At 41.2% G+C, this 60,948-nt stretch overlaps 3 protein-coding genes and 3 non-coding genes across 11 annotated transcripts; 2 read left to right on the plus strand and 4 right to left on the minus strand.

Moving 5' to 3' along the window:
• The first annotated feature begins 17,580 nt into the window (after positions 1-17,580).
• LOC116593552 (olfactory receptor 11A1-like) lies at positions 17,581-18,585 on the plus strand. Its single transcript, XM_032347847.1, has one exon. The coding sequence runs from the start codon at positions 17,581-17,583 to the stop codon at positions 18,583-18,585; it is 1,005 nt and encodes a 334-aa protein (XP_032203738.1).
• Positions 18,586-25,258: 6,673 nt separating this feature from the next.
• LOC116593702 (lysozyme C, milk isozyme) lies at positions 25,259-27,838 on the plus strand. Its single transcript, XM_032348036.1, has 4 exons — positions 25,259-25,473; positions 26,500-26,661; positions 27,220-27,298; positions 27,650-27,838. Exons 1-4 carry the CDS (start codon positions 25,335-25,337, stop codon positions 27,714-27,716), a joined length of 447 nt encoding a protein of 148 aa, XP_032203927.1. The 5' UTR covers positions 25,259-25,334; the 3' UTR covers positions 27,717-27,838.
• Positions 27,839-33,805: 5,967 nt separating this feature from the next.
• On the minus strand, positions 33,806-60,629 carry KANSL2 (KAT8 regulatory NSL complex subunit 2). Of its 6 annotated transcripts, none has more exons than XM_032348042.1 (10): positions 60,536-60,629; positions 59,731-59,989; positions 58,767-58,945; positions 58,127-58,241; positions 53,988-54,151; positions 53,598-53,764; positions 52,963-53,059; positions 48,647-48,900; positions 44,698-44,817; positions 33,806-34,268 (listed from the first exon to the last, which is right to left on the minus strand). In XM_032348042.1, the coding sequence occupies exons 2-10, from the start codon at positions 59,979-59,981 to the stop codon at positions 34,206-34,208; spliced, it is 1,410 nt and encodes a 469-aa protein (XP_032203933.1). In that variant the 5' UTR covers positions 59,982-59,989; positions 60,536-60,629; the 3' UTR covers positions 33,806-34,205. The 6 variants fall into 6 exon arrangements, with proteins under 6 accessions (XP_032203933.1, XP_032203935.1, XP_032203934.1 ...); XM_032348043.1 differs by lacking the exon at positions 33,806-34,268 and adding an exon at positions 42,360-44,026 and having other exon boundaries at positions 48,749-48,900; XM_032348039.1 differs by lacking the exon at positions 33,806-34,268 and adding an exon at positions 42,360-44,026.
• On the minus strand, positions 44,226-44,361 carry LOC116594628. The gene has a single exon (XR_004287335.1). It is a non-coding gene; the product is annotated as a small nucleolar RNA SNORA2/SNORA34 family (small nucleolar RNA).
• LOC116594627 lies at positions 45,954-46,086 on the minus strand. Its single transcript, XR_004287334.1, has one exon. It is a non-coding gene; the product is annotated as a small nucleolar RNA SNORA2/SNORA34 family (small nucleolar RNA).
• LOC116594626 lies at positions 52,739-52,875 on the minus strand. Its single transcript, XR_004287332.1, has one exon. It is a non-coding gene; the product is annotated as a small nucleolar RNA SNORA2/SNORA34 family (small nucleolar RNA).
• Positions 60,630-60,948: the final 319 nt, after the last annotated feature.

Raw genomic sequence — 60,948 nt, forward strand, 5'->3', positions numbered from 1 at the left:
CTTTTGGTGTCATATCAAAAAATCATTGCCAAGGCCAAAGTCAAGGAGATACTTCCCTATGTTTTTTTCTATGAGTTTTATCATTTCAGTTCTTACATTTAGTCCTCAATACATTTTTTTAAAGATTTTATTTATTTATTTGACAGACAGAGATCACAAGTAGGCAAAGAAGCAGGCAGAGAGAGAGGAGGAAGCAGGCTCCCTGCTGAGCAGAGAGCCCCATGTGGGGCTCCATCCCAGGACCCTGAGATCATGACCTGAGCCGAAGGCTTTAACCCACTGAGCCACCCAGGCGCCCCAAGTCCTCAATACATTTGAGTTAAATACTCATGAGTGGTATAAAAATCCAATTCACATTCTTTTGTACATTTATATTCATATTTCCCAACACTGCTTATTGAAGAGACTATCTATTCCTTGCTGAATATTGACTTCTTTGTCAAAGATTTGTTGACGCTACTACCCTCTCACAATCTGTTTCCTAGGAAACATCACATGTAACAAAAATAATATTAACAACTAGTTTGTATGGCTGGATATTTATAACTAATTCATAACTAGATTATTGAAAATAATCTAAGTCAAACAATATTCAAAGTAAAAGTTTCCTGAGGTCTTGTATAAGATAATGGTTAAGATATTCATTAACTTTGTTGAAAATGTATTAATAGAATTTCCAGGTCAACTTGTAAAAGAATAGAAATATAACATATAAATTCCAAACCCACACAGGAATAAAACAGAATAAGAAAATAATATACAGAGGTGCTAGGGTGGCTCAGTCATGAAGCATCTGCCTTCAGCTCAGGTCATGATTCCAGGGTCCTGGGATTGAGCCCTGTATCGGGCTCCCTGCTCAGCAGGAAGCCTGCTTCTCCCTCTCCCACCCCATCAGCTTGTGTTCCATCTCTCACTGTGTCTCTTTCTGTCAAATAAAATCTTTAAAAAAATAAAGAAAGAAAGAAACATACAAACAAAAAATAGAAATAAAATACCCTAACAGAATTAAACTAAAAAAAAAAAGAAAGAAACTAAAAAAAAAAAAAAAGGAACTAAATAAATAAATAATAAAAAACAGTAACTGAAATATATATGGAAAATTCCTCAAACATTTTGAAATTAAACAACACACTTCTAAATAATCAACTGGTCAAAAAGGAAATCTTAAGGGAAATTAAGAAATATTTTGAACCGAATAAAAATTAAAATATAACATTAAAATTTGTGGGATGCAGCTAAAGCAGTGCTTAGAAGGAAATTTATAGCATTAAATATTTCAACTAGAAAGGAATAAAAGTATCAAATCAGTAATCTAAGTTTCCTTTGATCCCTAGCCTTTTAAAACGAATGTTGGAAATACCCATCCAGTCTTACATGGCAGTGTTATGAAGAATAAAAACCAAGCGCTAATATGTAATTTCCTCATTCATGTCAGCCTTTACGCTGATGCCCAGGAAAAAAGGGCAGAGCCCAAATAAGAGAAGTGGTCTGCAAATTCCTGGCCAGGCCATCAGAGTAGTCAGTCAGGACCTATCAAGATGGAAATAGTGGAAATCAGCACCCTCAGCTGAAGAATAACTCCCAAAAACACAGCTCTAGAAGAAGGTAAAATAAAACTCCCACTTTCCAACTCTGTTCAAGAAGAAACTAACCCAGGGCACCTGGGTGGCTCAATGGGTTAAGCCTCTGCCTTCAGCTCAGGTCATGATCCCAGGGTCCTGGGATCAAGCCCCGCATTGGGCTCTCTGCTCATCGAGGAGCCTGCTTCTCTCTCTCTGCCTGCCTCTCTGCCTACTTGTGATCTCTTTCTGTCAAATAAATAAATAAATCTTTTTTAAAAAAGAAGAAGAAGAAAAAGAAGAAACTAACCCTTGAGAGTGGATGGAGTGCACATGTGAATGTTTTTACTACAAAGAATCAAACTGTGCTGAATGTATGTCAGAATCAGAATGACAACAGTCTGAAAACAAAAGCAACCTCCAGGATATGTGACAGGCATTGGGAAATCTGGACCAGGACATCCAAATTGGGTGAGAAGTAGATGGGTAAGAAGGAGACATCAAAACCCAAAAGAAATGTCAAATGATGGGCAGAACATAGTAACAGGTTAGTATTCGGGCAGTTGAAAACAGGGCAGACATGGAAAGGTCAGGAATCTTGTGGTATTCATCCGTCAACAAGGCTGGATTAGGGAGCCTGTGTAAACAGTAACATGGATTTCTCTTCTTAAAGAAGCTCTTACCACTTCTGAGTTGACAACAGTGGGAGCTCTAGTCAACCTTTCCACTACTCAAGTTGACTTTAACTTAGACTTTTAAATACCTTTGTTGAGAGAAAATTTACATAAAATTAAATGCATGTATTTTAAGTGTACAGTTGGCTAAGTTTTGATACGTATACACACTTCACAATCAAGATTCAGAACATTTCCATCACTACAAAAAGTTCCCTCATATCCCTGAGCAGTCAGTGCCCCCTCCCTGATACCAGATAAGCTTTGAGCTTATTTCTGTAACTATAAGCAAGTTTTGCCTGTTCTAGAAATTCACATTAATGGAATGGTGTTTTGTGCCTGACTTCCTTCACCCAGTATAGTATCTTTTATATCCATCAATGCTACTGTGTGGAAACATGATTCATTCCTCTTTGTTACTTAGTAGTTTTCCACTGAACGAATACACCACAATATATTTATTTATTTACTTGCTGGTAGACATTTGAGATACTACTCAAGATCTGCTTGTGTCTGTGTGCAACGGACAGCCTCTTTTGCGGGGGGCGGGGTATAGAAAGTAGCAGTACTGGAGTTCCACCTAGTGTCTGTCTGTGGTACTGCAAACTCTGGTGCCTGACCAAGCTGCGTTGAATAACCGCCCGCTGCCTGACATCCTACTATCAGTGTTTAGATTATGGCAAGACAGAAACCAGTTCTTTAGCAGCACTCGAAAAAATCAGCACATTGGATATACATTCCACTCCTTTGTTTCCCAAGGAAGGAGTTGGGAATTGAGGGTTTCCTCCCAATCAGACCAGCCATGCCATGCCATGCTGAGAAGGGTTCTAAGTGAGTGAAGGTCAAGAATTTTCCTGCTAGGGCTTCAGTGTGTTTGGCTGGGATGCAAGAATCTCTCCCTATTATTTATTCTGTCTCTCCTGACTGCCCGCCTTTGTTTTTAATAGAGAATAGCCTTTGCCACTAAAACCAAAAATATATTTATAATATATTTATTTCTTGTTTATCGATATTTGGGTCTGCTCATCTCAAAAGATTGAATATTAACAATTTATGTCCACTTTCAGGAATACACTGGAATAACACAAGCTTTCAAATTTCAAATTCCACAAAATCACAAATGCTGATTCCTACAAACATCCACCATTCTTCCTCAAATATAAGAAATGGGTTGGTAAAAGATACATTTCTTCATAACCACTTGGAAAGTAGGTTGGTGTCATTGTATCCAGACTCAAGGCAGCTCTGTCTCTAGCTAGAATGGAAGCCACAAGCTAGTTTCATGGAGTCACCAGCGGGAGAATTGAAGCAGGATTTTTTTTTTTTAAGATTTTATTTATTTACTTGACAGAGAGAGAGAGAGCACAAGCAGGAGAACAGCAGGCAGAGACAGAGGGAGAAGCAGGTTCCCTGCTGAGCAGGGAGCCCAACGTGGGCCTTAATCGCAGGACCCTGGAATTGAAAGATCCCCTTCCTCCTTGGTAAAGGCTTGTTTTAGCAACCTATTGTCTGTGGAGAGCCATGCAGCAGGAGCAGGGAGTCACGTACTAAGCGAGGCCTGAAGAGTGGGAGGAGTGAGAGATTAACCCAAGGACTGTGAGTGCATTCGCGGGTGACGTTTGATAGATACCAGGAGTCAAGGGAAAGGCGCATGATCTGTAGAACAAAGAAAACCTATGGAGTCACGTACGTGCTCACGAGCACGATGCGTGCACATGGACAGTCCTTCTGATTGGTAGTTTTGTTAGTCGTGGTATACTCTGATTGGATATAGTTCGCACTTGGTGGAGATATACTTGGGGGTCTTAACTGGGGGGGGTCCCTGGCTGAAGATTGTGAATAAAGAAGTTTGCCACTCACCTCGCCTACGGGTCGTTCTTGCGGGTCGAGAGCGACAATTGTCCCCATAGCCTGATGGCAAAACATTGTCTGTGGTCACCTGGTCTGTCAAAAGGAAAGACAAATGAGAAACGAAATGTACCGGGACTTTCCAGAGTGCTGTCCCAAGGAACCGCCAGAACACCCTGACCCCAACGCCCAATCATGCCTGAATCAAATTAATCAATTAGACTCCTGTAACCATGCATACCTGCTTCTGTAGGATCGCTTCCCGCCACTGCTTTCCGCCAGAACAAACTGTTATGTCCTTGCCTTGAACACAGTGCCTGACAATGCTTGATTTAAGTTAACCAATCAGATCCCTGTAACCAAGCATCTGCTTCTGTAAACTCGCTTCCCGCCACCCCAACCTTGCCCTATATAATCTGCTCCCCAACTTAGCCCGGCACGCTCAGTCCACAGAGGCTGATGCGTCCACAGGCGCCTGTGTAACCAATAAACCTCTTGCAATTTGCATCCAGTGGAGGCGTGCTGTTTGATTCTTGGGTGCGGCTCCAGGGTCTTTCAGAATCATGACCTGAGTGGAAGGCAGATGCCCAACTGACCAAGCCACCCAGGTGCCCTGAACCAGGATATTTTACATACTCTGAACCTGGAAGTAGCAGCCTCTCCTATCCCATTGAGTCTCCCATGTTCTAATGAAGTAAAGCATTAGACTTCCCCTGTTTATACTGTTTCAGATTTGTCATTCCATCGACTGGTGAGGAAGGCAGGCATTTAGTAGCTGAAGCAGAAGAGAGAAATGGAACTTCCAAAAATTTAACAGGAAGATTCCCAACTAGGCATCTCTTACCTGGTTTCTGGATTTCTCACAAAGGCAACTAGTTCATATATTGTTGTTAAATTCTTTTCTCCATGGGGGAAGGAGGTTCTGGGCTTCCTATTCTGCAACATTGCTGGTATTTTTTTTATTGCCTCATTTTTCTCTGCCTTAGTGTTCTCATTTCCCTGCATCTTTGAATTTCTACTAATTGTTTTAGTGGATGCTGGATATTATGAATGTTATGTCACTGAGTGTCTCAATTTTGTTGTCTTCCTTTTAAGAGTTTTGGCTTGGGGAGCACCTAGGTAGCCCAGTCAGTTAGGCATCTGACTCTTGATTTTGGTTCAGGTTATGATCTCTGGGTCATGGGATCATACCCCGTATTGGGCCCCACATTCAGCACAGAGTCTGCCTAAGATCCTCTCCCTCTGCCCCTCCCCCGCTCGTGCTCGCTCTCTCTCACACTCTCTCTCTCCCCTCTCTCTCTCTCTCTCTCATTTCTCTCTCTCCTTCTCTTCCTCTCTTCCTCTCTCTCTCTAAAATGAATAAATCAAATAAATCTTTTGTAAAAAGTTTTGGCTTGGTATTAATAGAGAGTTAAGATACTTGAAGTTCAAAAACAAACAAACAAAAAGAAGAAACAGACTCAAAATACAGAGAACAAACTGGTGGCAGCCAGAGGCCTGGGGGAATGGACAAAGTGGATGAAGTGGTGGGAGAGATGCAGGCTTCCAGTTATGGAACGAGTAAGTCACTGGATAAAAGGTACAGCATAAGGAATATAGCCAATGGTATTGGAATAGCATTATATGGTGACAGATGGTAGCAACACTTGTGGTGAGATTGGCATAATGTATAGAGTTTGGAGAGGCAGAGATGGAATTGTTTGATCACTACGAGTTTTGTTGTTGTTTTTAAGTTTTATTTATTTAAGTAATCCCAGCACCCAAAGTGGGGCTCGAACTCACAACCAAGAGATCAAGAGTCGGATGCCCTGCCCACTGAGTCAGCCAGCAGCCCCTCCAATCACTATGTTATGCACCTGAAACTATTGCAACAGTGTGTCAACTACATTTCAATTTTAAAAATAGAGATACTTAAGGTTCAGTTTAATCTTCTCAAACCCTGTTTTTAAACTTTGTTATAGCAGGTCGAGATTAGCTTTTATTCTTGAGCTAGTTCGACCCTATTCCTAAAGGATGGTCTTTCTGACATATCTAAGGAATGCTCCCAGTTTTCAGTGAGATTCCTCTACTCTGGCTGATCAGAACTCAAATGTCTGCCACCCTGTACAAAGTCTAGTAGTTACTCAATGTACAGTTTCTAGAAATACTCAGTGTGGGGATCCTTATCAGGTTTCTAGAATTCTTTCTCTGCATACCTCCCTCCTCTTCTACCCCACAATTCCATCTCTGGCTCCCCAAACTCTAATTTTTGTCTCTTCAACTCAGCAACGTAACCATGCTCTGCCTTCCTAGATCTCAGATCTCAAAAGTGTTTTGAAGGCAGAAAGCTAAAGTAATGGTAGGGCTCACTTCTACAGTTTCCCTTCTCTCAGGGATGAGAGTTTTGTGCTGTACGTTTTCCAATAGTTGAAAACAGGTATTTCATATTTTTTGTCCATTATGTAATTGTTTGCCTGAGTAGAGCTGGGCTGGTACCAGTCACTCCTTCACAGGCAGAAGTCGAAGACACTCCTTTTTAACTTTCTAAACTCTTTGCTACCCTTTAAATTCTAGTTCACATTCCCCCTCACCCCATTAACTTCCCTTACTCCTTTCTCTGCCAGTTCGATAAGCTATGTAGCTCGTTTGTGGCAGTTATCACCTCCCTATTGCCCCATAGTTACCTGCGGGAGGAAAGATCCTCTTCCTGACCATCCAGTAATGATATTTGTTGAATAAATGAGATACCCCAAAATATATTGTTTTCTTATCAGTGGAAATATATAAAAAGAGAATAAATGACCCTCCTACTTAATGTTGGAATATATATGGTCTAGGGTCCCTTCCAACTCAAAGCTTCAATGAAAAAATGGTTAAGTAAAATTGTGCCACACCTATATAATGAATATTACATGAATTTTTAATTTTTATTCATTTACTTTTTAAAAATTTTTTAGAGAGAGGGAGAGAGTGTGTGCAAGCACAGGGCAGGGGCAGAGGGAGAGGGAGAGAAAGAGAATCCTAAGCAAGCTCCACACCCAGTGTGGAGCCCAATGTGGGGCTCAATCTCATAATCCTGAGATGGTGTCAAATCAAGAGTCAGACGCTTAACCAACCAAGCCACATGGGTGCCTTACATGAATGTTTTAAATGTAGAGATATATTCAGTACTTACAACAAAGTGTTAGGTAAAATATTAGGATTAAAGTTACATATGTTACATAGTTACCTATGTTTTAAAAAAAAAAAAGCATGCATAAAACTAGGAAGGAAAATGCATAAAAACCAGAAGGAAATATGCTTTTAAATAATGGAGCTATTTTAATGTGTATGTGCTCTTCTCATGTTTTTAATGCCATGATCCAACTATCTTAAAAGACAACTGGCCTGATCTGTACCCCAATGTTTATAGCAGCAATGGCCACGGTCGCCAAACTGTGGAAAGAACCAAGATACCCTTCAACGGACGAATGGATAAGGAAGATGTGGTCCATATACACTATGGAGTATTATGTCTCCATCAGAAAGGATGAATACCCAACTTTTGTAGCAACATGGACGGGACTAGAAGAGATTATGCTGAGTGAAATAAGTCAAGCAGAGAGAGTCAATTATCATATGGTTTCACTTATTTGTGGAGCATAACAAATAGCATGGAGGACATGGGGAGATAGAGAGGAGAAGGGAGTTGGGGGAAATAGGAAGGGGAGGTGAACCATGAGAGACTAGGGACTCTGAAAAACAATCTGAAGGTTTTAAAGGCGTGGGGGGGTGGGAGGTTGGGGTACCAGGTGGTGGGTATTATAGAGGGCAGGGATTGCATGGAGCACTGGGTGTGGAGCAAAAATAATGAATACTGCTATGCTGAAAATAAAAAATAAATTTAAAAAAAAAAAGAAAACTGGCTTGGCTATCTACTTACCTTCAGGAAATGTGACGCAGGATGATCAATTATTCCAAAGCCAAACTTTATCTTTATTAAATATTCTTCAACATTTTATTGGCTTGACTAACAGCTTTATTGAGAATACTAGTTCATGTAGTTATGTATAAGCAAGCACATTTTGCAACAAGTTTATCGTGCTGGGTTCACTAGGAAGTTTCAGTGCTCACAGTGAGTTATCTTAAGAGTGCTCTATTGAGACTTTGTTTGTTAATGACTGAGACCATTGTTGGGTAACATTCACTTTATATTTTTTCCAGGATGAACTTTGGGCAATCGGCAGGAACCAAATTAGGGTAATTTTATGTATGTCTGTACATCTGTGTGTCTGTTTCACAATACTTCTAGTCAGGAGAGAGGAAGCATCTGAAGATCGCTTCATGGTCTAGCTTAATCATGTTTCCAGGCCAACCCATCACAGTTTTCTTCTTTTTCTTATATTTTCCTATCTTTTCAGTTATCCAAAGGCAATGCTATGAAATGTCAGTACTAAATTCTGGCTCTGCTACTTACTAACTGTATGATCCTGCACAACATACATGACCTCTCTGTGTGCAGTTTCCTGATCTATGTAAACTATAGATAATGATAATAATTACCTCCCATAATTCTTATGAGGCGTCAGTGAGATAATTTTGTAAAACTCTGATCAGAGTGCCTAACACATACAGACCATTCAGTGAAGAGTCTCTCTCATTATATGCTATGTGATTGTACCACATCCTCCTCACTACATCCTCTCCACTTATAACTGATGCTGTATCAGTGAGTTGGGATGAAAGATACAAGAATCTTGTCCTAGGGAAACCTGGCTGGCTCAGTTGGTGGAACCAACTTAGGGTCATGAGTTCAAGCCCCATGTTGTGTATAGAGATCACATAAATAATAAATAAATAAACTAACTAACTGACTAAAAAAAAAAAAAAAAAAAAGGGAATCTTGTCCTATGAAGGTGAATTTTTCCCCAAGCAGGATTTCTGCCCTCCGGAGAGCTGGCTCTGGGTGAAGGGGCTGTCTGATCAGGTAATATGAACTCATCATCAAGGCATGCGTAACTGAAAGTTGTAAATAGATTACTAACCAATTTTTATTTTGTTCATTGCTGTATACCTGGAGTCTAGAACAGGTGCTAACAGGTCATAAATACTGGCATCTACTTCTTTTTTTTTTAAGATTTTATTTTTTTTTTCCTTTTCTTTTTTTTTTTTTTTTATTTCCAGCAAAACAGTATTCATTATTTTTGCACCACACCCCGTGCTCCATGCAATCCCTGCCCTCTATAATACCCACCACCTGGTACCCCAACCTCCCACCCCCCATCCCTTCAAAACCCTCAGATTGTTTTTCAGAGTCCATAGTCTCTCATGGTTCACCTCTGCTTCCAATTTCCCCCAACTCCCTTCTCCACTCTAAGTCCCCATGTCCTCCATGCTATTTGTTATGCTCCACAAATAAGTGAAACCATATGATAATTGACTCTCTCTGCTTGACTTATTTCACTCAGCATAATCTCTTCCAGTCCCGTCCATGTTGCTACAAAAGTTGGGTATTCATCCTTTCTGATGGAGGCATAATACTCTATCCCCAGGGGTACAGGTCTGTGAATCACCAGGTTTACACACTTCACAGCACTCACCAAAGCACATACCCTCCCCAATGTCCATAATCCCACCCCCTTCTCCCAAACCCCCTCCCCCCAGCAACCCTCAGTTTGTTTTGTGAGATTAAAAGTCACTTATGGTTTGTCTCCCTCCCAATCCCATCTTGTTTCATTTATTCTTCTCCTACCCACTTAAGCCCCCATGTTGCATCACCACTTCCTCATATCAGGGAGATCATATGATAGTTGTCTTTCTCTGCTTGACTTATTTCGCTAAGCATGATACGCTCTAGTTCCATCCATGTTGTCGCAAATGGCAAGATTTCATTTCTTTTGATGGCTGCATAGTATTCCATTGTGTATATATACCACATCTTCTTGATCCATTCATCTGTTGATGGACATCTAGGTTCTTTCCATAGTTTGGCTATTGTGGACATTGCTGCTATAAACATTCGGGTGCATGTGCCCCTTTGGATCACTACGTTTGTATCCTTAGGGTAAATACCCAATAGTGCAATTGCTGGGTCATAGGGCAGTTCTATTTTCAACATTTTGAGGAACCTCCATGCTGTTTTCCAGAGTGGCTGCACCAGCTTGCATTCCCACCAACAGTGTAGGAGGGTTCCCCTTTCTCCGCATCCTTGCCAGCATCTGTCATTTCCTGACTTGTTGATTTTAGCCATTCTGACTGGTGTGAGGTGATATCTCATTGTGGTTTTGATTTGTATTTCCCTGATTCCGAGTGATATGGAGCACTTTTTCATGTGTTTGTTGGCCATCTGGATGTCTTCTTTGCAGAAATGTCTGTTCATGTCCTCTGCCCATTTCTTGATTGGATTATTTGTTCTTTGGGTGTTGAGTCTGCTAAGTTCTTTATAGATTCTGGACACTAGTCCTTTATCTGATATGTCATTTGCAAATATCTTCTCCCATTCTGTCAGTTGTCTTTTGATTTTGTTAACTGTTTCCTTTGCTGTGCAAAAGCTTTTGATCTTGATGAAATCCCAATAGTTCATTTTTGCCCTTGCTTCCCTTGCCTTTTGCGTTGTTCCTAGGAAGATGTTGCTGCGGTTGAGGTCAAAGGGGTTGCTGCCTGTGTTCTCCTCAGGGATTTTGATGGATTCCTTTCTCACATTGAGGTCCTTCATCCATTTTGAGTCTATTTTTGTGTGTGGTGTAAGGAAATGGTCCAATTTCATTTTTCTGCATGTGGCTGTCCAATTTTCCCAGCACCATTTATTGAAGAGGCTGTCTTTTTGGAGATTGAAACAGTCATTAAAAATCTCCAAACAAACAAAAGCCCAGGGCCAGACGGCTTCCCGGGGGAATTCTACCAAACATTTAAAGAAGAACTAATTCCTATTCTCCTGAAACTGTTCCAAAAAATAGAAATGGAAGGAAAACTTCCAAACTCATTTTATGAGGCCAGCATCACCTTGATCCTAAAACCAGACAAGGATCCCACCAAAAAAGAGAGCTATAGACCGATATCCTTGATGAACACAGATGCGAAAATACTCAACAAAATACTAGCCAATAGGATTCAACAGTACATTAAAAAGATTATTCACCACGACCAAGTGGGATTTATTCCAGGGCTGCAAGGTTGGTTCAACATCCGCAAATCAGTCAATGTGATACAACACATCAATAAAAGAAAGAACAAGAACCATATGATACTCTCAATAGATGCTGAAAAAGCATTTGACAAAGTACAGCATCCCTTCCTGATCAAAACTCTTCAAAGTGTAGGGATAGAGGGCACATACCTCAATATCATCAAAGCCATCTATGAAAAACCCACCGCAAATATCATTCTCAATGGAGAAAAACTGAAAGCTTTTCCGCTAAGGTCAGGAACACGGCAGGGATGTCCATTATCACCACTGCTATTCAACATAGTACTAGAGGTCCTAGCCTCAGCAATCAGACAACAAAAGGAAATTAAAGGCATCCAAATCGGCAAAGAAGAAGTCAAATTATCACTCTTCGCAGATGATATGATACTATATGTGGAAAACCCAAAAGACTCCACTCCAAAACTGCTAGAACTTATACAGGAATTCAGTAAAGTGTCAGGATATAAAATCAATGCACAGAAATCAGTTGCATTTCTCTACACCAACAGCAAGACAGAAGAAAGAGAAATTAAGGAGTCAATCCCATTTGCAATTGCACCCAAAACCATAAGATACCTAGGAATAAACCTAACCAAAGAGACACAGAATCTATACTCAGAAAACTATAAAGTACTCATGAAAGAAATTGAGGAAGACACAAAGAAATGGAAAAATGTTCCATGCTCCTGGATTGGAAGAATAAATATTGTGAAAATGTCTATGCTACCTAAAGCAATCTACACATTTAATGCAATTCCTATCAAAGTACCATCCATCTTTTTCAAAGAAATGGAACAAATAATGCTAAAATTTATATGGAACCAGAAAAGACCTCGAATAGCCAAAGGGATATTGAAAAAGAAAGCCAACGTTGGTGGCATCACAATTCCGGACTTCAAGCTCTATTACAAAGCTGTCGTCATCAAGACAGCATGGTACTGGCACAAAAACAGACACATAGATCAATGGAACAGAATAGAGAGCCCAGAAATAGACCCTCAACTCTATGGTCAACTAATCTTCGACAAAGCAGGAAAGAATGTCCAATGGCAAAAAGATTTTATTTATTTATTTGACAGACAGAGATCACAAGTAGTCAGAGAAGCAGGCAGAGAGAGAGGGGGAAGCAGGCTCCCTGCTGAGCAGAGAACCTGATATGGGGCTCGATCCCAGGACTCTGGGATCGTGATCTGAGCCGAAAGCAGAGGCTTTAACCCACTGAGCCACCCAGGCGCTCCAATGTGTGTTTATTTCTTGAATTAACTAATACTATGACCCATTTTTATACAAAATCTTAATCTTTTTTTTAAAGATTTTATTTATTTATTTGACAGAGAGAGACATAGTGAGAGATAGAACATAAGGGATCATGACCCTAGCTGAAGGCAGCCGCTTAACAACTGAGCCACCGAGGCGCCCCACAAGATCTTAATCTAATACCTAGAAAACAGCATATAGATCCTTTATTTCCACTTTCAACTCACAGATAACACTTCAGAAAAAGAGCTGAAATTAAAATAAATTTTAAGTACACGTTGGATATTTTTATCATAATTATCATAAATTCTAAAACAATAAACTCTATATTTATTTCTAGGTAGAAAGACTCTTATTCTTCTCTTTCTCTCCTGACATATCCCTCAGGCTATTTACACAACCCAAGACCTAGGCAGACATATTTTATTCTCAAGACTCCCTCAAAGAGAATATGCTAATTAATTCCTTGCAGGTCAACTTTTCCTCATTCAAGTTTTTCCAATCTACTTTTCAACTGTCAGGTAAGATACCTGTCCAGTTTCTTCCAGGAAGGGCCATCCTAGACTGTTACTGGAAAGACCTAGCTTGTGCCATGACCCTGTTCTGTCTTCTTCCTGGCCTCATGTGGAAGGAATTCAGTGCTATATTTTTGCAACAGGTTCTTTCTTCACAGATGTCATTCAGCTGAATTTAGTATCTGCCACTATCTTGATGGCAAGATAGTAGTTTTATATTAATCCAAGATATTAAGTTATCAAGCTAAGAGGACAAATTATTTACAAAATTATATAGCAGTTTCCTCCTGCCTCCTCACTGCTCAGAGATTAAAGCAAGACCTCAGGTCCTAATTCATGGTACAATAGAATGACTGGTAATCTAGCCATTAGAAGCCAAACTCTAGATAATCCATTCCAATGTTGCAAGAACAAATCATAGCATACTCACTTTTCACCATGGGGTTCATTCTGAGAATCAAATATTCACTAAATAAGATAATATTTACTTTATGAATTATAAAATATTAGATAAATGTTGCTCTTAATTGTGGCTATTCTTACATCTTTCCACTGTTTCCCTATCTCATAAGAAAGAGGTCATTAGATTTGAGTGAAACACCTGAATATGGTCCCTCGTGGACCAGGACAGTCCCCTGGAACCAAAACATAGATGCAGCTGCTGCTCCAGGTGGCTCCAAGATACAGCTCCTCCCTAAGGAGGCTCCTCTTCAACCCCCAAAAGGAAGGAGACTGCCCTGCTCTAAGAAAAGGCAGTAGTGCCCACAGAAACACATATAGGATAAGGACAACAGTCTTCTGTGAGAACCACGGAGCAGGGAGAAGCCAATAATATGGAGCCTTCATAAGAGAAAAGCAGAAAATCTACAGAGTTGTCGACTGGCAGAAGAATTTAGTCTGGAGGTAAGACAACCAGGAGAGGAGTTGACTCAAAGCCCAAAGCATATCAAGCTCCCTTTCCACTGAATCTGAGTATCTAGGGTTCATCTGGCTCAACAGTACTCTTTGACAACAGAGAGAACCACCTCTGACCGTAGATCCTAAACAAATTTGGAAGAAAGTTTGACATATTTTTAAAATGTCTTGTGTCTGTTCCAGTAGGTTTCAAAGAATGGGACCCATTATTTGCCAACTTCTGGAGCCTCTAGGAAGAAAGTTCATTTCCTCCCTTCTGACCCTATCCAATGAGCCTTACTTTAATACCCAAAAATCATGCTATAAATAACAGTAGTCACCCCATAAGAATCACCACTTTGAAACCAGCACAGGTAGGTGGGTTTTCCTCCACCACCATCCCTTGGTCCATGTTCTGCCTTCTGAGCATCTATGGGCTAACTCTAGTTCCTCTTCATAAGAATCCTTCCAGCTGGAGTGGGGGAATGTAGGAACTGGATGAAGATGGTCAAAAGGTACTAACTTCCAGGGGCGCCTGGGTGGCTCAGTGGGTTAAAGCCTCTGCCTTCGGCTCAGGTCATGATCCCAGGGTCCTGGGATCGAGCCCCACATTGGGCTCTCTGCTCAGCAGGGAGCCTGCTTCCTCCTCTCTCTCTGCCTACCTCTCAGCCTACTTGTAATCTCTGCCTGTCAAACAAATAAATAAAATCTTTAAAAAAAAAAAAGGTACTAACTTCCAGCTATAAAATAAATAAGTCCGGGGATGGGGGGACCAAGAGGAATTCTTCCAATACTTGAAAATAGTTATCATAATCTCCCATTATTCTGTCATTTCCAAAGTAAACATCTCTACATTCTTCATATGTTCCTCATACTTCACAGTTCAGAAGTCCTAATTCATAATAGTCAACAAAAATATCATGTCATGTTCACATAAATGGTTACTTTTCAACTGATTATGAAAGCCTACAAGCAGATTTTACATGTGCTTCTGTTACATTTCATCTTCTTTCTAGTCTAGCCTTTCAAAGACAAGATTATTTTGGATTATAATTCTATCACCTGTGATATTGGTTTCCCCACTTTGTTCCTATCATCTGAGGCTTGATAAGCCATGCATATTTGCTCTTTATCAAAGTCACTACCAAAATAGGTGAAGAAAACAGGAAGACAAAGCCTTCTCCTTTTCACTAGACATATTTCTCCAGATTTCCAGAGTCATTGATGAATAATTTTGGTCCATAGTAGGCATACTAAAAGTGTTATCTTTAAGCTCACAGTCATCATCTTTTCTATGAAACTTTACCAAAATTATGTCCTTTTTCTACTCTTTTCTCCTGATCTACTAAATTATTAGTACTACCAGTAGGGGCCATTATGTAAGATTTGACCTTATAATTAGCATTATATAGCTCTTGGTGATGTCTTCTTATGAGATTTCCATGTGTTCTTATAAAGCATTTTACCAGGGACCAAGGTCAAATTTATTGTGAGGTTTGACATTATAATGAACCTTGTATAGCTCCTAGTGATGTCTCCTTATATGAGGTTTGACATTATAATTGACATTACATAGCTCCTGGCGAAGTCTCCTTATGAGATTTCCACATGTTCTTATAAAGCATCTATTTAAGAATTTTACCAGAGACCAAGGTCAAATTTACTGGTTAACAATGGCAACAGTAATTTTTTTATCATAAGCATTGACTCAGAGACTTGAGGAGGCTTAAGAAATTTTTGGTCAGTTGACTGGCTGGTTGGTAGGTTTGGTTAGTTTTACTAGCTTCTTCCTTTGCTCCATCTTTCTGGTAAACCTGAGGTCTATTCCATTTCAAGTCTCTCCCTGGCTCTTTAAGAAGTCCCTAGTAAGGGCGCCCTGGTGGCTCAGTTAGCTAAGCCTCTGACTCTTGATTTCAGCTCAGGTCATGATCTCAGGGTCTTGAGATCAAGTCCCAGGTCAGTCTCCACGTATAGCAGGAAATCTGTTTAAGATTCTCTCTCTCTGGGCACCTGGGTGGCTCAGTGGGTTAAGCCTCTGCTTTCAGCTCAGGTCATGGTCTCAGGGTCCTGGAATCGAGCCCCGCATCAGGCTCTTTGCTCAGCAGGAAGCCTGCTTCCCCCTCTCTCTCTCTCTGCCTGACTCTCTACCTACTTGTAGATATCTCTCTCTGTGAAATAAATAAATAAAAATCTTTTTTAAAAAAAGATTCTCTCTCTCCCTTTCCCCCTATCCCTCACCCTACTCATGCTCTCTCTCTCTCTTCCTCTCTAAAAAAAAACAAAAACAAAAAAAAATAGAGGAAGAAGAAGTCACTAGTCTACAAAAAGATAAAATATGTATCGAATACATATGAAAGTATTCTGTTCCTTCTATGTCTGTATCCCCCATGTGACCAAATGGTGTCTGCATGATTGAAGCCCAAAATGAGAGGAAAAGGTAGGACCAGGGAAGGAACACAAAAACCCTGTGTTCTCGCTGCCATTTGCTATTATGGAATATCATCTTTCTTAACTTCAAATATGAGAAAACTATCACGATGGACTTTCTGTTTCTTCCCCCAACCATACACACACACACACACACACACACACACACACACCCCTACTTGACTTCCATCTCCAACCTTAATCATGGTTCCATCTCAAACTGAGTGACAAAATTCCAATATTCCCTCAATTAGGGGAGGACTCAGAGATTCCTTCTCCATTTTAGCAATCATCTAAACGCCTCTTTCCCTCACCCAAGCATTATCAGATGATGCAATTTTTCTGGGGCAATTTACCATTGGAAAATTATTGTAACTAATTCACTTGTACATTCCACAAGTACTTATCGAGGTCTTCCTATGTGTTTAGTGTTAGCATAGTACTGTAATGATTAAGAGAAGGAATCCTATAACAGGGTAGAAATGTCTAAATCATCCACATTGGGTGAGATAAAATGACCATGTGACCAGCATAGAGAATATAGGGCAGGAGAACCAAGAAAAAGAAAGTATTCTCAGCTTCCAACAAACTGATTAGAGACTGAGCATAGTTTAAAAATGGATTTACCCATGGTCACCAGTCCACTTGTCCAAGGGAAAGGAGTGGATTTCCAGGGAAGTGGGATCTGAGTTAATACAGATCTTTCTATATTGCACGTTTTGTGAAATAAATGATACAGATTGCTCATCAGAATGTCCAAGTCTCATTTTCTTAGAAAGGAAAAACAGCATGAGATGACTGGCTGCTTCAGGAATGTGCATGACCTCGGAGTAGGACCACCTGCCCACCAAGTGATGGGCAGTCCCTCCTGCCCCAGAGGACCTCACCAGGTGTAGTTCTGCTGTTGATACTCAGCCAAGATTGTCAGTAAATAGCTCATTGATGACTGGAAAAGTTCTATGCTGCTCTCTGATACTAATATTTCTACCAGTCACAAAGGATTTGGGAAATCTCCGTAGGATAGCAGACTAGTGCAGGAGCTTTGGAGTCAAGTAAATGTGGGTTCATATCATGACTCCATCATAATCGCCTTGAATAACTGACTTAGTCTCACTGGGTCTCAGTTTCTCCTCTGTATACAGGAGACAATAAGGTCTACCTTTAATGGTTGCTGTGATGAATAAATGAATAAGCAAGGGTTAGAGTGTGGTCCCAATAGGATCTTGGTTAAAGTTACCTTCCTCTCTTGGGCCCAGATCTAGATGAGGAAGCAGTCCAGTGGTGACAGAGAAAACCAGACCACCTGGCTGATCCTGGTCGGCTTTGGGGAACTGCAACACCTGGGCTTCCTCCCCTTCGCTTTCTTTTTGGCCATTTATGTGGTGACAGTGGGGGGCAACGCCCTCATCGTGCTGGCTGTGGCCTCCAGTAGGACACTCCACACACCCATGTATTTCTTCCTCTGCCACTTCTCCCTGCTGGAGATTGGCTATACCTCCAACATCGTGCCTCAGCTGTTGTGGAGCTTCCTGGAGGGGAGGGAAACCATCTCACTGGCCAGCTGTCTGATCCAGTTCTACGTGTTTGCCTCACTGGCTGCCGTTGAGTGCCTCCTGCTGTCTGCTATGTCCTATGACCGTTACCTGGCCATCTGCCACCCGCTTCGCTACCCCGCCCTGATGAGCACCTGGTTGTGTGGCTGCCTGGCTGCTGGAGCCTGGGTCAGTGGCTTTTCTTTCTCTGCCTTCACTCTGGCCCTGGCAGCCCCTCTGCCCCTCTGCCCTGGCCACAGGGAGATCGACCACTACTTCTGCGACTTTGCTCCCGTTGTAGGGCTGTTCTGCGGGGATGTGGGGGTCATGTGGGGAGCCGGAGTGAGCATCTCAGGCTTTCTGACGCTGGCCCCCTTTCTGTTGATTGTGGCATCTTATGCCTTCATCTTGAGGGCTGTGCTGCAAATACCTTCAGGCCATGGTAGGCAGAAGGCCTTCTCCACCTGTTCCTCCCACCTCACCGTGGTCGGGGTGTTTTATGGCACCCTCATTGTGGTCTATGTAGCCCCAACAGACCACATGGCCCCCTTGCTCCGAAAGGCTTTCTCTGTCCTTTACACTGTATTCACCCCTATGGTCAACCCCATCATCTACAGCCTCAAGAACCAAGAGGTAAAGGGGGTCCTTCACAGGCTCTGGGGAAAGCTTATCCCAAGACGTACTCCACTGAGAGGGATAGGGCAGCTGTTGACTTTTTCCTGGATTCCAGCTTAGCCCCTTCCTCAAAGACTAGAGACCACTGTAATGAAAAGATAAATACTGTGGGATTGAAAGGAGATGTCTGGGGTCACCTGGGTGGCTCAGTTGTTAAGCGTCTGCCCTCGGCTCAGGTCATGATCCCAGGGTGCTGGGATCAGGCACCACATCAGGCTCCCTGCTCGGCGGGAAGCCTGCTCCTCCCTCTCCCATTCTTCCTGCTTGTGTACCCTCTCTCCCTTTTTCTCTCTCTGTCAAATAAAGAAACAAAAATCTTTAAATTAAAAAAAATAATAACATAAAAGAGATGTCTGCCAAAATTCATGTTTCCAGTGGGAATGGGGTAGGGGTTCAAAATCTTATGCCTGGTACAGGGCCTAAATATTATAGCACTCCACAAACATTAGTTGAAAAAAAATGAATGGATGAATTAATTAATTAATTAATTAATATGGAAAAGAATGCCAGAGAAAGCAGAGCACAACTCAAGGGGGGAATATTTGCGATTGTGAATCTAAGATGACAAGATTAAGGTTGGCAGATAGAGAAAGGAGGAGTAGGGGAATGGTAATAAGGACCAGAATGAAGATCTCATGACATGCTTCGAATGAAATCTCAGAAACAGAGAGACAGCCTTGGACATAAAGTATGTAGTAATGACGGAGGTAGTAATGGTGCAAGAGCCACTTGGGAGAGGAAAGGTCAGCCATTCATGCCTGTAGCCCAGGAGGCCAATTGGGCCACTGCTCTGGGAGTTCCCATTAGCCCTTCTGTTGCTGATGTCCGACAAGTAAAAAGGGAAAAGGAAGGAGATGAAATGAGAAGGAAATAAATTAAATCCAATAGAGAATTCTGAAATTTTGCCTCTAACAACATCTTTTAAATCTTTTCCTTTTTTTTAAGATTTCATTTATTTATTTGAGAGAGAGAGAGAGCACCAGCAGGAGGAGGGACAGAGTGGGGAGGGAGAGAGTCCCAAGCAGACCCTACGTTGAGCATGGAACCTGACAAGGGGCTTGATCTCAGGACCCTGAGATCATGACCTGACCCAAAACCAAGAGTCAGATGCCCAACTGACTGAGCCACCCAGGCACCCCTGAATTTTTTAAAATTGACATAAAAACATTTCTAATTTTTTCATTGGAAATATATCAACATGTTTCTCAAGGTATGGTATGTAGATTACCTATACTAGAATGACCTAGAGTAGCTGTTTACAAATGAGGATTTCTAGGCTTTTCATCACACCTACAAAATCAGGACCTTTAGAAAGGGGGGGCCAAGGATCTACAGGTAACATGCCACAGTTGATTCTCAGTGGAGGGAGAGGGCGTGGCTACCAGGGGTGACAAGGGTAATAGGAAAACTGACCCTAAAAAAGGTTGGGGGAGACACATTTCCTCATGGATGTAAAGAGATGTGATCCTGAGAGATAGGGATCAAATAGGTAGATGTAAGGAAAGGGCCAGAGAGAGGATCTGGAGGAAAGTAGAAAACCTGGGATAGCTGGCCCTTTCTGGGTGGGGTGGAAATACGGGCAAGAAAAAACAAATAGGAAATTTCCCTGTCTGGGAGCACCTCAGTGGCTCAGTCAGTTAAGCATCTGACTCCTGGTTTCAGCTCAGGTTATGATCTCAGGGTCTTGAGATCAAGCCCCCTGTGGGGCTCCACACAGCAGAAGTCTGCTTGGGATTCTCTCTCCCCCTCTCCCTCTGCTCTCTCTCTCTCTCTCTCTCTCTCTCTCAAATAAATAAATAAATAAGTCAAAAGAAAGGAAGGAAGGAAATTGCCTTGTCCAAACATTGCTTGGGAAGTAGGCAGAACCCAGACTGCACACGAGTATTAAAAATGTCTCTGTGATATTTGTTCTTTGCATTCAAGTCAAAAGTGAAATCCTGTGTTATAGCGGCATCTTGGACGGAAGGCCAGGTCTGAATGAACATGATGCACATCGGGTTCCCCAAAGAAAGAACCCAGCAGCTTCCTCGGGGTGCTTGCCTCCCACCATGCCCAGAGGGGTTTATTTACTGTCTGCGTGAGAAGCACTGAGAACAGTCTACAGACAGGTTGGGAACTGTCCGGGGGAACAGGGAGGTCTGGGTCCCGAGGCCTGCACAAAGCAGGTGGCTGCCTTTATGATATTATTTCCAGGGTTTTGAGAAAGTTCCAAGCCCTTCTCCTCACCGCTATCACCACCATCACCTGACACACCCTGCCGTAAGCAGTCCTGTGCCTACCCCTAAAGCCAGAAATTCCTATTAAAGGGTCACTGTTTTGGAGCACCTGAGTGGCTCAGTCAGATAGGTGTCTGCCTTCAGCTCAGGTCATGATCCCAAGGTTCTAGGATCAGGTCCCACATCAGGCTACTTGTTCAGTGGGGGAGCCTGCTTGTCCCTCTGCCTTCCTCTCCCCTTGCTTGTGTTCTCTCTCTCTCTGACAAATAAATAAATAAAATATTAAAAAATTTAAAAGTGTCACCATTTTAATCAAGAGTCAAACACACACGGTACTGCAGGAGAGGAAAGCAGCAAACCCTTCTATTCTGATCTGCACTCGACCACACTCTCGCTCGGGCAACTTGAGTCTCGGGTTCCCGATGTATAATACGAAAGGAAGACTAATAAGGCATACATACAGGGGCGCCTGGGTGGCTCCGTGGGTTAAGCCTCTGGCTTCAGCTCAGGTCATGATCTCAGGGTCCTGGGATGGAGCCCCGCATCGGGCTCTCTGCTCAGTGGGGAGCCTGCTTCCCTTCCTCTCTCTGCCTGACTCTCTGCCTACTTGTGATCTCTCTGTCAAATAAATAAATAAAATCTTTAAAAAAAAAGACATACATACATACATACTTCATAAGGTTGTTGTGGAAATTAAATGAAGTACATACCATAAAGCCCTCTGTCTCTGTGCTTCGATTGGTCTGTGCCACATTTTAACAAACATTAACATTCTCCCTCGCCCTCCTTTTCCTCAAGGAAAGTCAGAAGACTCTCTCCTTTCAGTCCTATCGCTGACCCTTCCCCTGAGTGGAACCTCGCTGCTTGTAAACATGAGCCACAGCTGCTCCTTCTCATCCCCTGGGGTTAAAGGACTGAGCCAACACTAGAAGGAGGCCAGGTCGTCGGAAAACTGGACCAAAACAGAGGAGAAACCCAAGGGGAGAGAGTCAGAGAAGGAAACTAGAAAAGAGGAAGAGGACGGAAGCGGGGAGAAGGGGGACAGGGAACACAAAACAACAAAACAGGGGAAGCAAAGGGATAATGGAAGGGAAAGTAAAAGCCACAAGTGGGAGAGGTAAGAAAGGGAAGAAGGGGACGCCTGGGTGGCTCAGGTGGTTAAACAGCTGCTTTCTGCCCAGGTCATGATCCCAGAGTCCTGATGCCTGCTGAGTAGGGAATCTGCTTGTCCCTCCTCCAAACTCATTCTCTCTCTCTCTCAGATGAATAAATAAAATCTTAAAAACAAAAACAAAACAAAAATACAGGAAAGTAGTAGGAGAAGCAAAGGAGAAAGGAAGGGTTCCAGAAAACTTCCCCAGATTCCTCCACTGGGATCATATGCCTATGTTCCTAATGAAAAGGAAGCAGATTTTTTTAAATAGATTGCATTAAAATGTGTCAGTCATGGGCACCTGGGTGGCTCAGATGGTTAAGTGTCTGATTCTTGGTTTTGGCTCCAGCCATGATCTCAGGTTGTGGGATCAAGACCAGCAATGGGCTCTGTGCTCAGTGTGGAGTCTGCTGGAGATATTTGCTCCTCCTTCCTCTGATCCTCCCCCTGATCACACTGCTGCTCTGTTTCTCTCTCTCTCCAATAAATAAATACCTTTTTTTTTTAATGTTTCAGTTACCGGCACCTGGATGGCTCAGTCAATTAAGTATCTGCCTTCCACTCAGGTCATGATCCCAGGGTCCTGGGATTGAGCCCCACTTCGGGCTCCCTGCTCAGCTAGGAGTCTGCTTCTCCCTTTGCCCCTCCCCGCTGCTCATGCTTTCTCTCTCTCTCTCTCAATAAAATAAATAAAATCTCTTAAAAAAAATAATAAAGGGGCTCAGTCATTAGGCATCTGCCTTTGGCTCAGGTCATGATCCCAGAGTCCTGGGACAGAGCCCCACATCGGGGTCCCTGCTCAGCAGGGAGTCTGCTTCTCCCTCTCTCACTCCCCCGCTTGTGTTCCTTCTCTCACTGTGTCTCTCTCTGTTAAGTAAATAAATAAAATCTTAAATAAATAAATAAATAATAATAAATTTTTTAAAGAATAAACTCCATGTTTTGTTTTGTTTTGTTTTGCATGGAGCACTGGGTGTGGTGCATAAACAATGAGCTCTGGTACACTGAAAAAAAATTTTTTAAATTAAAAATTTTTTTAAACTCCATGTTTTTATTTATTTTTTTAAAGATTTTATTTACTTATTTGACAGAGAGAAATCACAAGTAGGCAGAGAGGCAGACAGAGAGAGAGAGAGAGGGAAGCAGGCTCCCTGCTGAGCAGAGAGCCCGATGCGGGACTCGATCCCAGGACCCTTGGATAATGACCTGAGCCGAAAGCAGTGGCTTAACCCACTGAGCCACCCAGGCGCCCAAAAACTCCATGTTTTAAAAAAAAAAAGTTTCAGTTATCAATTGGACTTCAGTTCAATATTACGTGGTAATTCCATGCTTTGAGCTATCCTACCTGTGGCAAGTGCACAGCAATAATTGAAAAAAATGCAAAAGGAAAAAATGTAAAAGGCATATCATAGCTCAAAAAAAAATTAAAAATTTAAAAATAAATAAATAAAATGGCTTATAAACTACGAAAAAAAAACAATATAAATATCTCCATGGGCCACAAAGGTAAGGAAATAAATCATAAAAGCAGTGAGTAGGGCCGAAGCCAAAGGCCTGCTTGATTCCAGGCCGAAGCAAGAAGAGGCAGCTCTGGGCTCAGTTCCTGCAGGTCACAGAGATGAAAAGTTCTCCACCTGCTGCAGGAGTCAGAGCCAAAGGCACTCGAAGGGAAAGGCTGGGCACAGGGCCTCTTTTCATTAAAGAGAAATGGAAAAAACCTGCTGCCTGCTACTATCTGAGGCAAAAAGCTAACCCAGAGCACATCTAAGGAGGCAAGAGAGCCCAGAGCTTCATGACCAGGAACTGAGAGGCCATACCTGTGGCTCCCACTCAAAATGAGTCTGAGACCCAACATTAGAAAGTATTTGGAAAAAACCTAACTCTACAAAAGGTAGCCAAAATACTACCAGTTGGAAGATAAATTTACACTAGAGGATATTAAAATATTAAGGGTCTGAGAGAAAAACAAACACCATATGATTTCACTTATATGTGGACTTAAAAAAAAAAAAGTGAGCAAACCGAAAAAGCCAAAACAGACCCATAAATACAGAGAACAAACTGATGGTTAACAGAGGGGAGAGAAGTCGGGGAATGGGCAGAGCGGATGAAGCGGGGAGGGAGAGAGACAGGTTTCCAGTATGGAAGTATAGAGAATAGAGTCAGTGGTGTGGGGTTTTTTGGTTGTTGCTCTTGTTTATATTTTTTCTCCAAATTTTTATTTAAATTCCAATAACATACAGTGTCATATTGGCTTCAGGAGTAAAATTTTGTGATTCAAGGGTTACATACAACAACTTGTGCTCATCACAGTGCCCTCCTGAAGTGCCTGGGTGGCTCAGTGGGTTAACCCTCTCCCTTCAGCTCAGGTCGTGATCTCAGGGTCCTGGGATCAAGCCCCGCATTGGGTCTCTGCTCAGCAGGAAGCCTGCTCCCCCTCTCCCTCTGCCTGCCTCTCTGCCTACTTGTAATGTCTGTGTGTGTGTGTGTGTGTGTGTGTGTGTGTGTGTGTCAAATAAATAAATAAAATCTTTAAAAAAAAATGTATGCCTAGTATCCATTCCTTTATGTCTGCAAGTCAACATCATATGATGTACTTTAACAGCAAGGCTTGCCGGTTACTTTAAGACCTACAGACACCCCCTTCTAGCACTACAACTATTATTACTCTTGTGTGTCTTCTTAGAAAGTACTGATCTAGCCTTCACAATTCCTTCACAATGCCTCTCCACCAAACTAAAATCAAGACCTTGTACTCTAATAATTACCAGCTTTTTCTAGCCATATATATCCCCTATTAGTTCCATTTCTCGGGAGAACCCCACTAATACAAGACGCTTGATGATCACTGATCACACAGATAATAGATCAAATTCAATATAATTGGGGGTTTAGATCTGAGGGTTTCTTGCAGACACAAAGATCTCATGAACTTGAGTTCTAGTGGTCTCCTATCCAACCAATAGTTTACTGAATGCAGATGTCAGGAGATCGTCAATTTCTCAAAACTCAGTGGTGCTCATCATGGCTCCCCCACTAGCCTAAGCAGTAAAATACCTTCAACCAAGCACAGATAATGAACAAAGTTCAGCAAAACACAGGGACAAGCCCCTCTAGAGACATTCCAACAAAAGCATGAAGCTTGACAATCATACTCCCTTCTCCTACCAACTACCATTTCCCTCCTGTACACATTTGCCCAAAACCAGGAGCCACCCCCACCAAAATGAGACTTTATTCCCGATATTTTTCTTGGTTACAGTCCCTTCCCTAAGGTTCACACTGGTTGGACCAGTTTGGGGAACTAACCTTGGACAACCATGTCCTTCCTGGAACAGATGCCAGCATTATTGCCCAATCAGAGACACCTTTGTGCCCGGAAGGTATAAGAGACAACAGCCCCCTGGGCATAGCAGACTTGAGCCCCACCAGCTGCAGAAATGAGGTCTATTCTGATCATCACCCTTCTTAGTTGTTTCTGTGCAGTGTATGAGGCTAAAATCTTCTCCAAGTGTGAGCTGGCCCACAAGCTAAAGACCAAGGGAATGGATGACTACCATGGCTACAGCCTGGCAGACTGTGAGTGTGAATGTTCTTTCTGTCTCTGCCCAAAGAGACCTTCTTCCCCAGCCAAGAAGTCTCTCCCTTTTCACTTCCTGATTTATTCATTCGTCCGGGCTCTCTTCCACTCCCCGTCTGCTCTTCTTGTCTCTGCCTCCACGGCCTCATATCCCCTATCAGGATCTCCTTTCCTCTCTTTCCCCCAGGGATTATTTTATCTACAATAAATTTTCTTCTACTGTTCCCCCATGTCACCTTCCCAGCTGGCAATCTGGAATCCTTCCTTGGAAGCGCCACGATTCACCCAACCTCTCCCCGTCCTGCTCTCACCTTTGCTTTCATCTGCGTCTTTTTCAGTCCCGATCTCTGCAGCACACTGGGTGCTGTCTCCCACGCTCTCCCCTGCCCTTCTGTCCACCAAAAAATAACCTACATCTGCTGCCTTTGTCTCAAGTTTGTTCTATGTCACGAGGGAGTTGGATGGGGACTGTGAGAACAGAAGGCGAGGCGGTGAGTGACGAGGTGCAAGAAGGACCGAGAGTCTCTGTCACCGTCTCATTAGTAAGAACACATGAAGCTATTTCAGGTTCCTTTGAATATCTTCATTTCTCTTCATGCCAAATATACTTTCTTGTCACTAATCCCCCAAGGATGGCTTTTTGGGGCTTCCTTTCTAGGATCCTCCTCCATTACTTCTCCACCTCCTCTCTTCCATATACTTTGGGATAGAAGGCTGCATGAATATACAAGGCAGGAGTTGGCTATTCAGCTGGGAGATGAGGCTGGAAAGGTAGACTTGGGAGACAGATGGCAACTGATGGATTGATTATTGGCCATTCCAAATGCATTTATTTAACAATTGTGATTACACACTTACCACGGGCTAATTATTGCTTGGGACAAGGAACACACAAGGATCATCAATCTCATAGTCTTTGTTTCCATCTCAAGGGACTTTCCAGCAGTTCTAGTATAGCACAAGTTGTGTCTCGTTGTGAAACAATCCCCCTTGTCTACACACACAGTTTGCTCTCTCTGACACATGGGTCTGCATGGCTCAATATGAGAGTAACTTCAACACCCGGGCCTTTAATGGGAAAAATGCCAATGGCAGTAGTGACTATGGGCTCTTCCAGCTGAACAGCAAGTGGTGGTGCAAAAACAGCCATCATTCCTCAGCAAATGCCTGCAACATCATGTGCAGCAGTAAGGACGACCCCCTCTGAGGGCTGGGTAAATAAAGTAGGGCAGGTAAAGAAGGTACGAAATTGAACGCTCTACTCCCTGCACTGGAGAAGCCCAGGACAGGGAATAAGGGGGCCCCGGACAGTCCTCGCATCTAAAACAGGATTCCACAGAGCCCCTCCTGCCAAAAAGGAGGAAGCAAGACACATTGACCCCTGATTGAACTTCACCTTCGTGGGTCCCCATCCCTCAAGCCACGTTATTCAGTCCTTGTCCACACACCCCCACGCGGCACTCTGGACACGCTAAGTGGTCTCCTGAGAACAGAGGCTCTCCCTTGTCCATTCGGTCCTGGATGCCCTCCGCAGACAGCCATGTCAGAGGCAGATTCAAAGTAAGGCAAGAAAACCCAGGCACATGGGAGGCAAACCCCCAAGAGGGCTCCAGAGATAGAGGGCTTCTGAGTCAGGCTCCGTTTCCTCTGGAAATTCCCCCGCCAAAAAAAAAAAAAAAAAAGGATTGATTAATGAAAAAGGAAAAGGGATTTTTCCCTCCCCACTCAGCCCCTTTTCCTTTCAGAGTTTCTGGATGACAACATCAATGATGACATTGTCTGTGCCAAGAGGGTTGTGAGAGATCCTAAGGGGATGTCCGCCTGGTAAGTAGAGCGTGAAGTGCAGAGACCAGCCCCTCTGCCAGACATGGACCCAGTCAGTATTTGGGATGCTGGTAGAATCAGCAGCATCTCTGCTGTAGGATTCTCCCTGGGCTTTGTAGGAATCAGAGCTTGTTCAGACATAAAGGGAGGCAGAGTAATATGGTGCCATGCTCACCCCAAGCATCCTGGCAGCACCGACTCCCACGTCCCCAGTCAGGCAAACCCTGCCTGTCTGAGACTCTCCCACAGCATCAACAGACTGCAGCCAGCAGACCCTACATTCCTTCTCAGCTGAACCCCTGTAGACTCCTACCCCTGCCTCGGATTTATGCTGTGTTTCTCTGTTCCTAGGATGGCCTGGGTAAAACACTGCAAGGGCAAGGATTTGTCCAAATACCTGGCCAGCTGTAAGCTGTAAAATGGCAATGGAATATGGCTCCTGGAGAAGATGGCCCTGGAGGCAAGGTAGTTCTTCAAGGTTCTTGGAAGTTCTGAATTTTCCCTGCTCTCTGACTCCAAAATAAAAGTTACTCAATTTCAGCTGTCTCAAGTATCATGTTTAAGGGCTGGGTTATGACAGAGACTTGCTTCCTGCTATAGACAGCTGGAGGTCCTGTTCCCTCCAAGCCCATCCCCAAAGTTCCCCCATCTCCTCTGGAAAGATGAGGAAAATCCTTTACTGAAAACTGCTGGAGGCTGAAATTGACAGATGAATACAGCATTCCAGATGTGAGCTCTTATGAAATTCATTTATAACGGTGGCTAATATTATTCTCCATCACCAGGAAGGAGAGTGCAAGATACAAGAGAAGAGAACTGTGGGAGAGATGTGGTTTGGACATAGAGAAGGAAAGGCAGAATCAGGATGATTATGTTAAGCTGCCACAACGGAGTCCCCGAAATACGGTGTTCTCACAAAGCGGTCCACGGTGGGTAGACAGGCTCCTTTGTCCCACATAGACATTCAGAAATTCAGATTCTTTCCATTATGCATCTCTGTCATCCACTAAAGCATTACTACTAAAAGCCTGGTCCACAAACTGGCAGCACCAGCAACATCTGGATACTTGTTAGAAATGTAAATTATTGGGGCTCCTGGGTGGCTTAGGCATCGGGCATCTGCCTTTGGCTCAGGTCATGATCTCAGGGTACTGGGATTGAGCCCCGCATCAGGCTCCCTGCTCAGCCGGAAGCCTGCTTCTCCCTCTCCCACTCCCCCTTGCTTGTGTTCTCTCTGTCTGTCAAATAAATTAATTAATTTTTTTAAAAAGAAGAAATGCAAATTTTGGGACTCTTGCAGACCTACTGAATCCTTGTTTTAATTTCTGTTTTCATGAGCTCTCCAAGTGATTCTTATGCATTAAAAAAGAAACTGAGAAGCACTGCCCTAAGGCGTTGTCCTACATGGACAATGTTAGCTTGGAGGCACTCCTTGCTCTAAATTGGGGGCATGTAGGGCTTCTAAATGGCTCAGTCGGGGTTAAGCGTCTGCCTTGGGCTCAAGTCATGATCCTGGGGTCCTGCAACCAAGCCCCACATCATGTTCTCTGCTCAACAGGGAGCCTGCTTCTCCCTCTGCCCCACTCTCTGTTTGTGGTTTCTCTCTCTCAAATAAAGAAAATCTTAACGGCATGAAGGGAAGTAAGTTTGGAGAAACACACATGCAATGTTTCAAGGTCCAGGCCTGGAAGAGACCCACTTCCATTAATACTCCAGAGACAGAATTTAATCGCAAGCCATTCCTGGCGGCAAGGGGGCCGGGAGATATGGTACCAGCGGGGCACCCCAGGTCCTGGAAACAGAGCTAGTATTACCAGAAAAGGGGCAAATGGATTTGGATGGACAACTAGTAGTTTCTGCCCCAGTAATTAATAATTCATTTAATAAAGTAAATCATAATCATATTCCTAAGGTGTAAATGTTTCCAGATAACAGTATTTTTGTCTCCCACCATCCCTTTAAATTTATTCTGTGGGGTATGTTCTTCTCCTGCCTCTGGATTAAAAACTCAGGCATGACTTTCCTGATCACCATTAAGTAATGAGACCATACCAACTCTGTCCAAGAATTCCCTCTCCTCTCTCCGGCTCTTTTCTTGGCATCTCCAACATGTTTTATAGACTGACAAGCAGAAGATTAAATAAAGATGCAAAATATATTCTCCACAATCTCCTTTTTTGTTTTTTAAAGATTTTTATTTATTTATTTGACAGAGAGAAAGATCACAAGTAGGCAGAGAGGCAGGCAGAGAGAGAGGGGGAAGCAGGCTCCCGGCTGAGCAGAGAGCCCGATGTGGGGCTCAATCCCAGAACCGTGAGACCATGACCTGAGCCAAAGGCAGAGGCTTTAACCCACTGAGCCACCCAGGTGCCCCCAATCTCCTTTTTAAATAATTATGGTCTCACATTTCGTTCTGAAATGTGATCTCTATTGTCTTGAAGCCTCAGCAGAACCTAAACAAAAAAGTTTCCCCCTTAACCTCCTGATACAATAAGTTTACATACAGCGCTGGCAGAGGACTTTCGGAAACCACCACTGAGCACTCTGTGTGTTACAGAAAGACACTGATGACCGCTATACTGCCTTGCTGTTCCTGAAGCCACCAGTGTCCAGGCAGCTAGCTCTCCGACTGGATCCCACTCTCTTGCGGCTGCTGCTCCAGCAGCTGGCGGGATCCCTCTCATCTGGTTGCCATGACCATGGCTTAGCTCCAGCTGAAGGTTCCCAGGTAGGAGAAGAAAACAGTGGAGGGACAGCAGGGTAAGTAACAAGGAAATAGAGGCCAGCTTGTATTCTGGTACCAGGACCACACAGCTCTTTATCAGGGCTAGTTCTAATTCTCCCCCGGTTTTTCTGGAGGAAGTTCTCTGCACCTCCACTCTCCCGGAGACAGCAAGGTGGATTCTCACAACCATCCAAGAACCCTGCCCGTTTCTGCGCTAGAGGGAGTTATTATTCCCTGTTCCTTACTGCGCACCGCGCCCCCCCCCGACCCCCCAACCCCGTCATGGATCTTCTGGAGCACTACAATGATCCCCTACACATAGATGTTGAACTTGGACATGTGGTTTGCTTTGTCAACGGAATGTTAGCATATGTGACACAAATAGAAACAGAAAATGTGGCTGCATGGCTTCCTTTGGCCTCTTGTGCTCCTGTGATAGCCAGGCAATCACGCCTCAGGTACTCACCATTCCCAACGCCCTCCCCACAAGCTGGGCCTCAGAATGAAACATGTGGAACAGACTTGAACCCAGTCCAAATCCTGGCTCCTAACGTAGAGTCCCTTCCCCCCTCCAACCAGTCAAAAACCCACCAAACCCTGAAGCAGGGAAAAAAATGTTATAAGCCAATGAGTTTTGAGGTGGTTTATGACACAAGAAAAAAAAAATTGACTGGGGTGCCTGGGTGGCTCAGTCGGGTCATGATCTCGAGGATCCCCGAGTTGGGCTTCCTGCTCATTGGGGAATGTGCTTTTCCCTCTCCTTCTGTGATCTCTCTCTTTCTCTTTCTCTTTCTCTCAAATAAATAAATAAATAAGATCTTTTAAAAAAAGAAAAACTTACTAATACCCTTCCCCATTCCTGTGTCTTCTCAGAGTTGTCCCCCTTACATGACCACCACAAATCCTATCACCACTTGGATTCCTCTCCCCACTGGCAAGACTCTTCACTGCGAGGGAGCAGATGCTGTACCTCCCTTGATGAATTTGCATTACATTTAGCTTGAATATGTTTACTGAGCCTTTACTTAGTGGTTAATTGCCCTGAAAGGAGATTTATATGAGGGTCTTGCCCTTTATGATATTACAAACCCAGGGAGAGATTCTAAAGTCCCCAGAATAATCCAACCAGTAACTAATTTAAGTGGGTCCTTAATCAAAATCTAATATAGCTCTTTTCCTCTCCCCACATAAACCAAGAAGGGAATGTAGACTTAGATTCTTTAAGTGTTGTTTAGGCATTTATGAAATAAAAGATTTGGGGGGGGGGCACTTCTCTAAACTGATATTTGGGTGCAAGATATTTTTACTCACCCCCGAAAATGCAAAATTATTCTTTTTAATTCTATAAAAATCGACTAAAGAACGGCTGAGGCAATGTAAAGAAAAACAAAACCAGAGGAATACCTGGGTGGCCCATTCAGCATCAGATCATGATCTCGGGGGTCCTGGGATCAAGCCCAGCGGGGTTGATCTCGGGGGTCCCTCTCCCTCTGCCACTCCCCCTACTTGTGCTCTCTCTCAAATAAATAAGTAAAATCTTTAAAAAAAAAAAAAAAAAAGAATAAAAGCTGTCTAAAAAAATAAAACTGGGTCAACCACAAGTACGATAATAAGATATAAATCTCAAAACTGCGCTCTATCTAAAAGGAAAGACTAAAGTAAGACTTCAGAGTCAATACCCTACACAACTGGCACCATTCGTTACAGGAATACACACTTGTAGAGGGCACCACATGACACGCTCTTATTTATGAGTCTATCTGGATTCTTACACCAGCTCTGACCTAATTACTTGGTGTTATGGATTGAATTGTGGCCCCCAAAAAAGAAGGCCTAATGGCTGGTACCTTGGAATGTGAATTTATTAGGAAATAGGGTCACTGCAAGTGTAAGCAGTGGAAGTAGGGTGGGTCCCTAACCCTACATGACTGGTGTCCTTATAACACGACAGCCATGTGAAGACAGGGAAATGACATGTGATGAAGACAGATTGGAGATAGGAAACTGCAAGTCAAAGAATGCCCCAAATCGCTGGCAAACCACTGGAAACTAGGAAGAGGCGAGGAAAGAGTTTTCCCCAACAGATTTCAGAAGGAGCGTGGTGCTGCCAATGCCTTTTGATTTCAGACTTCTGGCTTCGGGAACTGTGAGAGAATACATTTCTGCCCCTGTGTTAGTGGGGGAGGTGAGAGAACATATTGCCTTAAGAATGCCCTTCTGCCTGCATCTGACCCTTTCCCGCAACGATTTAGGATGTCTTTCGGCCTGTTCCACTCCTCACTCCTAAATTACAGGATATTTCTCCTCCTGTCAAGCTCTCTTTGTCAGCATTCATTGGGATCGGCTATACACGGTAGATTGTAGAACTGCAGGAACTACTAGTGCTGTTACTAGTACAACCTTCACTGGCTTACACTGCCTTAGTGCTTCTATGTGCCAGGCCTGTTTATAGCCTCATCTTCATTTCACAGAGACAGGCCTGTCTCGGGTCCTCTGCCACACTCAGGCACCGGCTGGAGTGAGCTGTGGGAATCATGACTTGGTGTGAACATGGTGCTGTGGCCGGGAGGAGAAAGAAGTAGCTGAGAGCACTGAACTACAGAGTTTGTGCTGCTCAGGTTAGCACCTGCCCTCAACGGGATCCCTGACACCAAACAGCAGATCTCAGGTGAGAAGAAGCTGTCATCAAGTGGAACCAATGGAGAAAAGGATTGGAGTTTTAAGACTTAATGCTCTGGGGCACCTGGGGGGCTCAGTCGGTTAAGAATCTACCTTCAGAGGCACCTGGGTGGCTCAGTGGGTTAAGCCTCTGCTTTCGGCTCAGGTCATGATCTCAGGGTGCTGGGATTGAGCCCCGCATCGGGCCCTCTGCTCAGCAGGGAGCCTGCTTCTCCCTCTCTTTGCCTGCCTCTCTGCCTACTTGTGATCTCTGTCTTTCAAATAAATAAATAAGATCTTTAAAAAAAAAAAAAAGAATCTACCTTCAGCTCAGGTCATGATCCTAGGGACCCAGGATTGAGCCCCACATTAGACTCCCTGCTCAGTGGATAGTCTGCTTCTCCGTCTAAACCCCCTCACCCCACACTCCTGCTCTCTTTCACTCTTTCTCTGAAATAAATAAATAAAATCTTGAGTGGGGGGGAAAAGACTCACTGTTCTGGAGTGAGGGTGTGAGAAGAGATGGGAACCAATTCCCTCTCACATTACATGATAAGCACAAAAAGAACAGGAGCTATCTAGCTATCTGAGTGTCCCAAGAGCCTAGCACAATACCCAGAACATTAGTAGGTGTTCAGTAAAGGTCGTAGGTTCTAGGTTCTAGGTTACTTACCAATTAATGCTTAGATACAAAAGGAAGTGAGAAGCAGGTGGTAGAGTAAAAGTGTGAGGGGAAGAAAATAAAGTCATGAATAGTACATATATATGCTTTAGGTAGTACTGGAAGCGAAATGAGGTATGCCCACCAAGACCTATACGTGGGGGTATGAGTGACCTTGAAGAATTTAACCAAAAAAACCACATCCATAATGGACCACAGATGACAGACGTAAAGTTACTTTAAAAATATATAATGGCCCTGGGGTGCCTGGACGGCTCAGTGGGTTAAAGCCTCTGCCTTCAGCTCAGGTCATGATCCCAGGGTCCTGGGATGGAGCCTGCACTGGGCTCTCTGCTCAGCTGGGAGCCTCCTCCGCCCCGCCCTCTGCCTGCCTCTCTGCCTACTGCAATCTCTGTCTAAATAAATAAAATCTTAAAATATATATATACAAAATGTCCCAGGCCAGGGTTGACAAACATTTATTGACAATATTAACACTTTGTGTTTGTTTTTGACAACCTTAGCATGACCTTTTGGAGTCTAAGGATAAGGCAGATAAGAGATCATCTCACATGCAAAATATTAGGGTATTATATTGCTGCTGGACACCATGGAAAATAATACATGGTCCAAAGTACCCATTTTTAACACACATTAGTTGCATAAAATCCCATTCCCATTTTATCATTTCAACCCTGTCCTGTCACCATGACATCCATGGGACAAAGCCTGACACTGCAAGCTTCACACCTCATTCACAGTCAATTGGCGAAGTTCTTCCCTATTTCTTGCAATCTCTGGGCATCTGAAAATCTTCTGCTCCACATCTTGGCACGTAAAAATTCCCTCCAGGCCCATCATCATCAAATCAAAAGAATACCGTAAGGCTGAGGCATGAATGAAGGAAAGATGAGGGGATGAGTGTTCTAAAACAAAGAAATACAGGTTGCTATTAGGTCCAATCTTTAAGAGATAATGCAAATATATACACTTACATTTTTAAAATGGAATATTAAACTATAAAATTTATATGTGATTATGTATGAGTGAAGAGGAGATAGACAAGAAAGGCAAGGTATATGCTTTTTTAAAAATATGCTTTGGGGACGCCTGGGTGGCTCAGTTGGTTAAGCTTCTGCCTTCGGCTCAGGTCATGATCTCAGGATCCTGGGATCAAGCCCCTTGGACTCCCTGCTTAGCGGGGAGCCTGCTTCTCCCTTTGCCTGCCACTCTCCCTGCTTGTGCTCTCTCAACTCTCTCAGTCAAATAAATAAATAAAATCTTTCTTAAAAAAGACAATAAACATAAGCTTTGTTTTATAATTTTGACTGTGGAATCATATAACATTTTATATAATTATAAAATAACTAATTTTTAAACAAGCCCTAAAAATATAAAGACACATTTATCCATCTGGCAAAATAATCACCCAAGAAGGAACTATTCCAAAGTGACTTTAAAATATTGTAATTTTACTGAAATCCCTGGTGGGATCTACCCTAAGGGCAAAAGATCTGCAAAAATGTCTTCACTATTTTCACTGACCATATTCTGGTGATGGTGTTGATATTATTTTTCTCAAATTTTTATTTTTACAAAGAATTAAAAAAGCAAATGTGCCGTTAGGTCATATTCCAACTCTATCATCCTTGGTGTCATTGAGAACTGAGACAGCCAACATGAGTTGGGGGGAAATGTACAAACGTAAGATAGAAGAGGTTAAGTTAAAACTGTTTAATCCTGAATTTGAAATAGAAGTGTCATTATGAAACCATGAGGCATTATCTCCTTTTGAAAACAGAGAAAAAGAATTATTTCCTAATTCTGTCTAGAAACAATGACCAGTCTAGTAGCGATGGGTATCCTTGGCACTCAGATTGTGAAACACCATGTCCCATTAAAAAAGAACCACAGCCCCCGTAGAAATTGGTTATTCTAGGTCTGGAGCTGGAAATAAATGAGATAAGTCTAAAATATCTTAGCATATGAACAGCAAAGAAACAATCAAAGACTCAGAAGTCAATTTAAAGAACATCCTTCTGGGCAAAGACCCTTTTAGTATTATTAATAAGGTTTTTAACCATAATGAAATAAAACACATTGAAAATGCTTAAATCCTTAAGTTTGTAATGGTAATTTTTAAAACCCTACTTGATTTCTCTTAGAGGCTACTAGTGAACCAACTCATTATTAAAAATAGTAAGTGGAGAAAAAGAAGTAAACGTTTATCCTGCCTTTCCTATGCAAACCGTACCACTGGGTGAACAGATAGTAGATAAGAAGAAATTTCTCTTTGTAGAAGTTTCCCAGATAATGAATGAAGAAGAAATGAAGGTAAAATATCACCATTTTTTAACTCCTAATGAATCAATAGATCTAGGCATTGAGCTTCAAAATGCTGCTATCATCACAAAAAAGAGAGACACCCAGACATCATGTGCCCCCCTGATGGAAGAACACAACACAATCTCTGAAGCAGACTTCCCAAAATCATGAACTGAAATCTGATTAAGCCTCTGGACTCAACTGTTGATTTGCAGACATACAGATGACAGAATAACATGTTAAACTGCACTGTGGAGACACAATTGACTAAATCCAGACTGAACTCTCTATAAGACAAACCACCTGTTTTCTTGCACAATAACAACAAAATCAGGAGAAGAAAAAAGGACTAACCTATGGAGTAAATGAGGCTTATAAGACATATCAACTAATAATAACACATACACTTTATATGGATTTTAAATAATCACCCTATGAACACAACACACATACACACAGCCCAGAGATTCTCACAGAGGACAGACAGGCATCTTAAACCTTATGAGGAACCCTATCCATGAGGATAGTGGAGATGAACTGATAACCTCTGAAGGAGTAACAGCAATACAAACCAGAACATAGTCCTGAAACCAAACAATTACCAAGCCTATAATCCAATAGTCAGCAAAATTTCCTACAAGAATGAAGTCAAAAGAAAAATTCATCCCCAAATGGAAATGGTCTAAATGTTTCAGTTAAAAGACAACTATTTTTTAAAAAGATAATTATTGAGTAGTTAAAAAAATAAAAAACAACTATATGCTGTTTATAAGACTAACACTGAAAATGAAAATACAGAGAAGTTTAATCTAAAATGATGATAGGGATCCTAGGCTTATCATGGGGATCACTTCATAATATATGAAAATATCCAATCACTATGATATGCATCTGAAATTAATAGGATATTGTATGTTGATTATACTGCAATTAAAAATAAAATGATAAAAAAGACACACCTAAACAATAACTGAAAGAAAACATTATATATATTAATATCAGACAAAATATACTTTAAGGCAAAACATTATTAGATATAAAAATAATAGATTTGAGGCAGAAAGAAAGTAGAAGGAAATAAGCAAGATAAAAGCACAATCAATAAAATAGAAAAAAATCCAAAAGAAAAGAACAAGTTAACCAAAAGTTCGTTCTTAGGAAAGACAAAGGAAATCGATAAACATCAGGGAGACTAAGACAAAAATGAAGAATGCACTGATAAATAATAGGAAGAGAAACAAGAGAATCACTAAATATGATTCAGTCTTCAAATAGGTAAGATTTTATTGCAAACAACTTTGCAATAAATATGAAGATTTTATGAAATGGGTAAATTCTTAGAAAAAGTATAACTTACCAAAACTGACACAAGAAAAAACAGTAGATTTAACAATCATTTACCATTAAATAAATTGAATCAAATAAGTATCATCCACGAAAAGCAACGGTAACAACAATGGAAAAAATTCTGTGAGTTGACAGAAGTCCAACTCATTTTATGAGAGCAATAAAACCATGACAGTAAACAAGGAAGGAAAATTACTGGCCGATATCACTTATAAACCCAGATGCAAAAATACCAATACATATGAAAATTAAATCTAGAAATATATGAGTAATAAATTATGACCAGTTGGGTTTATACAAGGAACAATGTGTTTAAAACTAGAAATAAATCTATGTGTTTCAACATATTAAAGAAGAAAATCATAATCATAATCATCTCAATAGATGGAGAATTTTTCTAATAAAACTCAGTATCAATGTGATTTGTTTTCACTTAGCAAACCAGAAATAGAAAGGAAATCAATTATTCTGGCACTAACGACAAAAGAAATGCTCAGCAAACTTTTTATTTTTATTTTTTCTTTAATTATTAAGTAACCTCTACACCCAACACAGGGTTGGAACTTAAAATCCCAAGATGGAGAGCTGCACACTCTACCAAGTGAGCCAACCAGGTGCCCCAAACTTCTAAAATCCAGGTCCTTCTGAATTCAAACCCCATTCATTTGGCCACATTTTAATGCTTTCTTTTCAAATAAGCCCAAGAAGTTGAATATGGCTGGAAAGTAGCACATGAGAGAAAGAATATTCTTTGAGACAACGGTCATTAGATAATTAAGGTCAGATCATGAAGGGTCTTAGATGCCATGCTAAAGAGGTTGTTTGTGTGTTTTCCTGAAAACAGTGAGGGGACACTGAAGGTGAAAGGTTGGCATAGCAGTAGAATGACCAAATAAAGCTTCTTTCAAAGAATCGTACTGGCTGCAGTATAAATTTAGAAAGAGTAAAACTTAAAGCTCGGAGATGAGTTTTCAAGAGAGAGAACAAGGGGTTGCAAGTTCCAGACCTGTAAGAGCCAGACATGAGTGAAATGGGCCAGTTCTAAGACAACAGGAGAGGTGAGAACTGTAGAAAATGAAAAGCACAGGTCACTATAAAAACCCACAATTCAGCTCCTGTCAATTGTTTTCATGCAAGAATATTGCCCAGGAGGGACGCCTGGGTGGCTCAGTTGGTTGGACGACTGCCTTCAGCTCAGGTCATGATCCCGGAGTCCCGAGATCAAGTCCCGCATCGGGCTCCCAGCTCCATGGGGAGTCTGCTTCTCTCTCTGACCTTCTCCTCGCATATGCTCTCTCTCACTGTCTCTCTCTCAAATAAATAAGTAAAATATTTAAAAAAAAAAAAAAAAGAATATTGCCCAGGAAAGAATAAATATTGTGAAAATATCTATGCTACCTAAAGCAATCTACACATTTAATGCAATTCCTATCAAAGTACCATCCATCTTTTTCAAAGAAATGGAATAATTCTAAAATTTGTATGGAACCAGAAAAGACCTCGAATAGCCAAAGGGATATTGAAAAAGAAAGCCAAAGTTGGTGGCATCACAATTCCGGACTTCAAGCTCTATTACAAAGCTGTCATCATCAAGACAGCATGGTACTGGCACAAAAACAGACACATAGATCAATGGAACAGAATAGAGAGCCCAGAAATAGACCCTCAACTCTATGGTCAACTAATCTTCGACAAAGCAGGAAAGAATGTCCAATGGAAAAAAGACAGCCTCTTCAATAAATGGTGTTGGGAAAATTGGACAGCCACATGCAGAAAAATGAAATTGGACCATTTCCTTACACCACACACAAAAATAGACTCAAAATGGATGAAGGACCTCAATGTGAGAAAGGAATCCATCAAAATCCTTGAGGAGAACACAGGCAGCAACCTCTTCGACCTCAACCGCAGCAACATCTTCCTAGGAACATCGCCAAAAGCAAGGGAAGCAAGGGCAAAAATGAACTATTGGGATTTCATCAAGATCAAAAGCTTTTGCACAGCAAAGGAAACAGTTAACAAAATCAAAAGACAACTGACAGAATGGGAGAAGATATTTGCAAACGACATATCAGATAAAGAACTAGTGTCCAAAATCTATAAAGAACTTAGCAAACTCAACACCCAAAGAACAAATAATCCAATCAAGAAATGGGCAGAGGACATGAACAGACATTTCTGCAAAGAAGACATCTAGATGGCCAACAGACACATGAAAAAGTGCTCCATATCACTCGGCATCAGGGAAATACAAATCAAAACCACAATGAGATATCACCTCACACCAGTCAGAATGGCTAAAATCAACAAGTCAGGAAATGACAGATGCTGGCAAGGATGCAGAGAAAGGGGAACCCTCCTACACTGTTGGTGGGTATGCAAGCTGGTGCAGCCACTCTGGAAAACAGCATGGAGGTTCCTCAAAATATTGAAAATAGAACTGCCCTATGACCCAGCAATTGCACTACTGGGTATTTACCCTAAAGATACAAACGTAGTGATCCAAAGGGGCACGTGCACCCGAATGTTTATAGCAGCACAATGTCCACAATAGCCAAACTATGGAAAGAACCTCGATGTCCATCAACAGATGAATGGATCAAGAAGATGTGGTATATATACACAATGGAATACTATGCAGCCATCAAAAGAAATGAAATCTTGCCATTTGCGACAACATGGATGGAACTAGAGCGTATCATGCTTAGCGAAATAAGTCAAGCAGAGAAAGACAACTATCATATGATCTCCCTGATATGAGGAAGTGGTGATGCAACATGGGGGCTTAAGTGGGTAGGAGAAGAATCAATGACACAAGATGGGATTGGGAGGGAGACAAACCATAAGTGACTCTTAATCTTACAAAACAAACTGAGGGTTGCTGGGGGGAGGGGGGTTGGGAGAAGGGGGGTGGGGTTATGGACATTAGGGAGGGTATGTGCTTTGGTGAGTGCTGATTACAGACCTGTATCCCTGGGGATAAAAATACATGTTTATAAAAAATAAAAAATTAAAAAAAAAAAAAAGAACATCGCCCAGGATTGCTAGATCTTCCAGTCAAGAAAATTTTAATGCATTTTTTTCATTTTCAAAAGTGTGCCCCCCACACACACACAACCAAATATGGGCCAAATCTGATACAAAAGTCATCAGTTGCAACCTGTGGCTCAAAATAAGGTAAAGTCAATAGAGAAGAAGAAAGAAACCCAAAGGATATTATGAAGAGAGAATTGTGATAGTTATCAATTGGGTGAGGACAGAGGGAGAGGGGTAAAAATGGATGACTTCCACATCTCCAGTTTGGTCACTGGGTGGATGGTTTGTCATTCGCTAAGCCACGAAACACAGGTAGAAGAGGTTTAAGGGACATTCAGATAGCTAATCAGCAGAAGGATTAGAAGACTGGGAAAACAGAAGCCATCTTATATGCCTCAGTTCTTTCCCACCACCACTCCCATTGCTACATCTTCGGCTCAGCTGCATCAGTGATACCTGGGCAAGTGATGAAACAAGCAAAAATCAAAGTGACATCTGGAAGTAAGCAGACTGTCTGAGAAAAGTTGGGTAGATATACCCATCAAATGGAACCATCCATGGTGGGTTAACAGTAAGGCTGAGTGCTATCTGATGATGCTAGGATGGGGACTGTGCTGGTGACCTAGGGTTACAACCAAAGTGGCCAATCATTGCAGGCTGTGAGATTGGGGCAGCTGAGCCTGTTGCGGACCTCAAAGCGTTAACGAAAATAAAGTAACAGGGAATCCAGGAAATACTCTCTCCACTTAGAGGAAGGTAGATTTCAAAGATTGAGACTATGACCTCACCCATTACACACCATCCCTGGTTGCTGGAATCTGAAAGCATTAACCTATCTTTAACCCAAACATATACAGGTCACAGTATGGGACAATATTTAGGACAATATGGATGTACCTTGAAGGCATATGGTAAGTAAAATAAGCCAGACAAATACTGTATAATCCCACCTACCCATGGAATCTAAAAAAAAAAAAAAAAAAAAAAAAAAAAAAATTCTTAGAAACAGAGCAGATTGATGATTGTCACAGACAGGAGTAGGGGTGGTGGAAATGGGTGATGGTGGTCAAAGGTAAAAACTTTCAGTTACATGATGAATACATTCTGGAGAATTACAGGCTGGGGAAAAAAAAAGTTAAAAAGCTAAATGGGGAAGTGGGAGAGCCAAAGAGGTTTCTTAAAAGGAGGCCTCTTTGACCTGCAGCACAGAAGCACTCACAGTTGAGTGGCAGGCTGAGGACTTAATGAGTTGAATTCCAGAAAAGCCTAAACACTCCAAGTGGTACTGTTACACTAAGCTCAGGAGCCTGACTGGAAAAACCTGGAACCCTAAAGTATGGTATTACATCTGGATGGAAGCTCCCAAGAATACTGGCTCTGCAGACTTCCACAAACCAAATCATGTTCACAGAAGTGGCCTATCACTCCCTAGCAAGAGTGAGCACCTCCCCCATGCAGAAGACTCTTAAAGAGGGCCACTCTTGCCGCACCTGGGTGGCTCAGTGGTTAAAGCCTCTGCCTTTGGCTCAGGTCATGATCCCAGGGTCCTGGGATTGAGCCCCACATCAGCTCTCTACTCAGCAGTAAGCCTGCTTGCCTTCCTGTCTCTGCCTACTTGTGATCTCTGTCAAATAAATAAAATCTTTAAAAAAAAAAAAAAAAAAAGCGGGGGGACATTCTCACAAAACGTGTCCTCTTCTTCCCACAAAGCTGCCTCCACCTCATTTCTTTTCTGCCAGGCCAAAAAGGTTTAAATCCCAGCATGATCCAGCTGGTAATGCACTGGGCCTGATAAAGGAGTAAAGAAATTGTACCTCAAAGAACTGTAAGAACTAGCTAGCAGGTATTGGTAGAAGGCAGAATACCCCTGGACTTGGATTTTAATCAAGAGGACCAGAACATAAAATTTTAAGAAGTCACTGGCTTGGAAGCATGTTTTCAGTACTCATAATTTAACACCTTGGCCAGGAGCCCAGAGAATGGGGGTAAAGTAGCTGCAGGGGTGCCTTTCAGAAACCTGGAAAAAAATGATGGCGAACACTCAGCAATGTGAAAATGCTGCCATTGCCCTAGCAAAGGAATCAAAAGGTGCAAAGAGAATATGCCAGAATGGGTCCGTTATGTGAGACCCAGAGGACATTCCCATTCACCAAAGCCCTCAGGTAGAAGGGCTCCAATGTCACCAAGTTCAGTGAGCCTTCTACAGGCCAGGACGGAGCATGTTAACAACCATGAAGATCAAAGGGCTACTAAATAGTAGAAGTCAGCTGGGCAGCACTTTAACAAAGGTCCAGGGACAATTACAGGCACACATTTTACTGTGCTTCGCTTTATTGCACTTCGCAGATGCTGCATTCTTTTACAAACTGAAGGTTTGTGGAAAGCCCGCAACGACCAAATGTAGTGGCACCATTTTCCCAAAAGCATTTGCTCACTTTGTGTCTGTGTCACATTTGTAAATCTTGCACGATTTCATTATCATGTTATGATAATCTATGGTAAGTGATTACCATTTGCTGAAAGCTCAGATGATGGTTAGCACTGTTTAGCTATAAAGTATTTTTTAACTAAGTTATGACTTTTTAAAGACATAATGCTATTACACACTTAGTAGATTACAGTACAGTATAACTTTTATATGTGCTAGAAAACCAGAAAATTCATCTGACGTGCTTTATCAAGATATCTGTTTTGACTACAGTGGTCTGGAACCTAACCTACGTATCTCCAAGGCATGCCTGTAACAGACAACTTCTAGCATAGGTAACTCAGTCCTAAGTGAACTTTTATTTTAATCCTATCTTTAGATTCATCATCAAAATGATCTTGGCAGTTTACACCTATCTCTGCTCCAGCATCAGGCCCAACTTCAATACAAGTTTTTTACATACATTGCTAGCTCTAGAGAATTTGGGGATGATCATCAGACATTAATTGGGAGAAAAGCAATGCAAATGGGAGTAGGTGGCACAAAGAATGGAAAGAGGAAGATCTCTAAAACTGGTAGGCTTTAATAAGGAAGTTCCCCCCGTTTCCATTTACTTCTTACAGGTTTTTATCTTACCTTCCAAACCAAACCAAGTTCCTGAAAATGTATTTTACTTCTTGGGATGGAAGTTAACCTGTCCTGTTTTTCCTTTTCCCATCAGATACAACTCCCTAAGGACCCAAAAAATATATATACACATTCAAATACAAAGAAAACATGCATTCAATTGTTTTACATTTTCATAACATTTTAACATTTAATAGAAACTATATACAATAATTTTTATTATATTTTACATAAGATAGCCACTACAGAAATTTACATAGCTTGGAAGCAAGATGGATGATTAAAGAGGGCCCCGTCCTGTGGGCTATTCTCAGAGATGATAGGTCAGAGTTCAGTGGAGGAAGGAGGGGTTCAGATTACCAATCAGGTGAGGTGAAGAAAGGCTAAAACACAGGCCATTAGATAGAGATAATCAGACGCTGGGTTCCATTAATAACTCAAAGGTACACACATCTCCTACCTAAACACCTATGCGTATTTGTGCCTGGACATGGGAATTCCCATTACAAAGATGTCTCTCCCTTAGGCACAATCCCAAACACTCTCAGTCCCAGCAGCTCTGACAGGAATCACCTATCTCTCTCTTCCCTGTGCAGAGTGGGAAGACGCTCTTGGTCCCTCCCCAACAAATCTGGTTTATGTTTGACTACAGCACTCAATAACCCAGAGGAAAAACAACGCCATAGTAGGAGGTGTCCTTCAGTGCGAGACAGTCATAAATACTTGTTTAAAGAATGGAAAATTCAAATCCACCAAAGTCAGATAAATGGTTTCCCAAACAAATCATCAACTGATAGAAGAAGAGTGTTCTGGCTTCCCATTTGTAGTAGCCACTCCGCTCTGAGGCAGTGGTGCAGAGGCTTTCTCAGAATTTCGAGGCCCCTGTGATCTGCACCCATCTCCAGCCATCTGCATCTGGCCCTGTTAAAAGGAAGTCACTTTGGTTACAAATCCATTCATTATGGTCTGAAACACGAATGTGACTTATCAAGATCATGACAGCAGAAATATAGTAACTGAGAGGTTGCTCTTCCCCATACTGTACTATCTCTGATCCTTGGAGTCAGTGGCCATGACAGGTAGCATTCCTGAGGCCCTCCCAATGGGAGGGAGTGCTATGGGTTGTTTCTTCCAATGAAACAGCCATTCTCTGCTGAGGTTCCAGAACAGCCAGGAGATCACAGGAAGACAGTCCTTTGGGCCTCTGCTTGAAACAAACAGCTATAGTACAACTGCTAGTCTTCAGTCAGGGCCATGGTACCCCACCCAAGGCTCAAAGAAAGAAGCTGAATCACATGACTTGTCCTTATGCTACGATGAAAATAATTCCAGTGCTGAACTCTCCCTTTAAAAAGAACTACTTATGATTTATGTAGATTCCTTGTCTTAACCTCTTCTAGTTAACTAAAGAAACACGCATTTTGCTCTCTGAAATTCTGGGACTAGTGGTGTTCTCTTTAAGGGCCCATTTATAGAACTGCCATCTGGGGCCCCTATACAGTCTACTTGTGATGACAACCCCACACTGGGAGTACATGCTAGCCATAGCCAGCAGGGAGACCTGTGCCTGGATGGGGTTGTCCTTCACTTGCCAGAATATCCACCGGGCCTTCGGCAATTTCTTTGACTGAATGATCTTCAAGGGTTAGTGAAGGATCAAAAAGTAAGGGTGAAGGAGGGCACGGCATACCATCACCCACAACATCCAAGTCCTAGGAAAAGAAAGAGAAAAAGCCTATCAGTAAAACCAAGGGAACCAGTAAGCTGAAGCTGGCGTATTTTTCATAAACCTCAAAGCAATTTTCCCATATTTCTCTCACCCCCTTGCCTACCTTTAACCAAAAAAAGATTTTTCCCAGAATGTCCAACAAATGGGATAAGATCCAAAAGCACTAAAAACTTTTGCTTGCTGCTGAGTATAAAGCAAAGACCACTGTACTAGCATTAAAAAAAAAAAAAAAGGTATTTTCAAATACAAAAATTCAGAGACAAAAATGTAGAATAGTAGCTACCAAGGGCTGGAGGGAGAGAGGAAGCAGGAGTTATAGTTCAATGGGCACAGAGTCTTGAAGCTGACAGAAAAATTCTAGAGATGCACAACGGTGACAGCTGCTCGATACTATGAATGTACGTTAACGCCACGAATTGTACACGTAAAAATGGTTAACAGTAAATTTCATGTTATAAAAAGTTTTACAAAAAAATTTTATTTAAAAAAAAAAGTGTATTCCTTCTAAAACTAACTGTAGACATATAAGTTCACCAGTGGTGAACCTAATATGGACAATCAGCATAATCACAAACTAAAATAAAATACTGCTTTCATAGACTGGACAATATGCAAGGTGGCTGGCTGGCTGACTGTCGGTAGAGCATGCAACTCCTGATCTCAGGTTTCTAAGTTCAAGCCCCATGATGAGCACAGAGCTTACTTTAAAAAAAAAAAAAAAAAAAAAAAGGCTGGACAATATGAGATTGCTTGATTAATGCCCAACAGTCACAGTGAGGTAAGAAGTACTATTTGGATGAAGTCCCTATCCCCTCCCAGAAATCCCTAATTCTTAAACAAAACATACTTCAAATGCTCTTTTAAGAGGGGACAAGGGGGAGGCACCTGGGTGGTTCAGTTGGTTAAGCATTTGCCCTCTGCTCAGGTCACGATCTTGAGATCCTGATGTCCTGGGAAGGAGGCCCATGTCAGGCTCCCTGCTCCATGGGGAGTTTGCGTCTGTCTGCCCCTCCCCCCACACTCCTGCTCTCCCCTCTCTCCTCTGCCTCTCTCAAATAAATAAAAGCTTTTTTAAAAAAGAGGAAAAATAAGAGAAGAAAGAAAATCATATTCCATAATCTATGTTCTTCCAATTGAAGGAGCCATTGCCACTGGGATGCTGAATGGCTTCCAGACCACAGAAACACAGTACTCTTGGCTCCTGTTTGAAACCAACAGCTACAGCAAACCACTGGTCTTGATTCAGGGCCAAAAGCATCACAAAGCCACTATGTGTCAAACTAACTTTCATGCTACCAAGAGTCTACTGCAAAACTCCCTTCCCAAGAGTAATTTACAAAGGGCTTCTACTCCCCATGCCAAATCCACTTTATAGAGGTTGTTTCCAGTAATCGAGCTTTACAAGAGACTTAGTTCTATGCTTTTCTATGCTTTTAAATTAAGTCTAAGCAAGTGAAACCCTTTCTTTGGTGTGCTAATTACCAAATTAAGTATCACACTTCACTACAATTAAGGTAAAGAATATTAATTTAAAAATGTACTACATTTAAGCCTGCTCAATTTTAGCAGAAATTCAGAAAAGGATATGGTCAGCTATCTAACATCTATTTCAGATGTGTTAGAAACTATTTACTTATTTTCCATTCCATTATGAGAGTGCTAAGTAGGGGGGAGGGGGCAGACAGAGAGACCCTTCAAGGGGCCTCTCACAACCCATGAGATCATGACCTGAGCCAAAACCAAGAGTCCCACACTAAACTGACAGAGCCAGCCAGGTACCCCTAGAAACTTCTGTACTATTCACAGAAACCAGTATTCTCATGTGGTTAAGCCTGTAAAATGTTCTCTTCAATTCTTTTACTATGCACAATTATTATACATATAATTAACTTGGCTTTTGAAAGAACCAATTTAGGGACGCCTGGGTGGCCTGGGATGGAGCCCCCAGTTGGCCTCCTTGCTCAGCAGGGTGCCTGTTGCTCCCCCTGCCTGTGTGCCCTCTTGCACTCTCTCTGGCAAATGAAAAAATAAATGAATAAATGAAAAATAAAAGAACCCACGAGGCATGAAGTTTCCCAAGTCTCAAGACGACAATGGTATGGAAATGTTTTGTAAAGAAAATAGATATTCAAAAGGCTTTTCTCAAATGTTCATTTTGTCTGTTACAAGAATTAAAATTGGGGAGGGGTGCCTGGGTGGCTCAGTGGGTTGAAGCCTCTGCCTTCCGCTCAGGTCATGATCTCACTGAGGTCCTGGGATGGAGCCCCGCATCGGGCTCTCTGCTCAGCAGGGAGCCTGCTTCCCTTCCTCTCTCTCTGCCTGCCTCTCTGCCTGCGATCTCTGTCAAATAAATAAAATCTTTAAAAAAAAAAAAAAATTATCAGATGAAATAAAATTTACTATCCTAATAAATCTACATAAAATACATGTGCTAGTTTCTATATATTTACATTATTATCTGAAAGGAAAGTAGTGATATAGTGCTTATTAGGTTAATTTTCAGACCTTTAAATTTGCTCATGTTACTAAGTTTAAAAAAAAAAAAAAAAAGATAGTGCCTCTGCACTTTCTTCACATTTAAAATGAAGGAAAGTGGACAAAACTGTCCTTATCAACAAAGGGCTATCTGTTCATTTACACACTTCAACATAATCTCACTGGAAAAACTTGGGAAGTACTGAAGTATATAAAGGTCCCTTACTAGTTTTCATATTCTATGAAATCTGTGTTAAAGAAATTTTTTTAAAAAACAATTATAATCAGGATTATAATAAAAATGAAAACTTTATTATAAATGAAATAATGAAAAAAAGTTTAATAAGCCTATAGATCATATGTAACCAAAAGGGAGAAAGGGGATCATGAAAAAAAAAAACTAGACCCAGCTTCTTCTTAGTATCACCTTTCTTTTTCAGATAGTACCCTGTCCTTTTATATCCTTTTTAACAAAAGCAATAGCCTTCAAGCCACCCAAACTTTGCTTCTACCGTTAGTAAATAATCTGGCTAACTAGATTAAATTTTCCACTTATATTTGTTACATTAAACACGTCATGGTTATATACAAAACTTTATTATGAAATTCAGACTTATCTTCAGAACAAATAATGAAGACCTTTATCCAGAACATTAAATATTAACTAAAGTGCTAAGACAAAGATGCTATATCAACTGATCCCTGAGTCTGGAAGTAGGATAGTGCTAACTATGGGAACAAATAAAATCAGAGATGGGTTAATGGGTTGGGAACAACTGAGGAACAAGCTTAAAAATGTAGTGTACACACTTAGAAGGCTGTAAATACTTAAAAAGAGATCACTGTTGTTCTAGTCCATTCACAAGAGAATCTACAATAGCACATCAAAAATAAAAGCCAGCAGCCAGAGCTATGTTTAGAGTCATTTCTTCAGGGGCATATTAACCTGAAAATGAAACTTTACTACTACAGAGCAAACACAGCTTAAAACCGTCAAGAGTAGATATGAGAATTCATATGTACTATTAAGATTCTAGTGAATCACTCACCTTGTGGATGGGTACCAAGTTTCCTGGCTATACTAAATCCAAAACAATCTTGACTTTCCAGCTTCCCATAGTTTACAATTTAATTCCTTATCATTCCCTCAGATAAAGAAAATCTCCTGCCAACTTAATGGTGTCTAAATTAATATGCTAACATACAAACACAACCATACATGTAGCATTTCAAAAACTTTATCAAGTCTCCTGGCCACAAAAGATGAACCTAGTCTCACCATTAATAAATAAGGCCTTGCCTCAAGGGCCAACCAGAGCAGAGCTTCTCTAACTTACATCACTGAACTCCAGAGGTAAACTCTCAGTGGGCTGAAGCTCGGCAGCACTCAAGTACAGATCCATGGGGCCGGCTTCCAGATCGTCTGGCACAGACAGTACCTGCTCGGGCTTATACATCTGAGGAGGCAACTGGAAATGCAGTGGGCAGCAGGGATCCTCAGAGAGGCTTACAGGAACTGGTTTGTTGCAGGGTACCTCTTCAGACCCCTGGCAGCATTTGAAGAGAACCTGATTCGTGTCCTGACAAATATCTGTAGAAAAATGGTCAAGGGAAATAAAATGGATCTACTAGAGGCACAAAATACAAGTGTTATCTGCCATGTAAAATTCAAGATCTGCACTACAGAAGACAACTGGTTACATGTGAAACAGAATCAAACACAGTTAGCAATTTTTTCAAAGTTCTTCTCAAAGTGTCATTCACTAGCATCCAATTCCAGCTCTACTGGTAATTTAAATCTAGTCCCCAAATTACACTTCTGGATCCCAGTCATTTAAACTAGAGACACTAGGGGCGCCTGGGTGGCTCAGTGGGTTAAAGCCTCTGCCTTCGGCTCAGGTCATGATCCCAGAGTCCTGGGATCGAGCCCCGCATCGGGCTCTCTGCTCCGTGGAGAGCCTGCTTCCTCCTGTCTCTCTGCCTACTTGTCATCTCTGTCTATCAAATAAATAAATAAAATCTTTAAAAAAAAAAAAAATCTTTAAAAAAAAAAATAAAAAATAAACTAGAGACACTAATCTTGTTCTCACTTGGGAGAGTCAAACACAAAACATTTGACAACACTGCTAAGCAAACCTCAGTAACAATCCTAGGAATCTCCTACGAAACATTCTATGGCAAAGGCAAATAGCTTGCAGAAACACTACCAAGGCCTCCCAAGAATCAAGAGATATGGTGTTTCTGCTCTGTTAAGCACACGGGCAAAAAAAAAAAAAAAAAAAAAACCCTGCAAAAACTTCTTGAATCTTGTTTCCAAAATGTTTACATATGTTTAAAGCAGCAGGGAACTGGGGAAAATAGAAGCCCTAGTAATAGACAAAAAATAAAAGTAAGTTTCCATGTCCCCTTGCTTTTTGGGGGGATAGGGATGGTAGTGCAGGGGAGAGTTCTGCCATGGTTCCAAAGAGAAAGGAAAGAAGATAATTTTGCTTATGAGGACCCATGGAAAGCAAGTACCCCAGGAACACTCCAAGAGGACTAACAACTTCTACAGAAAAGGGCAAGTTTCCAAGTTGGCAAAGCAGCTCTGTAGGATGAATCAAAATTAAACTGATTAGATAAACAGTAAAATTTAGTTCAAGTTACTCTCTCTGTGAAATGTTTTATTCAAGTGATAACTATTTCTTGAAATCTTAACTACATGGTTTCCCCCTAGATTAACAGACAACTGTTATTTCAAATGTGGGCTTATTTTTAAACCAGAAGCCACAATTTTCTATGAACTAATTGTACCCAGAATTATAGAATTATGGGTAAATTTTCCTCCCAAATTTTAAGGTAATATCTAAAAATTAAGAAGTCCAGCATGTATTTTATTTTTAAGCCAAATAAAACTTCTTGAATAAAGCCATTTGTTTCAATCAATTCTTAGAAACTGCTAAACTCTTAAGACAGGGTTTCACAACTGTAATTCTACTGACATCACTGGCTGGCCTGTGCATTGTAGGATGCTTAGCAGCATTCCTGGCCGCTAGCCACTAGATGTCAGTAGCACTCTCATCCCTAAATTGTAAAAAGCAAAACTGTCTCCACACATCACCAAATGGGGATAAAATGGTCCCCAGTTGAGAACCACTTCTCTAAAAGAACAGTAAACAGTACAAAGTAAACAATACTTATCAAATGAAAATGAACAATCAAATGAACAAATACATGAATCTAACAGAAACAACCAGATTTGCATTCTCTATGTGCTTAAGAAAACCTAGTCTCCAATGTGCTTAAAAAGTCCAATCTTATTACATTATTAACACTTAAAATCAATCCATTAAATTAAATGTTTTAATCCGAACTTTTTTCATGGAATTCAAAGGACTTTCACAAGTCTCTTATTTAATACAATATTCTGGAAAAACCCTCCCCCAACCTCCTCCACCCCCTTTCCTTTCCAATGGGGACAAGAGAGACAAAGAGAAGGGAATGGTTGACCTACAACTAGAGTCTGGGTCCTTCACTTTCAGTCCAGTGCTGTCTCCATTAGACCAGTGTAAAGAGTTAACAGGTCACCAATGGCAGTCGCTCTTTCTCTGGGATAAGGACTTAAGGAAGGGTAAGTGACTTAAGCAACTATGGAGTGGAAAGGAAAAAAGCATAAAACAAAAGAAATCATACTTCCCTTCTCCTTTCAAATACATTTCATTTTCAACTTTGCTTTTTAAAATATTAATAACCTAATAAACCATTTAGTATAATATTTTAAGTCTAAAATATTTTAAGTCTAAAATATTCCTCAATATCTGTAAACTGAGTTTTTCTGAATTATAAAGTAATTCACACTCCCTGAAGAAAACCTGGAAAGTACAAGGCAGAGGAATAAAGGGCATTCATAACCCCACCAACAAAAAGCAGTCAATTTCTGTTAATTCCCCTCCTAGTATTTGATTATATGTAATTTCATATTCTATTTTTGTCACAATCATTTTCCTAGGTAATCCATAAATTTTGATAAATCTAATGCTTATTGCCTAAACATATTCCATATAATGTTACATCATAATTTTCTTCTCTATATCCTATTTCTAAAAATGTAAAGGCTGTCTCCAGTTGAAGGAATTTTATGTAAAAATATCAGTCTACATTTTATTATATCCTTAAGATAAACTCCAAGGTAACATTATATCAAACAATATGAATACCGGCAGTGCCTGGGTGGCTCAGTGGGTTAAAGTGGGTTAAAGCCTCTGCTTCTGTCATGGTCTCAGGGTCCTGGGATTGAGCCCTGCATCAGGCTCTCTGCTCAGGAGGGAGTCTGCTTCTCTCTCTCTCTGCCTGCCTCTCTGCCTACTTGTGATCTCTGTCTGTCAAATAAATAAATAAAATATTTAAAAAAATATATATATGAATACTGCCAAGCTCCTCACTAAAAAGCCTGTAGCACTTGATCTTCCCACTGGCAGTATTTAGAAGGACTCATTCACAACCTCACCTCAACTTCAACTTGAAATTCACTCATTCATTAAATATATATATACAAGTACCAAATTCACAGATTAAAAATTTTCTTATTTCCTGTTTCACTTATGGACAGTGAAGATAAACTTTTCAACACTGAGCCATCCTTTGCCCAATTGTTTTGAGCATTTATCTTTAGTTTTTAATTACCTTGCACCAAGTAATTTGTGTATTAAGGACAATAATCCTTTATCAGATATTATAATAATTAATAAACTGGTAAAATATTCAAATAAACAGAACAGAAAACAATTTTTTCCTCTCAGATGACCAAGAGAAGATCCTTTTTCTTTTCCTATTAAAAAAGATAAACTTCATTTCCAAATATTTTATATCTCTTGCCAGGCAAATGAAATCCAGCAAGATTTAAGCCTTTTAGATAATAAAGATCATCATACTTAACAAGTGCTTTTACTGTGAAATTAACTTTCTTGATATCCATAATAAGGATGCACTTACACAATTCAATAAACTCAGAAAGTCTTACAAACTGACAGTAAATGTGGTCTCATAGCAGAATCAAGAGATGCTATGATGGTTCAAAGGCAAACTGGGAGGGTGGGGAGTAGAATCATTCTATTTTTGGAAATAGTAGTTTTCAATTCGAATGAATTCTAAAATATACAAATTAAGGCCCTGACCATACAAAAGGATACTTCTTAAAGAAAGGTCACAGTTCAGAATCGACTGTTTTCTAGTGGAAAACCTGTATCAATTCTGTGTGTGTGTGTGTGTGTGTGTGTGTGTGTGCGCGCGCGAGAGAGAGAGAGAGAGATAACTGGATTGAACACTATTCTATTTCCAGTGAAACTATTCTATTTCCAGTGAAAAAGTTCTAGCACAGATCTCTGTATTTTGGAATCCCAATACTAATCTACTATAAATAATTATTAGCCCACTGCTATCTCCAATGACTCAGATATTTCTTTCTAATGAATTGACCATTACATTTCCAAAGTTCTGAAATGGCCAACAGACCATAGAAAGACATTTCTTTAGGCTCCTGTTTGAAACCAACAGCTTCAGCAAACTGCTGGCCTTGATTCAGGGCCAAAGGAAAGCAAAGACCTTCAATTAAGCAAACTATCAGAGATTCCCACCTAGCCTTTAGCTAGCAAACTGAACTGAATAAAAAAGATACGGGTAAGGCAATGTCTGGTCATTGGAAGAGACTGATTGGAACAACGAACATCATCCACAAAGGCCAAGCACCTCTGACTGGAACGAGTTGTGTGCGCCTACAATGGAGAAAACAGATAAATCAAACAAATCATCAATACAAAATACAGCCAACTGGAACATCTGGGTGGCTCAGTTTGCATCCAGCTCTTCGTTTCGGCTCTGGTCATGATTTCATGAGTTGAGAGACTGAGCCCATCCATGCCAGGCTTCCTGCTCAGAGGGGAGTCTGCTTAAAGATTCTCTCCCTCTGCCCCCACCCCACTCACATGCACTCTCTGTCTGTCTCTATAAATCTTAAAGAAAGAAAGAGAGGGAGGAAGGAAGGAAGGAGGGAGGGAGGGAGGGAAAATACAACGAATTATCTATGAGAACAGATACTTGTAACATATAAGAAAGGTACATCCTTAAAAGCTAAAAAACTCAATAGATGACAACCTCAAGATCAGCAGTCTCTGGACTCAAATGCTCTTTTCAATTTACCCCACGTCCAATTAAGTCAGATTTCAGAGCCAAGACTGTACAGTGTTCTGACTATTACGCTAACTTAGTAAACAAAGCAAATACATACCCCTTAGAGGTATAAACACAAATTACCTGTTGGGCAGCACCATCTGTGGCCAGCATTCTGCGTTCCTTCAGCTGCCTATGTAATAGGGCTTCCACTCCGTAACGCTGGCGATACCGCCGAAGACACTTCAGACGCTTTAAGTTCTCTCGTTCTTTGGCCAAAAGTCCCTCTGGGCCAGTCAGGAGACTACTACCTGATGAGTCACAACAGTCAAGATGTTATGTGCCGAGCAACCAATGAAGGATGGCTGCTCCAAATTAACATGAAATAAACAGGGTAAATTCTGCCCATAAGATAGCTATTTTCAAAAGCAAATTCTCCTTCACTCCAGGTACCAAAACAGATAAATCTAACTACTACCAAATTCACATTGTGAACCCACAAACAGCTGGTTGGGACCAGCATAAAAAACTTGCCTAGAGCTTCATGTTCCACTTTGCGATTATGTAAATAACGTCGCTTCTTCTCTTTGAGCAGATGTTGAAGTCGTTTAAACTGATCGATGTACAAAGACTGCAAACGAATTAGCTTCTCACGCATTATCAGAGCAACTTCTTCTGCTGTGTAAACACCAGCATGTCTGGAATAAAACAGAATTCAGCAAAGAATAAGAAAACATAATATTAAACCCAAGCTTAAAAGGAGAAAAGGGTATGGGGCGCCTGGGTGGCTCAGTGGGTTAAAGCCTCTGCTTTCGGCTCAGGTCATGATCCCAGGGTCCTGGGATCGAGCCCCACATCGGGCTCTCTGCTCAGCAGGGAGCCTGCTTCCTCCTCTCTCTCTGCCTGCCTCTCTGCCTACTTGTGATCTCTGTCAAGTAAATAAATAAAATCTTTAAAAAAAAAAAAAAAAAAAAAGGAGAAAAGGGTAGAGAGGAGACTTAAGTTTGTTACTTAACAGTAAGCCACCACTGAGACAATCACCTTATTAAATATGAATGTTTTCATACACAGCATTCGAGTTATTAAAAAATAAATAATAGGGGCGCCTGGGTGGCTCAGTGGGTTAAAGCCTCTGCCTTCAGCTCAGGTCATGATCCCAGGTCCTTGGATCGAGCCTCGCATTGGGCTCTCTACTCAGCCAGAAGCCTGCTTCCTCCTCTCTCTCTGCCTGCCTCTCTGCCTACTTGTAATCTCTGTCTGTCAAATAAATAAATAAATAAATCTTTTAAAAAATAACAATAATAATAATAATAGTAATAATAAAGAAAATCCCTGAACACTGGATACTAACGTATGATCTCACAATATGAGGAAGGGGAGTGGTTTCGTTATTTTTCCCAGTTATCTGCAGTTAAGAAATGAAGATTTCGAACATTCAAATTTTTTATTAATCTACAATCTTATTCAATTTTATAATTCGTAATTTAGTCACTTAGTCAGGATAGCTTAAAAGTATTCAATTTAATAATATTACTATCTTAATAAGATTACTATCTTATTATCTTAATAATGTAAGATAGAATAATACTATCCTACTATTTTAATACTATTAAAATAGTATTAAAAATATTACTATTTTAATTGAAATTAGAAATTTCAATTTCTAATTTAAAATATATTCCTATATTGGAATTTACATGAGCCCTCAAAACACTGGTCCACAGTGGCTATTCACTGTCCCCAGCTCATTTTCTTAACAAATTTCTCAAAAATATAGCACCCTGGGGTGGCCCTTAATTGCCAAAGATCTAGATCCATATCAACTTTACTAAGCTTGGCCACCAATTATAAACATAAGAAGTTATTCTAGTGATTATGATGAGGTAACCTAAGCAACTAAGTTAAAGAAGCAATTTAACTGGAGACTTTCCTGATTCTGACTTAAGTCTAAATGAAAAGATTAACTGCAAATTTAAAAGATTTTTGGTTCCATTAGCCTTGTATGATCATTACATAACCAGGAAGAGGACATTAGATATATACTTGACTTCCTATTTTCATATTTTAACTGAGTAAAAACTACATCCTTTATTTCAAACAACACTTACAAATTATGTACTCAAACTAATCTGAATTACAAATATTACAACTTCTTTAAAAATTAGCTGTTAAGCCATTAAAACACACAGAATAAATAGAATTATTAACTTCAGGACCGAAAGCAAGTAATCTCTCCCCAAAAACTTTCTCGAATATAAATGGAAGCCAATACTACCTGTGCATTAAGTACAATTACAAAGTAGTCTGAAGTAAAAAATAACAAATTAAGAACCAAAACATCATAAATAAAAACTAGCCAATTATACAAATGACAAAATCTAAGACTACCAAAAAGTTGTGAAAAGGTTTTAAAAACATCTGAAGTCTAAATAAGATAACTAATTTGCATCTTCAGGAAAACAGGTTTGTTGCATTAGTATGTTTACAAACCTACTATTGAGGACTTAACCTAATGTTAATTTTGTTAAAATGAAATTAACTTCATTGTACCCTGCCAGAAGAGAATTTACCAATAGTCTAAGGACTAGAATTTATAAATGGAAAGTCACTATAATTAGAATTTACTACAAATCCCTGGGAAGAGTGGGTCATTTATTTAAAGATGGATGTTTCAGACATTCACAGCTAGTTACTAAAATCATGTACCAACTTCCTGTACTCTGATATTCACAAATTTAAGTCAGGGTTTTATTACTTGAATTCATCTTCAAAAAAGAGGGAGCCATCTTATATTCTATTAAATGTCTCTTATGAAAAAGTATTCCCCAAAATTTATTTTAGTAACAATGATGAAGACTCAATAACCTGAAATGACCTTTACAAAAACTAGTCCTGAATACCTGTAGAATGTCATATGATAAAAACTACTTTAAAGAAAATTACTTTTTAAAAAAGGGAAGATCTGGGGCACCTAGGTGGTTCAGTGGGTTAAAGCCTCTGCCTTCAGCTCAGGTCATGATCCCAGGGTCCTGGGATCAAGCCCCACATCTCATCGGGCTCTCTGCTCAGCAGGGAGCCTGCTTCCCCCCTCTCTCTGCCTGCCTCTCTGCCTACTTGTGATCTCTCTCTGTCAAATAAATAAAATATTTTTTTTAAAAAAGATAAATGCTGTTGTTAATGATTCAAAAAATGGTCCTAGTAACAACAAAACACTGACACCAGAGAGGAAATTAAAAGAATTTCATTAAATAAAAAGACTTATATTAAATTTAAGACATCAGTACGTAACCTTATTAACAAATTTAGTATTAAAAGACATTTAACAACTCTACTGACATCCCTAAAAATGCAAGTATTTTAGGAGGCCGAACTTTTTTTTGGATCATCTCATAGAGGAATTAAGAGAAACCTCATATTTAGTTGCCTACTTCATTTTCCCCTTTGAATATTCCTTTTAGGAGAAATCGACATCAAGTACCTAGTCCTTTTAACACTTATACATCTCATAAAATTAAGTGGTATTTTTAAGTTACACTAGCATAAATATGTCCCCTAGAGACTGATCCACTCTAAAGTACTACTGACAAAATCGAGTTTTTGGACCTTTGAAGCTGAGTTATTTACCACACCAAAGGACAGTCATTTTGTGACTATAGAGAGCATATACCTCTTCAATGCAGCAAGTCTGGAATTTCCAGAAGCACAAGGGGGGGGGGGGGGGTATAAAGTTACTGCTGTGAGAGAATCCTGCTAGGTAATGAACATTCCTTTCTTTTCAAACTACTTAGATGAGACTTTCCAAACAAGTACTTCCCGAAGAGCTGACTAAACAGACATTACTCAAGAAAAATAGATGAAATTAATTCTACTTAGAAAATGTAAACCTAAATGACTTTTTATGACGAGACTAGAAATTCATTATCCCTCGTACTATTTACTTCTATGCAAACTGTCAATGGAAGTGTTGAGACAGTACACAGAAAGAATAAAGAAAATAAAAAAAGAAAAAATTAAACTAAACCCAAACCATGAGACAGAAATATGAGATTGTGAGTGGTAATGTTTTTTTTTCCTACAACTCCTTAGGTGATCATGGGCTAAGTAAAGAGTAGAACCTTAGTTAAGATATAATTAGCATGATTACTCACTTCTGGGATCCTAAATCGGTTTCTCTTTCTTAGGCATGAAACAAAAGGAAACTCCTGAACATCTTTTTATTTTTCTACTTGGGAAAAAAAAAAACCTCATAAAATGTAAATTTGCAAAAAAAAAAAAAGTAGTTATTCAAATACAGTAACATTACTGTTCCTGAGGTTTAAGCAGGAATCCATTTAAATCAATTTCCTCTTCTCTAACTGATCGAAACATTTCTCAACCGACCTCCTGTTATGTCCAAGAAATGTCCTATTTTCTCCCCTATACATTTTCATGTGCAGAATTGATATCCAAAATTTTTCCAAATTCCCGACTTCCAAAAAAGAATAAAATCTTGCTCTGCAGCAAGACAGTGATGAACCAGGACACTTTAAAATACAGAAGCTAATACTGTTCACAAATAGCTAAACTCTCTTTACCCCTCCTAGGTTCTTTATCTATTAAAAGCATGCATTATTGTAGTCCACATTCTAACTACAAAAAAAAATTTTTAAGTCTTATGTGGAGTTACAACTTACTTTAGGGGATCTTCTTGATCACTGTCTATGCTATCAGCTTCACTGTCAGGGTCACCTCTCCATGTCTGATCCACAGTAATGGGTTCCTGCTCCCCATCACTCCAGCTGTCTTCATCTGAGGCAAGGAAGGGAGAGCAGCCATTAAGACTTCCCACCTCTGTAACTCCACCACACAGAACTAGATTACTTAACCCATCAACCCACACATTAACATTTAGAGAAACAAACAAACAAAAACCCCCAACAACTTAATACAAAGACACCGGCAAATAAAACTGGCTTGAAAAAATATAACCCAAGTAAGGTTACTTAAAACATAAATAAGGTAACTGTGCCCTCAAAAGGACAGAGAGGTCAACTCAAAATTATTCTTGCTTCCTGAAATTACCTTGCCTAACAAAGACAAGCATAAAAACGGCAATGAAGGAAACAGTTATGAACTCAAGACAGTAAATCCAAGCACATACTACATCAAACCGAAAAGAACTGGTGAACACAACAATCCTGGAATTCTCACCAAATCGTCAATGAATTACAATTTTATTCTATTATCATGTGTATGTTCAAGGCACTGTGCTAAACCAAAATAAGTTCTTTAACTTACTTTTTCCTTTTTCATTCTAGGAGAAAAGATTCTTACCCAGAATTCGACTAGCTTCACTGCGGCTACTTTCTGGAGTTTGAGACCCCAGCTCTGTCTTAGCGTAAGAGCTTAGCTGGCACAAGAGTGTTTCACCCACAGGCCCTGGACTGGTCTTCTTCATTTGAGCATGAAGTGCCAGGGCATTCCTACGGGCATGTTCAGCACAGAAAGACACGCTAAGGAGACAAAATATTAACATTTTATACTCACGTCCCTTCTTGAAAGAGTTCAACCATTTTCACAGTCACTAGTTTTAGATCATTTTTAGGAAATTAAAATAACTACTACCTTCATTTGTAAGTTAAAAAGGCCAGTAAGACAGAGTAATTTAACCGGCCCAATGTCAACTCATTTGGTCTTACTAAGGGGACATGCAGGTAGCATAATAATCTTGGCGCTTCATTCATCAAACTAAACATCCCAGCTATAAAAATGCTGACATCACCTTAGAACAAATCAAAGAGATCCACTTGCATCTCTCAAAATTGTTTCTGGTAACTCTACATTTTACTTCAGTATCTATCCACTGAAGGTAATAAGACACAAGGCACAATTTTAAATCCAAAATATACATGCAGAATTAACTAGCCAAGATATGTTTCTGCATGAATACTTTTGCTTCAATGATGAAAGCTATGAAGCCATTCCTAGAAGAATGCACATATACACAACTTAACAAAGGGCCAGGGACCCCAGGGTTAAGAATAATCTAGAATATCCCCTTATTTTATAGACAAGGGAAAAGGTCTAAAGAAAGTAAATGAGTGCCCCAACTGGAAGTGGCCTCTTTGCAGTCTTCAAAGGTTTGGGTGTTGGTGTTGGTTTTTTTTTCTCCTCAAGGATATATCCACATCCCCAATTTTAGAAAAACTCCAGCTATTCACAAGGCCATAATATCCACCTCCCCCTCTCGTTTTAAAACTAAAAATAAAAACGATATAGATTATCTATACATATATACCCATCTTTCTTCTCAGGCTTTGGAGCAGCACTGGGACATCTTTTTCCATTCTTCGTTGATATATAACTACACTGCTTGAAGGGAGCATTCTTGTCCTCAAGGATATGCTTAATGCAAAACTCCTGCCCCTCCAGACGAGGCTGCGAGCATGGGCGATGAGTGAATGAACAAGACAGGGGTTCCTGGGACCTGGGCAGTGGGGTGATCCTTCCCCGATTGGTCGGCAAGACGTGGATCCGAATCCTGTTCATACCAAAACCTGCAGGGTCACACAGATCAAAAAGCCCTTACCCTTCCCGAAAATTCCTGCTCCACGACATCCGGGCCGACCGCGGGTAGTTTCCAAAAGACTGGCAGAAGTCACACTCCGTAACTGCCCTCCTCCCACGTCTCCCCAGGCCACCAGTCCATTTGTCTCACTTCAATTTCTCCCCCATGCCCGCCGCCACCCGAACCACCAGCACTAAGTATCTCGGGCTCGCACGGCCGCCGCACGAGCCGGGAGCGCCCGCCCCACGCGGCTGCAGCAACGCCGCAGCGCCGCGCCGGGCCTCCGCCTCCCTGCACGCCGCCTTTGTCCCGGCCCGCCTCAGAGCTCACGGCTGGGCCCTGCCCGTCCTCGGCCGCCCGTGCAAGCGCCATTTTGTCCTCCGGCTCCGGGCACCAGAGAATCTGGCTTCTGGAAGCCTACAGAAGGAAAACAACCTCGACGCTGACTGGGACGAAGTAGCAGCTCGAAGACGGAAGGAGGGGAGAAGCAGCAGCCTAACTGCGGTAGCGAAATTAAGCACCGCCGCCATCTTACCTCTGCCTCCACGCCGCACCGCGCCGCTACCTCTCTGGGCGCGCCACCCGCGTCTAACTCGACCCAGCTCCTTTCCAAGCTCCCAACCCCTGATTGGCTACTGTGCCCACGGCTGTGTGTCACCATTGGTCGAGGCCGGCTAGCTATCACGGCTGGGGGGCGGGGCGCTGAGAAAAACCGCGGCTGGGGTGGCTAAGACAACCTGTCCGTCAGTCAGCAACTCCGCCCCGGGGAGAATGAGGTTGACCGTACGCTGGCTGCGGGAGTCGCTCACGCGGCAGTGCTGTGCATCCAGTTCGCGGCATGGTTAGTTTTCAGGCTGCTTTTGACCGCTGTGTGGGCCTAGGCTGCTGTTACCCCACCACCCTGACACAGCGGGTAAAAAAATCAGACATGCAGAGGCCAAAAATCGC

This window comes from Mustela erminea, chromosome 6, assembly GCF_009829155.1.
Source record: "Mustela erminea isolate mMusErm1 chromosome 6, mMusErm1.Pri, whole genome shotgun sequence".
Taxonomy (NCBI): Eukaryota; Metazoa; Chordata; class Mammalia; order Carnivora; family Mustelidae; genus Mustela; species Mustela erminea.

Coding starts and splice junctions, on each gene's coding strand:
- LOC116593552 (XM_032347847.1), top strand. CDS start 17,581: ATGAGGAAGCAGTCCAGTGGTGACAGAGAAAACCAGACCACCTGGCTG.
- LOC116593702 (XM_032348036.1), top strand. CDS start 25,335: ATGAGGTCTATTCTGATCATCACCCTTCTTAGTTGTTTCTGTGCAGTG. Junction 26,662..27,219: donor CTGCAACATCATGTGCAGCA/GTAAGGACGACC, acceptor TTTTCCTTTCAG/AGTTTCTGGATGACAACATC. Junction 27,299..27,649: donor CCTAAGGGGATGTCCGCCTG/GTAAGTAGAGCG, acceptor CTCTGTTCCTAG/GATGGCCTGGGTAAAACACT.
- KANSL2 (XM_032348039.1), bottom strand. CDS start 59,981: ATGAACAGGATTCGGATCCACGTCTTGCCGACCAATCGGGGAAGGATC. Junction 53,060..53,597: donor CAGATGGTGCTGCCCAACAG/GTAATTTGTGTT, acceptor TCTCCATTGTAG/GCGCACACAACTCGTTCCAG. Junction 48,901..52,962: donor GACCAGACATTGCCTTACCC/GTATCTTTTTTA, acceptor ATTTTTCTACAG/ATATTTGTCAGGACACGAAT.